Below are 57,672 nucleotides of genomic sequence, written 5' to 3'. Positions count from 1 at the left end.
TGCCCCCTCCCTGCAAGGTAAGCACAGGGTGAGGGGAATATAGTTACATAGTTACATAGTGTTACATAGCTGAAAAGAGACTTGCGTCTATCAAGTTCAGCCTTCCTCACATTTATTTTTTGCTGTTGATCCAGAAGAAGGCAAAAAAAAACAGTATGAAGCGCTTCCAATTTTGCAACAAACTAGGAAAAAATTCCTTCTTGACCCCAAAATAGCAGTCAGATGTCTCCTTGGGGGGGACAGGGGCTGAGGAAAGGGATAAAAAAAAAAAAAAACTAAAGTGTATTCGCCCCCCCTCCCTGAGTCTTACCTTGGGCCAGAGAGGGGTGAGCAGCAGCCAGCAGGAGCAGCAACCAGCATACAGCATACAGCAGCAGCCAGTGGAGTCGGCCGGCCCTTCCTGATGATATCAGGAGCAGGGGGCGTGACTTAATCTGCTCTTCTCACGGGACCGCTGGGGAATCTGGGGGAAGAGCAGTGCAAGTCACGCCCCCTCCTCCTGACATCATCAGGAGGCGCCCGCCAACTTCACTGGCTGCAGGAAGAGAGGTAAAGCGCTACGGAATCTGTTGGCGCTATATAAATGGCGATAATAATAATAATAATATAAAAATCCGAGTCCCCAGTAAGAGGCAGAGAGGGGATTCGGGTTTTTCCTTTTTTTTTGCTGGATGCAGGCGGCCCTGGATTTAGGGCAGACTGGGGGGCAATTGCCTCCCTGCCCCCCGTCCCAGCCCGCCCCTGATTTCATCCTTGAACCCAGGCAGCACAGTGTCTTGGGCCGGCCCTGGAGTCAGGAGTACAAACATGTATTCCTGTCACTTTAGTTCATAAATCACAGTTTATGTTCCGAGCCCCCCTGAGATCTCATTGAAAAGGTGATTCTACTCACCTTTCCTCCCACACCGCTCCGGTCTTGCCATCGCTGACCCCGCCTGGTCCCGCCTCCTTGGCTGAGATAATCAGTTTGGATGATCTCAGCCGATTCCAATGCTTTCCCATAGGAAAACATTGGGAGGCTACTGCGCATGCACTGCAAAACGCTGCACTGCGCCAATTAGCATTTCCTCGTAGAGATGCATTTAATCAATGCAACTCTATGGGGAGCGTTCAGCACCGTGCAGCACTGACCCAGGTCGTACCTCTAGTGGCCATCTGAGTGACTGCTACTAGAGGTGTTCCTAGGTACAAATGTATTTTCTCTAAAAATGCAGCATATACAGTGCTCGGCCTACAGGGACAGGATATAGACACAATAAACCAACGCCTTACGCTGTAGTTGTTTTGGTGACTATAGTGTCCCTTTAAGTTTGCATAGGACATTTCGCCCATCTTGGTGTGGAGGAAATCCTGGATGACTTTTTCCCAGGACTTGACCCCCGTGGAATCTCATAGCTGTGTCCAGTGACCTGCCACCAATGGAAATCAGGGTAAAAGAGCTAGTTGTCTTTAATGAGTTTCTGGAGATCAAATGCACTAGCAGTTATTCAGTGGGAAGAAAAGCCTTGGTCTGTTCATCTTGCCATCTAGAGCTTAGCAACCATTGAGACCCACCCTCCAAGTGCAGGGCATGTGGATACTCAATGGATGTCGCAATCACAACCTAACCGTGCAGCTTTCAATTCATCTCTCTTTTTATTCCTATTAGATAGAAAATATAATAGTTCGCTGCCATCTAGTGGACAATGCATAATCAATTTTTATTTTTTTTCATAGTCCTCTCTCATTTACTTTGATCAGTAAAATGTTATTTCCAATTGTTTGAATTAGGGGATTGTCTAGAAGTTTCTTGACCCCCCCAACTATTTTACTAACATTCTAGGGATTACTCTGAACCAGGGGTTCCCAACTAGTTTTTCCCATGGAACCCTTTGACATAGTATATCAACATTGTGGAACCCCCCCCCAAAAGTTTGTGCTGTAGCACAATCCTTTTATTTTTATTTTTTGAATATATAATTTTCAATTATACAAACATTTGAGGACATACACAAAACTTCAAGCCATTTTATCCATTGACATCATTTGGATTAATATTAAAGACGAATAGGACATCACCGAACATAACAAACCAACAAACAAACAACAACAAAAAAAGGACACAGATCTAAGTTCCCTGCGGGGAGGAGGAGGTGGGAGAGAGGGCTGACCCAGTCATGTTCAAAGATAAAAACACAAGATGGAATTTTACCGCTTAACGTCATGGGAGGGTATCGCTAACCAATAATTTCTCAACCTGTTCCAACCACTTTTTATTCCCATCATATGACGTTCTACAAATGCCCACCTCCATTTTGATTTGGTAAATAATTAGAATTTTAACCTGATTCCAGCGAGGGGCTATGACCATCTCCCAGCTTCTGGCAATCAACATCTTAGCAGCTGCCAAGATGTGTATCACAATAGTTGAAGCAGGACCTATTATTTTTTGAGTGTTTAATTGTCATAATAGAAGTCTGGGGATTAAATTATTAGTTTTTAAAAGTAAGGTTTGAATTTTTATGTGTATCATATTCCAAATTAGTTGGATAGGTTGACATTCCCACCATTTATGCAGGAAATCTCCTCTGTGAGCTAGGCATCTCCATCATCTCTCTGAGACGTTGGGGTAAATCCTATGGAGACCACTTGGGACCAGGTACGATTTGTTTAAGAGTTTATAGTGGATCTCCGACAGATTTGCACAATTAATATTTTTATTGACCATTTTCAGTGATTCTGTCCGTTCCTCACAACTAATATCAATTTTTAGTTTTTGCTGCCATTTTTTTTTTTATCACAGGTAAAATAGGTTTGTTAGGGTCTCCCTTAATCAAATCCACACAGCCTGCCACTAGTTTATTTATTTTCACACTCAGTCATTTTTTCTAATTTAATATATTTGACAGGTCTATCCATAGTTAAATGTTCTTGAAGCTAACCTTTTATTCCAATATAATTAAAGATTTCTTTATTACGTAAACAAAAATCCTCATTTAACAAAGTGAAGTCCGTAACCCTGTCATTATCAAGTAGATTTTCGATTTTAGTAAGGCCAGACTTTATCCAATTGGAAAGATTTGGATCAGCAACATTGTACATCAGTTGAGTTAATGGAAGACCTGAAATAATTATATCTTGGAGCTAACAGACCCCTCTGAGTTTTTCCCATGTGGTCCAAAGATTATTTAAAAACTATACTTTTTGAACAGATCTCTATACGGTATTTCTTTTCTTTTTTTGCCCTTTGTCTGCCAAAATATTGATCCCGACTCTTTACTAATATCACTAGATTTTGTTAAACAAGTCTTCCAAGTCCCAACACAATTTTATACCAAATTTCCTCTTTGACATGATCAAATTGAGTATAAATAATATGTGATAACATACAAGCTTTCCATTAATCTTTTAGCTGGGGTAAGCCTTGATTGACTTTCAGGGCCAAGCGCCTGGCGTTGATACGGGGATGTTTGCCTATCCATGTAAATTTATTGAATATAGATTGAGCTAAAGCTAAATTGAGCTTTAGCACAATTTGATGAAAGCTCCATGCAGGAGCTGAAACGTTGACACGGAGGATGTACAATTAAACTGAAGATTTGAAATCTCCCAGAGTGTTGGTATTTCTTTATATATATATATATATATTTATATTACACATATATATACATTGTAACGGATCACCTGGCACCCCGACTGGGTACCTCCGTTAATGGATGCTCCTAGTGCTTCCTGAGGACTCCAAGCACTCTGGCAGACACCATAATCACCGAATCCGAGAAACCTTTAAATTCTCCCAAGCGTATGAATGCTGTAGACCATTGAATAGGAACCATACGAATAGGCCTGTACTCCTAGCAGTCAGCTGGAACAGCATACAATCAATCCTTCCCCCAATAATGAGACGACACATCACTTTGAGGTTAAAACAGGAACTCTGGACTGGCTCATCCAGCCTGGCTTTTATTCACAATCCACAAAACATAGTGCTGCTCAGAGGGTTTTGCAGAACAACCAATAAACACATTACAACACATACAATGCAAGTACAGCAGCCAATCAGACACAATGGGACAATAGAAACACACCCAGCATATTCCTCCCCTCTGCTTAGGAGATAATTGAGTCAATTACTGTATCTACTCAATTATCTCCAAACTGAAAAGTTACACTTTTTATACATTTTTATAACTTGGTGAGTTAACATCGTACATACATAAAACTTATATTATTTTAACCAGAATAACTTGGGGACAAACATATCCAAAATTCACTTGAATAGGTTCAGGGGTTTAACGGTTAGGTCGAAGTCCTTTGTTGTCACTTGCAAGCATGGCTTTTCCTTGTCCCTGGGACAACACCCTGCTGGAGAACAATGGATCCGGGGGAGGGGAAAAGGAATTGTCCAAAAAGTTTCAGTATGTCCATACACTGTTTTTAAAAGGCCAGCACAGTACAATAAAAGTCCATTCACTGTGCTTAAAGGGCCAGTAGCCGCACAATAAAATACAATATGCCCAAATATTGCATTCAAAAGTACAACTGTACCAGGGGCCATAGTCAGCAGGTAGGAGGCGGGCCGCCAGGCCTCTCCAATGCCCAGTGGCGAGGTGGGTTCCGCCACATTTCTCCCCTTTCCCATTGAGACTATCCAGACTCCAGACCTTCAATCGGTCTGGGGCTCTGATAGTCGGTCGGCTTTTCTCACCCGGTGTAGCTGTCCCGGTGTTCTCCTGCCACATGTGTCCAGATTGAAATCCATAGTCTGGTGGAAAGGTAACCAGGGTGCTCTCTCTCCTGGTTGGACAAAGCTGTTGCTGGGGAGAAGGGGTAACAGGCTCCTCTCCCTGTGACGACCTCTCTTGTAGTAGGGGAAAACAAACTGCCTTCTCTTCCAATACATTGTCCTGTTGTTGGGGGCCAGGACAGACTGTCCATATCTCCAGTGGTGCAGGTGCAGAGACTACTGTCCCATCTGCACCGTTGTGGGGCTTACTGTCTCCCCTTGGTGGGCTAGGCTGCCGCTGGGGAGGGGAAACAAGACTCTCCCCACCCGGTAAAATATTCTGCCGCTGGGGAGCAGGACTGACCATCCGTACTCCCTGTAGATTGGGCGCAGAGACCACGGTCCCATCTGCGCTGTTGTGGGGTTTACTGTCTCCCCTTGGTGGGCCAGGCTGCCGCTGGGGAGAGGGGGTAATAAACTCCTCTCCCTTACCCACTTCCAGCCGCTGGGGAGCCTGGCTGACCATCCGTACTCCCTGTAGCTTGGGCGCAGAGACCACGGTCCCATCTGCGCTGGTGTGGGGCTTACTGTCTCCCCTTGGTGTGCTAAGCTGCCGCTGGGGAGAGGGGGTAACCAACTCCTCTCCCTTACACACTTTCAGCCGCTGGGGAGCAGGGCTGACCCTATGTACTCCCTGTAGGCAGGGCGCAGAGACCACGGTCCCATCTGCGCTGGTGAGGGGCTTACCGTCTCCCCTTGGTGAGCTGCGCTGCCGCTGGGGAGAGGGAATAACAAACCCCTCTCCCTGAACCGTAGACTGCCGCTGGGGAGCAAGGACATCTCCTTCAGCTCCCTGTAGCTTGGGCACAGAGACCACGGTCCCATCTGTGCTGGTGTGGGGCTTACTGTCTCCCCTTGGTGTGTTAAGCTGCCGCTGGGGAGCAAGGATGGCACCTTCAGCCCCCTGTAATACACACTGCTGCTGGGGATCTGGGCCAACTGCCCAGCCTCCCTGTAGGGCCGGCAGAGAGACCACGGTCCCATCTCCACCTGCCATCTGTGGGTCTTCCCAGGACCAGTCGATAAGGTCCCCCATTTCTGGGGCTGGTTGGGCAGTAGGAGGTACTAAATGCAGGTCTCCTGCTGGCGGGCTTAGTTGTTGGGGAGGGGGAACAAAACTCACCGCTCCCAATGGCGTACAGTCCAGAAGCCCCATCAGGTTAGAGACAGGCGGTGTCACTGGATCATATAAGTCCGCATAATTCTGTTTGATCTCCCACTGCTCTGGTGGTACTTGTGGGGTATATGGTAACTGACTGGCGCTGAACAGGTGTTGGTAATCCTGCTCCAGCTCCCATTCCTGGACAGCCAGTTCAGTCAAGTCTGGCCTTAGGTCCTCGGCCATAGGGAGATCCAGCACGGCTTCTCTGTAGTCAAATATGTCCCAAAGCCGTGACTCTGCCGCACTCCCAAAGTCTGGTTCTGCAAATGTCCCCCATAATAAGCCAGGGCCATTATAATCCTCACCCTCGGGTTTGCCAAATTTGGCCATTCCAGGCACCCGCTGAACCGCGTACCAACGTAGCGCTTGGTATGCGTCCTCGAGACCCAGTTCTCTCCATGCCAGTGAATCAAGTTGCATCACCCATTCCTCCTGAGCCTGTTCTCCCAGCATAGGTATCCGTAGGGCCACTCTGGCTTGTAATCGCTGCTCCTTGCTGGGGAGACGCTCACCTCGCCAACGCTGGACACCCTCTAGGGTTTCTTCCCACATCCCCTGTCGGGCATCCTCTCTGCATGCCAACCTGGATGCCTCTGCTATCGGCTTATCCAGTGTGACCAAGATGCTCTGTAATCTCCAGTTAAACTCCTCTTCCACTTGGAGCACTGTCCAGGGACTCGCTGGTTCTATGCCGCTCCATAATAATTCCTGTGTCTCCAGGGTGTTGTTCCTCTCACACCAGGACGCCATCCCACCGCTTGCCACCAATGTAACTGATCACCTGGCACCCCGACTGGGTACCTCCGTTAATGGATGCTCCTAGTGCTTCCTGAGGACTCCAAGCACTCTGGCAGACACCATAATCACCGAATCCGAGAAACCTTTAAATTCTCCCAAGCGTCTGAATGCTGTAGACCATTGAATAGGAACCATACGAATAGGCCTGTACTCCTAGCAGTCAGCTGGAACAGCATACAATCAATCCTTCCCCCAATAATGAGACGACACATCACTTTGAGGTTAAAACAGGAACTCTGGACTGGCTCATCCAGCCTGGCTTTTATTCACAATCCACAAAACATAGTGCTGCTCAGAGGGTTTTGCAGAACAACCAATAAACACATTACAACACATACAATGCAAGTACAGCAGCCAATCAGACACAATGGGACAATAGAAACACACCCAGCATATTCCTCCCCTCTGCTTAGGAGATAATTGAGTCAATTACTGTATCTACTCAATTATCTCCAAACTGAAAAGTTACACTTTTTATACATTTTTATAACTTGGTGAGTTAACATCGTACATACATAAAACTTATATTATTTTAACCAGAATAACTTGGGGACAAACATATCCAAAATTCACTTGAATAGGTTCAGGGGTTTAACGGTTAGGTCGAAGTCCTTTGTTGTCACTTGCAAGCATGGCTTTTCCTTGTCCCTGGGACAACACCCTGCTGGAGAACAATGGATCCGGGGGAGGGGAAAAGGAATTGTCCAAAAAGTTTCAGTATGTCCATACACTGTTTTTAAAAGGCCAGCACAGTACAATAAAAGTCCATTCACTGTGCTTAAAGGGCCAGTAGCCGCACAATAAAATACAATATGCCCAAATATTGCATTCAAAAGTACAACTGTACCAGGGGCCATAGTCAGCAGGTAGGAGGCGGGCCGCCAGGCCTCTCCAATGCCCAGTGGCGAGGTGGGTTCCGCCACATACATATATACACATATACACACACACACACACACACACACACACATACACACACTACAATACCTTGCACTCAAGCTGCAAAAAATATATTCTTAGGCAGGTGCACTACCATTTACTTTTATTATAACATTTTAAAATCATGATCAACGTTTCAGTCCTCTCCAAGGACTTTCATCAGGATCATGGTCCTGATTAAAGTCCTTGGAGAGGACTGAAACGTTGATCCTGATTTAAAAATGTTATAATAAAAGTTAATTTTTATTTGGAAGACCGTGTGTGCAGCCATCTACTTTCTGCTATATATATATATATATATATATATATATATATACATACCCACATACATACACACACTAATTTCTACAGAAAGTAAACCAATTGTAGTACTGTGTGTAAAGCTGGTGTCATGTTTGTGTTTGCAGGGGTGTGTGAGCATGTTGTGTTGGGGTTTGTTGGGATGTCTGCACATACATACTTACACAGATGTACATACACTATCACACACATAGAAAACACTGGCAGATACACACAGACACACAATGGCACATACACACACCTTGACACAGAGGCACACACACACAGATACACACAGTGACACATACACACAGGTCATGATTTTATCTCCTGTTAGCTTTTTTTCTGCAGGAGGGTGGCTTGCATGGAGTACGGTTGGCAGAAGCTGGTGTGTGAGGTCTGCAGCAGCTCACTCTCCACTGCTGCCTCTCTTCCTCCAGCACAGTGTTCTCTATGCGAGTAAGCGACATGCTCTCTTCCTCCAAGCATCTGATACTACAGGGTCCAGACCCCTGTTCAGCGATGCCCTAAGTGCTTGTGCCACCTGATGGGCAAATCGTAGCCGAACCGCAGTTTTGTTCTTGCTCAACCCTAGGGTTCTTCTGAGTAGGTAATGGGTGGATATGATCAACGAGAATACCCCACTACTCAGAATGACAAATTCCTGTGCTTAAAACAAGGGTGGGCAAATTCGGATTTTCAGACACTGTGGCCTATACCGCAGATGGAGCTCTGCCAGACAAAATGATCATCTCGTTTACTTAGAACTAAGGAAGTCATCCTCGAATTTTACAAGCTCTCGAGAACAACTTGCACGATACAATCTGTGCCATTCTACAAAGCACAGAGTGCATCTTCCAAGATACTCTTAGGACAGAAAACGTCCCTAGGGACGGTGGACATCACAGGAGATTCAGATCATTGACATTTCCCATAGTTTGCATCCCTCATATGAATCTGGGTCACCATCCCAGTTTGTTAAAAGACATCCTAATACAAGGAGGGGATGCTTTCCATAAATGTTATGTAGTTGGAGATGGGTGCGTGTGTTTAGTCTTTTTGGGTTGTATAGACATGGGTCATTGGTTTCTGGAGGTGAAGGTCTTTGTAAATTTGTTCATGCTTTGTAAACACAAATGTAATCAGCTGATATATAAAAAGGCTTCAGAAGTATAACAACCAGTTCCGTCTAGGCCAACCTATATATGTATATTATTTTTTTTAATAAATCTTATTTTACAACACACGGGTTTCTGTTCAAAATTCTCCTTTGTTTTATTCAAAAATAATGATGGTGCATTTTAATCAGAAATCTTGAGATTAATAAAATTGTGTAAAAAGCAGTGAGGCTAGCATAATTTGAATTGGAAATCACAATACAAAAAACAAGCTCTGTGTTATGTTTATGGTCCAGTGGGGATATATTACTTCCGTCTACCTTTTAATGCATCCTAAAAATAGAAATAGGTTTAATAATTAACCGGTAATAGTAAGGGCCGAATAATTTAAGGAGCTCAACATTATCTACAGCCAATAAAATTCCCTCTCCGGTTTTGTTTACCTTTAACCCCTTAAGGACCAAACTTCTGGAACAAAAAGGGAATCATGACATGTCACACATGTCATGTGTCATTAAGGGGTTAAAGGGACACTATAGTCACCAAAAGAAGTTTAGTTCAATTAAGCAGTTTTTGTGTACAGATTGTGCTTCTGAAGTCTCACTGCTCAATTCTCTGCCATTTAGGAGTTAAATCACTTTTGTTTATGCAGCCCTAGCCACACCTCCCCTGGCTGTGACTGACACGGCCCCCATTAAAGAAAAATTGTCTCATTTTCAATCAGATGTAACACAGTTACATCTTGTTTAGTTAGTATCTCCTGCTCTAAAAAGATTGAACTATAATCACACACAGGAGGTTCCTGCAGGGTCAAGCAATCTATTATCAGAGCAGGAGATACAACATTCCAAATTATACAATGTGCAATAAAGGAAGTGAAAAATTAGATGACTCTTTACAGGAAGTGTTTAGGAAGGCTTTGCAAGTCACATGCTGGGAAGTGTGACTAGGGCTGCATAAACAGTGGTTTATACTAATTACACTGAAAAGTGATTTAACTGTTAAATGGCAGAGAATGGAGCAGTGAAACTGCAGGAACATGATCTATACACCAAAACTGCTTCATTAAGCCAACGTTGTTTTGGTGATTGTAGTGTCCCTTTAAGTTCCACAACTCTTAGGCTACCTTTGACCTAATGTAGGGTTAGCTGCAAATTTTTATATTTGAGGTTTCAGAATGAGCTGTTGGCTACAACTGTGCTTATTAAACCCACTTGGAAAAATATTGTTAAAATGTATCAAATTAGCATAGAACAAGTTACCCTTTTATACATAAAACGGTCAGAGCAAAAAGAGGAAAATATAGTGTACTTTAAAGTTTAACTAAAAGGTACACTTCATGGGCCACTCAACGTGTTCCCATTTTACAAAACAGTGAATATTTTAATAGAAATTGGCACTTGTTACACCCTTGGCTGTAGACCATAAAACCATTCCTGTTACTTCCTGGGTTGTTTAACTCCGTGAAGCTAAACTTAAGAGGCAGCAATTGCCCAGAGAATCTGCCTTGCAAAGACTTCTCATTGAGCTGCATTGGGAAGTCTGTGATTGGACAGCCACAGAAAGGCTGGGCGTGGTTAGAAGGGGAGGGCTTGCAAACAAGAGAGCTGCAGCTTGCACTAGCTGTTTTCAGCTCCCAATAAAAAAGACTTCCGTTTAAAAAGATTAATTTAAAAAATACTAAAAAAAATTTTAATCTAAAATAACATTTTCAGAAACTAAATAAATACACTATCAGGGCCACTGACCCCTCCACGTTTAGTGTACTACCGGTATTTTTAGATGTAGTTTGGGTTTTATAGTAGTTTAGAATTCCTAAATCTTACAGTGGCAAAATGAGAGAGCAGACTTAGACCCTGCTATCTAAACTAAATTTAGGGTCTCAGCATTAAAATCAACGATATGTTCAAATAGTTCCTACCCAAGTGGAGCTCCTCAGCCAAGGCTCCACTGGAGCTCCCAATTTAGGGAACAGTTTATTTTGTGCAGTGACTGAAACAGAGCTCGGGTTGGAGTTGCTTCTCACCATGGGCTAGAAAACGACTCTGTAGATATTCTTTCACTATTTGCCTTTTTCTTTTTCTTTAAATTGACAATTATTGGGCTCTATTTTGTTTATCTTGATTTTCTTCATGCAGATCACAAAACTTAAATAAAACAATTCACAAACTAACTGTTGTCATTTCATGTCATGTGGAAGCGCATTTAACTTTACAGTTTTGAAGTGGGTTTTTTTTTTTTTTTTTTGCCTTTTGGATGAACAGCAAAAAACAGGTGCGAGGAAGGCTGAACTTGATGGACGCAAGTCTCTTTTCAGCTATCTAACTATGTAACTACCTCAAGTATACCTTCTGCCCTCTCCCAAAGTCATACCAGCAACTCTTCCAAGCCAATACTGAGACTTTAAGAAAGAGGTGTGAATATAAAAGGCATAATGGAGGCGGACATTTTAGTTTTGACCAGGGAAGAAATATTAGAACACAGTGCACATTAAAAGCCGCAAAGAAGGACAAAGAGTGTATACAAAACATTCACTATAAGATCCACCATTTTTGATGGTTTAGAACATTGTATTACGGTGGACACAGTTCTGACTTAGTACAATTTCTCTCTCGGAGTATCTTTGGTCTAAAAGTATATGGCAGTTGCATAGAAGCTTTGGTACACCACGATAAACCTTGCATAGTCTTCCAAGTCACAACAACACTTAGACAGTCAGTCTCTCAGAACATCATAGCTCATGACCACTCGAGCCTGGTGGAGTATGGTACTGGTGTTCTGGTTTGTTAGATGGTACCATTTCCTAAAGGGTGGCTTTCCTTAGATATTTCTGCAGCAGGATTGACCAGCTCCTGACGGAGGGGCTGCAGACTGATTTTGAGATGCCTCATTAGACAGTACGACGGTGGAGTCCTTTGGAGTGCCTCCTTTGCTCTTTAAAACCTTCTGGTACACATCTAGAGATTAATAGAAATAAAGTGAGTGATGGAAACATGAGATTCTATACTCTCTCGTTGGGTAATTAGGGTATGTATTACGACCATTTTTTTAAAATAAAAAAAATTGAAAGGTTATCTTTTATTTATAATGCTTAAAAGCATTGTGGCACCATTTTTTTGCCAAATGTTTGGAGAATTATTGACATAATTTAAGAAATTCTCTCTCATTGGTTCCTTGGATTTAGGAACAATTCGGCCACTTTTTCCAACAGAAAAAACATAAATGTTGGTGTTTTCTGAAATGTCTCCCGCCCCAGACATCATTGGCTAAAAAAATTAAAAAGTTAAAATATAGGTTTTCGGTTTTCTAGCCAATATGATCCTTACCCCTCAGGATAGTTTCAAAGGCTACTTCCACATTGGTTGAATCAAGCGCTGATGTTTCGATAAACAGCAATCCATTGCCATCTGTTAAGAGAACAGAACAATACAATGTGATTATCGCCCTGTGATGGGTAGGCACATATTATTTATACTCAAACGTTACGAAAATCAACAGGTACTTGGAATGGTCCGCCATCAGAATATATCTTTACTTTGTAATAAGGCATCTTAATAAAAAATATAGTATCACAGTAATCACATGTACATGCGGTGTCCTTCAGTGCAGTGAAGTGAATTTAAAGCTTAGTGGTGTACTAAGGGGGGGCGGGGGGGGGGGGGGGGCCGTGACGGTCAGTGTTTTATGTGAAGGGGTCAGGGGTGTATTAACTTTATGTGAAGGAGGATATGAATTTGATGTGAAGGTTTTTTTGTTTTTTTTTAATGTGTATGGGGTGCAGGATTTTCATGTGAAGGTGGGGTGCAGTGTTTTTATGTGAAGGGGGTGCATTAATTTTATGGAAGGGGGTACTGGGTTTTTTTGGTGAAGGGTTTTGTATAGGGGACAGGGCAGGATTTTTGTAGAATGGGGAAGGGCAGGGATTTTGTATGAGGGGGCAGGGTTATTTGTGGAAGGGGGAAGGACAGGGGTTTTGTATGAGGGGGCAGGGTTATTTGTGGAAGGGGGGAGGACAGGGGTTTTGTATGAGGGGGCAGGGTTATTTGTGGAAGGGGGAATGACAGGGGTTTTGTATGAGGGGGCAGGGTTATTTGTGGAAGGGGGAATGACAGGGGTTTTGTATGAGGGGGCAGGGTTATTTGTGGAAGGGGGGAGGACAGGGGTTTTGTATAATGGGGGGAGGACAATGTGGTTTTTTTCTAAGTTAATAATTTATTTTTCAGAGTTCTAGTGTTTTCAAGTTGATATACAATTTACACATTTGTGCAATAAATATTCTTGAAAACATTTTAAAAAGTTTGTGGGTGTTTTTATACATTTTAAAGAGGGGGTGCCGAACACAGGATCCGCCCCGGGTGCCAAATGCTCTAGGTACGCCCCTGAAGCTTAGTATAGAATTATCTGGAGTAAATGTTTCACTTTTGCTTATTGCATCACATCTTTTATGCAACTCGTTAAAGGGACTCTAAATTTACCAGAACAACTACAGCTTATTGAATTTGTTCTGGTGAGTATTTTTCAGAGAAAATGCAGTGTTTACATTACAGCCTAGTGATAACTTCACTGGCCACTCCTTAGATGGCTGCTAGAGATCCTTTGTGGGTCATGGCTGCCTAAAATGCATCCAAACATTCAGTGTCTCCTCCCTCTGCATGCAGACACTGAACTTTCCTCATAGAGAGTCATTTATTCAATTAATCTCTATGATGAGATGCTGATTGGCCAGGGCTGTGTTTGAATCATGCTGGCTCTGCCCCTGATCTGCCTCCTGGTCAGTCTCAGCCAATCCTATGGGGAAGCATTGTGATTGGATCAGGCTACCACTTCTGATGATGTCAGCAGACTGCTTGTTTTTTTTGAGTCTAACAGCATGCAGAGTTACAGCTCCAGGCTTGAATACAGTAAGATTTTGCTATATTTATGGAGGCATGAGGGGACCAGGGTGGCTAGATGGTGGTTTTAACACTATAGGGTCAGGAATACATGTTTGTGTTCCTGACCCTATAGTGATCCTTTAAGCTCCACTCCATGCTCCAATTAGATCAGAATTTCACAAAGTATTAACGGAAAGATATTATAAGACAAAGCAGGGATTACTTTGTTTAATGGGTAAGTGCGAGATTGCCGAAACTGGTGGAAAAAAAGAACCAAGTCATGCTTTGTTCCAGAAGCTCTACTTGGGGTTCCACAGTCTTGCAGGATGTTTCATAGACCTACATTTTGAACTCTTAAACATGTATTCTGACAAACTAGTTTGCCCATTATGCAACTACCGGTCATCTTATTCTGTTCTGCTCGATATAGTGGGTGTTCCTTATTTTAAGAAAGATCAAGCCATTTTTTAAAGTATTATTGATATTAGATCACTTTTTAACCCATGTGCCTCTATAATTACATCTTGTGACAACAACTAAAATGGAGAATCAGATCTCCATAGCCCAGAGCCCATAAGGTTTTGTGTTAATTTAGTGTCTGTTCATTTATCCAGTAGGGAGCTAGCAGTGTCCAGGATCAAACAAACAGTGGTAATACTGCAATCAGATGTCCATCTAGTGTTTACCTGCATACATCTTGGCTTCCTCAGAAGGTACCTCCCGTGAGGCCTCTGCCAGATCACACTTGTTGCCGACCAACATTACCACGATGCTGGCATCGGCGTGGTCGTACAGCTCCTTCAGCCACCGCTCCACACTGTCATAGGTCTGGTGCTTGGTAATGTCATAGACCAGGAGAGCTCCGACTGCTCCCCGGTAATACCTGGAATGAGGAGTCAGGTTAACATAGACCACAAGTAAAACATAATGAAAGGAAAGGATGGAGTGCAGGCACAGTAAAAGTGGTGGATTTAGGGGGCCGTGGCTTCAAGAGGTGATGCTTTGGTGGAGCAGATAGAACGTATCGTGACCAAGGCAGCATTGTGGGAGTTTATATCGAAAATGTTTGGGTTCCATTGTTTTTTTTGTTTGTTTTTTTAAACACCTGATGCTTTTCAATTTGCGTCACAATACTCCTTACTGCACCTCTTCTGTCATTTTAGTTCCCCATTCTAGTTTTTCTCATGATACTAAAGGGAGGAGAAAAAGGTGCACATTTGCTTTTCAACAAATTTGTTAACCACCATGATGGGTTTTCTATGAAAGGTAAGGAGACATTCCACTTTAATATACAAAATTATTTCAAAAATTGTCAATGGGCCTTCTTTTCCTGGTAACATTAACAGTTTGTCACCATTTGAATTATAATAAAGTAACAACAACAAAAATGTATATATATTTATTAAAAGACTAAAAAAAAAAAAAAGTGTCAGTAATATGGATTATTTGGGCATGTTATAGAAATGAGGGGGGGGGAGGCACGGTCAGTATAAAGAAAAAGAAAATGGTGCAAATATTAAAGTGGATAAGACTCTTTAAACGTACAATCTAAATTTCTTGGCCCAGCCCTGCTGCTACTTAAGTTTTATAGGTCACAACGCTTTCAAAAAGGGACACTCCAGACACCTAAAACAGTTTAGCTTTCTAGAGAGTGTCCACTGTGTTCCTATTTTACAAAAAGTGCAGATTTCAGTAGAAATTCTATAAATTAAACTTTGTTACACCCCCTGGCTTTCAGTTAGACAACCAGCCCCTTTACTTCCTGGTTTAGTAAAGGCAGCAATTGCTCAGAGCACCTGCCTTGCAAAGACTTCTCATTGAGATGCATTGTGAAGTCTGTGATTGGACAGACACAAAGTCTGGGCGGGCTTAGAAGGGGAGGGCAGGCAAAGGCTGCAGACAAGACATATGCAGGTTTTGAGAGGTATTTTTAGATATACCTCCAATAAAAAATTCATAATTAAAACAATTTTTTTCATTGGGGGGTATACCTTCTTGACAATGCAAATGTTTGGAGTATGCTGGCAACTTGTTTTTTAAGCCAGTACACATTGACCCTTTTCCGGGTCTGTGTGTGGTTACATCCAGCGATTAATCAATACAGAAAATACTTACGCAGACGTGATAGCTCTGTACCGTTCCAGGCCCGCTGTGTCCCAAATCTGGGCCTTCACCAGATGTCCATCAACGGTCAACGTGCGAGTGGAGAATTCCACTCCAATGGTGGTACGACTGTCATGGTTAAACTCATTTCTTGTAAAGCGAGAGAGGAGGTTAGTTTTACCCACTCCAGATTCTCCAATAAGGACCACTGTGGGAAGACGTAAAATGAAAAGTCAATGACTTGCAGAAAAAGAAGCATTTTTAAAATCAGGCTTACAGAAACTATGACAATGACAAAAAATTCACCCGTCAGATGAAAAAACAAGTAAATCACTCTCCCCTATTTTTATTTTTGTATAAATCAGAATTGTTTAAAAGTCCGTTTTTTTCTTGTGTGTGTGTGTGTATGTGTGTTTTGTGCCATTCAGTTGGGGATCACATCAAATTATTTGCATAATAAAATAATCTGAGCGTCTCAGAATTCGTTAGAAAGCCCACCCTCTCTACCACTTCCTCCCAACTTGCAGTGTTTCCCTTTTCGCCCCCAAAATACAGCTATATATGAGAACATCACTTAGAATTCTGGGAGTTGCAGTTCACTAGTTTATTGCTTACTGCACTAGCAAGTTGACAATTGAACTAAATGCCATTTCCATAATGCACTGCTTATTGAAGAAGCCAAATAAAATCAAGTTATAGAATGATAAATACATTTCATATCACTTTCTGGTTTGATAAGAGCTCAGAACAGATTAGGCACAGCCTGGGATCTAGCAGCAATTTTGAAGGAAAAATCTGAAACAGCTAGTATAGGTATCTCATAGAGGGTTTTCTATTTATGAAATACTCAGAAGTGCATTTTAATCTGGGGTTCTATTCAGATTTGGTACAGACCATTATAAACTATTTTATTTAAGCAGATGCTTCCTGTAACTCAGTTTATCAGATTCTGGGGCCATTTCCTTTTTAGCATCATTGCATCACGCCTTGTGGACAAAAATTAGTCAACCTCGGAGAGCATTTTAACATCTGACACCGTGACCCATTTCTCTCCCCGTATGGCAAAAAAAAAAAATTTGCTAGTTAGCTTGTTTTTCCCCATTCTATTATTGTATAGATATTGTGGACAAAAACACACACTTAATACCTTGCAAACACAGAAAAGGTTTAAAAAAAAAAAAAGTCTTCATACAATCTTTTCTAGCGATAAAATAAAAATAAAAATGATAAATTATTATTATCGCCATTTATATAGCGCCAACAGATTCCGTAGCGCTTTACAATATTATGAGAGGGGGATTTAACTATAAATAGGACAATTACAAGAAACCTTACAGGAACGATAGGTTAAAGAGGACACATACATACATACATACATACATACATATATACACATACATATATATATATACATATATATATACATACATACATATATACATATATACATACATATACATACATACATATACACATATATACATACATACATATATACACATATATACATACATATACATACATACATACACATATATACATATATATATCAACTATCTTGTACCAAATATTGTGTTTATTTCAACCACGATTTACAGAGTACGCCAGTATCGTTGGGCCCCAAATTCTTAATTTTTCTCTGTGTGAGCTGTAGCTAGCCAGAGTCTTTGTTGGCATAAAATTGTTTATTTAATCATGTCGGTATCCTGTATTTGAATGTATGTGTTTATAAAAACCTATACAAAAGATAAACTATTGGACTTAATGGAACATTTTGAAAAATTGAAAAGGTCAGCAGACTTGAATTCATATTGTGGGAGGTTGGACTTTCCATTGAGGTTTGTAAGAATTTAGTAATCTTGCAGTAGTACATATGCATGGTTACTTTGAATCTGCTGATTTTCGGATTTATTAGGTATTACGGGTAAGGAGTACAGGAATTCATGATGGTGCGGGCTGCAACTCCGATCACTCTCATCCAGTCATTGCACACCATGCTGGCATTAAAGGGGTTAATGATCCGCAGCAAACAGAAGCCAGTTTGTTTGGGATGCAGCTAATCTCGCATCTCTGACCAGGCGGTAATCCGAGAGCCAACAATTCTCTGTGGAGATTGGACTTTGTCTTCAAGCGTCCGTCACGTTGTTACTTTGGCAATATTTACTCAATTTTAATGCAATTAGAAATACTCTGCTTTAATCTCAGGGTTTGCACACGGCTCCCCACCTTTCCAGCAGTGAACAGGTTAAAATATTTATGTTCTGCGACCAGTTCTCCCTGAAAGGGCTTTTTGTGTAGGAAAGGCGACAAACTGCAGGAAGACAAGGCAGCGTTTTGTTTTCATACATAGCCACAGACGCCGGCCGTCCTTTTGCCATTCATTCTGCGCCAGATGTCCTAGGCTACAGCCAGTGTGTGAAGTTGGCCTTGAGGAAAAGGATTCTGGGTAAGGGTTATGTACTCACCACAAGCATAATGTCTAGTATTTCATCATAGGAGCAGTTGTAAAACATCCGAGGATCTACCATTTTGGTCACCACTAGCCTATAGTATATGGGTAGGTGTCAAACTTTAGTATATTGCCAAATATTGGGAGCCTAGTACGTTTTAAATGCAAGTCTCCATTGTAATCAGTCACATTATTTTAGTTCGGTGCTGGTCAGTGTTTAAACTTAAAGGGTTGCTCTAACCACCATAACCACTACTGTTTGTTTTTTTAAGTGGCCAAGGTGATTGGAGTCTGTATATGCAGTGTTTCAGATTGAAGAAGGCTGGTTGCACCTTCAGTACACGTGACAGTGGCAGTCCAAATCCCTGTTGTGGACTGCCATTGTCAATTCTGTGCATATTTTGTTTATTAAGTTTGTCATTAGTGTGCGCTGTGACAGATGTAATGTTATCGCTGCCTGCAAGGAGACTCTGGTGTGTCCACTGCCTCCCCGCAGTCTTCCCCACCTCCTGATCACATACATTCAAATATTTTAAACTCCCTCGCCCCTTTTCTTGCCAGCTCACAGCACGCTCAGGCACACTGAGCTGGATAAATGGTCCAATCAAATGAGAAGTTTAAGATTGGGTGCACGTCGGCTGCCATGACTTTAGGTGGGGGTGCAGCGCGCTTTGCCCGGCTCAGGGTTCCAGGTAAAGTAAAACTTAGTTTAAAACTATATTTATAGTAATCGAGAGGCGGTGACATTCATTTTTTTTTTAAGGGTTGGAGTAACCCTTTAATCAATTAACGCTGTTAGGGTGTGCTATGCCAGGTACAAAAGGATAACTTGAATGTCATAGTACAGCAGAGTACACACTAGCAATCAGCTGTTTTGTTTTTGCAGTAAAAGCCAACAGTATCATGACATTCACAACTAAAATGCCATGCAAAACTTGAAAAAAACAAACAAACTTCTTAATGTCTCACTTTTTAAAATTTCATTCATATTAAAAGGGACACTCCTGGCACCCAGACCACTTCTGCCCATTGGAGGGGTCTGGGTGCCAACTCCCACTACCCTTAACCCTGCAAGAGTAATTATTGCAGTTTTCATAAACTGCAATAATTTACATTGCAGGGTTAACTCCTCCTCTAGTGGCTGTCTACTAGACAGTCACTAGAGGGCACTTCCGGGTTTATAGCACACGTTTATAGCACCTCCAGCGTCGCTGAAATCCCCATAGGAAAGCATTGAAAAATGCATTCAATGCTTTCCTATGGGGAGGTCTAATGCGCATGCACGGCAAAACCGCGCATGCGCATTAGGTCTCCCCCGCCGCCAGCCGCGCATGCTCAATAGGTCTCCTCCGCCAGATGACGTCGGCGGCGGAGGAGCGTGGGCGGACCCTGAACCAGCGCTGAGGGACATCCGCACTGGATACAGATAAGTCACTGAAGGGGTTTTAATCCCTTCAGCAACTTTGGATGGGGGGTGGGAGGGAGAAGGGACCTGCGGTGCCAGGAAAACCATTTGTTTTTCCTGGCACTGGAGAATCCCTTTAAATTAGGTTTCCTATATGAATATTTGATGTGAACTGGAAGCCCTCTATATCCTAAACAAAATGATATATAATAAGTGTGGGTGTACTTACATACACACATGGCTGAAAATAGACTTGCGTCCATCAAGTTCAGCCTTCCTCACATTTGTTTTTTGCTGTTGATCCAAAAGAAGGCAAAAAAAAACCCAGTTTGAAGCACTTCCAATTCTGCAACAAGCTAGGAAAACAATTCCTTCTTGACCCCAGAATGGCAGTCAGATTTATCCTTGGATCAAGCAGTTATTACCCTACATTGAAAGAATATATCCTTGAATATTCAGTTTTTGCAAGTATGCATCTAGTTGCTGCTTAAACATCTGTATGGACTCTGATAAAACCACTTCTTCAGGCAGAGAATTCCACATCCTGATTGTTCTTACAGTAAAAAAACCTTTCCTTTGCCTTAGACGAAATCTTCTTTCTTCCAGTCTAAACGCATGGCCTCGCGTCCTATGTAAAGTCCGGTTTGTGAATAGATTTCCACACAATGGTTTGTATTGGCCTCGAATATATTTGTATAATGTTATCATATCCCCTCTCAGGAGACGTTTTTCTTAACTAAATAGGTTTCAATTTGTTAACCTTTCTTCATAGCTGATATGTTCCATTCCTTTTATTAAATTTTGTAGCCCGCCTCTGCACTTTTTCTAGTGCCATAATATCCTTCTTTAGAACAGGTGCCCAAAATTGCACAGCATATTCAATTTGTGGTCCTACCAGTGATTTATAAAAAGGGAAAATTATATTCTCGTCCCGAGAATGAATGCCACTTTTCATGCATGACAATACCTTACTGGCCTTGGCCACTGCTGATTGACATTGTTGCATAGTTTGTTGTCTATAACAATTCCCAAGTCCTTTTTGTGTGTTGTTATCCCTAATTCGCTTCCATTAAGGGTATACGTTGCTTGTGTATTCTTTACGCCGAAGTGCATAACTTTGCATTTTTCAACATTAAATTTAATCTGCTATACTTAATATGAAAGAGCTAAATTATGGTTAAACAGACTTGTAGAGCAAATGCCATGTTTTGTTTTGGTCAGAACTTGTACAATCGCCTCCGTCCTTAAGAGGTTAAAGCATTTATTTCATAATTAAAACAGAGCTGTACATAATGTCCTGTTACACTTCAAGTGGAATCCAGAACTGGCTACCCCGACCCCTCTAAAACAAGTCAAAACAACCATTAAGCAAAAGTTAGGCTTAAAGACACATTGAAACAACCCAATACTGCTTTTATTTAAAAGGAAACTATGACCTCCTAGAACAGGGATGGGCAACCTTCGGCACTGCAGATGTTTTGGACTACATCTCCCATGATGCTCTGCCAACATTATGGCTGTAACAGAATTGTGGGAAAGGTAGTCCACAACATCTGGAGTGTTGAAACATAGAAACATAGAATGTGACGGCAGATAAGAACCATTCGGCCCATCTATTCTGCCCAATTTTCTAAAAGATTTCCTACCCCGGTCTTAGAACGTAGATAAAGCATTGAATACATAATATTGAATTAATAAAAATGCACACCTTCCAAGTGTCTGTCAGGAGCATTGCTCAGTAGGTCTTTCTGTAGGCCCTCAACCTCCACAAGGAGGAGACAATCCATTTACACACAGCCCTTTCTCTCTCTCCAGGAAGGAAGGAGCATTAACACCAAGTTTTGCATCTGATGTATACATATGTATTGCTGGTGGTGGCATTTGGTCGGCTCGTCAACCTCAGATCTCTATAGTTGGGGATATTAGTGCTGTGTGCAGTGTCCCAATGCCCTGAGCATAGTGCGAGTGCTAGGCTTTTTGGGACCGTTTAATAGTGTCTCCAATTAGCAGAAGGATAGGCGATGGTTGAGAGGCCTGATATTGTGCTCTGCCAGACTGGAGAACAGAACTTTGCACATCCCCGCTTTTATGGAGATTGTGGAAAGTGCCGAGAGATAGCGGTTTATGGATAGAGCGGAAGGGATCAATCATGACACATAGCCACCTCCCTGTTACAGTAAGGGCCATAACTTTTCCCCTTGGGCTGAAGCTCCAGGTATTTCTAGAACCTAGCGATGCCTTTGGGTGCGCACACACATAGGACAACATTTATTTTAGGCGGCCTGTATTATTACGCCTGCCTGATTGACAGCTCTGAGGGGCTGGCTTATAGCTATGTGCTTTTTTACAAAATGACTGCAATTCTAAGAATATCTCAGAGCGGAGGGCAGGCTCAGGGTGCAACAACAACCTTGAAATCATGGAAACCGAGATGCCGCTTAGAGATACTGTTTAGCAGCTAGACTGACCCTTAACGCCCCAGTTACTGATCCAGAATATCGTCTTTCCAACTACTCGCCCCTTGGGAGGAGATTATAAGTCAAGGAGTATTTGTACATAAACACGCGATGTAGTGCTGTCACAACAAACATCACACTTTATCACAATGAGATAATAGACAATGCAATAAGTATATCAGCTTGACCCTTTCAACCTACAGACAATGGTGCACCTTAGGAGGAGTAACAGTTGGTGAACGCAAAAGTGATTTATTCACAAAGGAATTATGGTTTGAGAAAGTGAACTGCGAATTTTAGGACAAAACAGGTAACTTAAAAAAAAAAAAAAAAAAAAAAAGGTATATATATATATATATATATATATTGCAATACCGTACACACACACACACACACTACTACTGTATTACGTACAAGTGACACCCCCTCCACAAAAAAACAAATCAATCACTTGTCATGACAGATAATGGAGTTTTGTGAGACTTTAAAAGAGAAGTCATTTATATTTAATAATCTTTAGAACCTCAGGATACGTACGTACCACACTGATGGTCACAATGAACCTATGACTACCCCACAATTTACTGCTTGCATGGTCCAGCATGAAGGGCCTTCGGGCAGCTCTCAGCAGTCAAAATAAATAAATAAAATGGCTTAACTAATTAAATATTAAATAAACCCATTTAATATTCAGCGGCGCTGTCATGCGAAGACCTCATGTGAAATAGATAGTTGCAGTGACATTTTGCGGCAAGTCTATGGAATACATTAAACGATGTGACACCCCACCTGTCGAGGACCATTTCAGGGCTTATTCACCGAACAGTTATTTGTGGGGAATTGAAAATAGAATTTAAATGGAGGGTTTTTCCCCAGTGCATCTTTTCAAGCATAGCTTTTGCAATTAGGTTTTCAATTTTAGTTCACTATGAATGAACCCTAAAGGCAAAGATAAAAAAAGGGAACATTAAAACTTTTTTTTTTTAATCCTGTACTATGAGTCTTGCAACAGTTTTCAAGACAACTTACAAAGATTCGAAAATGAGAAAATACGGTGAACTTTTAACTTGCTAAGTAAGGACACATGGTGCTGATGTTTTAGCTTAACGAGGTTAAATGCATTCTGGGAGATATCACGACAAAGTAAAAATTTGGGGTAACGTAAGTGTGTTAATAGAATATCCTAAGGGGGCGGAGCCTAACAGCGCACAGGAGCAGACGCCATTTTCTGCAGCTCCTGTGTGCCGAAATCAAATCGGCAAATATCAGCGACATCTCGCCAGCCACATCGTACCTGAAGGCGGCATACTACTCAGGGCATTGTCCGGAATCGATCGATGCCTTTCTTTCTGGCCCCGGGCAGAAAATACCGCAACCGAGGCTCCAAGGCCTACCGCGCAGACAGCCGGCCGCAAGTGTCCGCGGGTGAATACTGGGGAGACCTGGCCTTCACAAATCTGCTGCCACCCTACCTCCTGGGCAGTGAAATGGGGAGAAAGTCCCAAAGGACACCCGCAAATGCCGCGAAAACGCAGCGCGAATTGGACCAGATGTGGACGTCTCAGCCACCAGCAAGAGACTCCAGAGAATCCTCTCAAGAGAGAGACTCGACATCCCAGCATCCGGAGAGAGGGAATCCACCCCAAAGCTCACTCCAGACCACCCAAGTGACTGCCAGCACATCGGGGCCACTGGCTCCTGCCACTAAGCAAGATATACAGGAGATGCTCACAGGCCTCCAATCCAACCTCAAAGCGATGTGGAAAGCAGACCTGGCGACACTAACCACAGAGGTACAAACGGTTGCAGAACGCTCCCAAGCCACAGCAGCAGACGTACTGGCCCTGCAACAGGACTTCCAGGCACTAAGAGACAAGGTACTCCAAATACAAACAGCCCAGATTGAAACAAATAGACAAGTAAACACTCTAGACGATAGAGGCAGGAGGAAAAATATAAAGATTAGGGGAGTCCCAGAAAACATACCCCTGGAAGAACTGCCGCACTTCGTGAGACGGCTGGTGGCATCCCTGCTACCGGCAAAACAAGCTAAGTACTTTACGTTTGATGGGGTGTATAGGATAGCTAAGTCCCCTAAAGCTCCAGCCACAGCACCAAGAGACATCATCCTCAGGTGCCAAAATGTTGCCGACAAACTAGGCCTAACTGCAGCGCTTAAGGGGAAATCCCCATATGACTTTGAAAACAGCCATATCTCCTTCTTTCAGGACTTGAGCAGGGCTACCTTATTGTGGCGCAAGAGCATGCAACCCCTCACACGGGCATTACAAGGGGAAAACCTGACATACAGGTGGGCAACCCCAAACACCCTATGGGTCACTAAGGACGGACAATCCTTCAAAGCTACGGCCCCGACAGACGCACCAGCACTGCTGACAGCACTGGGCTTACCCGCCACTGGAACCCCAGCACCGGGAATATCTCACCCTCACCCCAGACCGGATGCCGAGTCATCTACGCCAGTGCCGAGGAGGAAGCAGGGCCCCACTACCTGAAGAGGCGCTGACAATCGCAGAGCCCCAAGATCATCATCACGCACTGTTTATTGTTGCAAGCCAAGGCTGCTGGGACTTATACGTTTAACTTCTTATACCAATGTTCATTTGACCGTTTAATTTCCCTCAGTTCTTTTATGTTTACGCCTGCTGACACGCTCCACTTATACAACCACAGTAGGGCGTCAGAACCTCCACTGACCCAGAACCCAGACACATGGGTTTGGTAAACCTGGCGGGATGCACTTTAATGCACCCTCCCCTCCCCCCGTTCCCTAGGTCACAGGGATAGTAATCACCGGGGCACACACGGGTCACCACTTACACGCCGACCTTAGAGACAAAGGTCACACCTCCATGGGAGACCAATAACCCCACACAACCCTAGCCACAGTCGTTCGACTCATTACTTGCTCCCCAAAAAGGAGACCACCGCAGTAGACACGTAGAGCGTCAGGAAGGAGCAACATCTCCATGACACACCACAAACAAATATAGCGGGCATATCCACAGACAAGCTTCACTCGGAACTCCCAACGGAGACACACTCACTATGGGGATACATTACAAACACATAGGTCACCCCGTTATAACCACACAGCCCAACCAAAACAAAATGTGCAATGTATTGAATGCCATGTTTATTGTATAACTTTGACAGTTTGACCACATGGAAGTGGCAACCACAAATGATCTGTATTATACAACATGCACCAAAAATAAAGAATTTAAAAAAAAAAAAAATAGAATATCCTAAAAAAGGACCACTGAGCCGGGCTTGAACGGTTTACACAACAGATAAAGATTTTTTACGCTCCACGAATGTTTGCCTGGTTTTCCAGGTGACAAGTTTACTATAGACAAAGCTTAAGTTCATTTGGCTATAGGTCACTGCGTATTGTCAACTTCCTTCTTAACATCGCAGGGCGTGCGTTTTGTGGTTGTGGATCAGCGGCACTGTGCAGTGCATGCTACCATAACTACTTTAAAAGATTTAAAATAGATTTTCGTCCACCCTGTTATAGTAACATTATCAGTATACATGTATGTGAATTTCATACCTACTCAGCACCGCATTCCACCTACGTGGCACCACAGCACAACACGCTCGGGGTTTAATTTACTAGACACTAAATTAAAATGGCAGCTTTCCATTTTATAATATGCAGAGAGAGGAACGAAAACGGTGTTATGATCTTGTTCCATCAGCTGTGTAACTATTACCTTGCAGTCAGTCTTCAGCTGCTATCAGACATATTGTAGGTTATATACAAACATTTTCGCACTGGTTTTGTGCGCATGCACCATTTTCTTATGTATAAAACAAATATTCTACAGTTAAGCAATGGGGACTTTTCCCTGCCTTTTCACGAATGCTCTAAAATAAAACTTTTTTTTTACCCTGAGATTTTGTGAGTACACTCACAAAATAAGACAAGTTATAACCTCTCTATATTTGTATCTGAAGGATATTTATTCATTAAGCAAAAAAGGAAGACCATGCAAGATAGGTACCGGTCTCAGAAAATCGGCACTCTGGCGTTCGTGGAAACATTTGTCTGAACGAAAAGGCGAACGCTTGTACCTCTTTTTGTTTATGCATTGTGAATGAAACCTGTTTGCACATACAAGGGAATATATGCAAACCGGAAAATCCCCATTTAAAATAAAATAAAAATAATAATTAAAAAAGTGAACATAACATTTGGTACATACCCCTATTTCTGAGGACATCGCACAGAATAAACCCGGTACTTGAATAGCTACCATGATCCTCAGCTACCTCTTGGTTGGCTAAGAATCTTGAGAATTGTAGTTAAATAACAGCTAGGAAAATGAGCTGTTACGGCTTTTAGAATCTCTTGCAACATTAACATGTGATTAAAGTGTCAGCCTGTGTTTAATTATTATATGTAACTGCGTACAACCCGCAGCTATGGGAAGGTCTCCTGAAACAGCATTGATTCATATAGCAGTATATGACGTGCAGCGAAGGTGTGGTGAAGGTACGTGGGAAATGTACAAAAGCGGATTTTTTTTCTCAATTCAGTCTTGATGTGTGATCTGATAAAGTTGCAATTGTTATACTTACTGAATAATGAACTCCTTGTTTTAGAATAGCAAGGCCTAGTTGCATTACTAAACAATGCATCAACTTATTGCAAATTGTAAACGGACCCTGGATCCACTTAAACACCAGAGTTCAGAACAGACGATCCATTATTTTTATGCATTATATAATGCATTAAAAATACATTTGAGAAAAAAAAAAAAAAGTTTGAAATTTGAAGTTCCAGCATTTGCTGCAGGACCTTTTTTTTCAGCTTCTACCGTAAGGGCTTACCAAACCCGGAAGTGACTCTGCCAATGATGCTACCCGTGTAACTTTATTTAGGACCATTAAAAGGTGAACTGCTACTCGTGTTTATTTTTTATGAGAACCCCTGGTGACCGGTCTACTTTCACGGTTGTGACCAGGGGGAGCGGGAGAGGACAATATAGTTATGTGTACCTCTCCGCTCTGCACCGCCACATTCTGTCTTCATCTCATAGAGGCATCTACCAGGAGATCACGTCATTGGTGTTTCCAAAGGTGATCTTGTGCTCGTGCAATGAGATGCTAGAGTGGTATAAAGCACCTGGTTTTGGCCCTACCGACGATGGCTGATGGGAAATGGCACAATGTGAAGGCGAAGGTTGCTTGATGCTTCACCCTTTTCCACATTTTGCCATAAGTCTGCATTTACATGAGATAAATTAGATCATACATAGCTAATTCACGCACATCTTACGACTGTGCTGGAATTTTATTGAAAAAAACAAACAAAAAAACTCGCTTATCTAATTGTTTTATGGCACATTAAAGATTTCTGGGAGTTGTAGTTCAGTTGTCAGCTTTCCACTTGTAGATAGTGAATCGCTGAATTATAACTCCCTAAGACCTAAGCCATGACATCCACAGTCTTACTGCTGCAAAGATGGGACGATAATTTAAACATAGAATGTGACGGCAGATAAGAACCATTCGGCCCATCTAGTCTGCCAAATTTTCTAAATACTTTCATTAGTCCCTGGCCTTATCTTATATCTAGGATAGCCTTATGCCTATCCCACACATGCTTAAACTCCCTCACTGTGTTAAACTCTACCACTTCAGTTGGAAGGCTATTCCATGCATCCACTACCCTCTCAGTAAAGTAATACTTCCGGATATTATTTTTAAACCTTTGCCCCTCTAATTTAAGGCTATGTCCTCTTGTTATGGTATTTTTTCTTCTTTTAAAATATACTCTCCTCCTAATTTGATAAGGAACGACAGAATGGGTGTGCGCTAAATCTTAATTATGCTGGGTGGGTTACTTATTATCCTTATTAACTCTTCACCTGCAAATAAAATGTGCGTGCCCCCTTAACTGCACACCTGGAACAGATTTCTTTGCAAGACCCACATAAAATATATTGCCAGAAGAAGACGTACCTTTGAACACAAAATTATATTCGTCATCTCCTGAATTCATGTCTCTCTGTGCACATTGATCCCTGGTTCGTGATCTCTTCTCTCCCTCTGTTGAAGAGCTAGGCAAAATATCTGGCTGCTGCGAGTGGTGTTCTCAGTTCCTGCTGTCCAGAGAGATTCTACGCATACTGTGGGCACTTGGGGCAGGGGGATAGGTGCGCGTTATTCAGGTAGAGAGGGGTGCAGTGACTCAGTGGGCGTTCTGGCACTTCCTTCTTTCCCAAGCTGCTTTGTTTGGATAGGTGTCGATTTTCAGGTTGAACAGGTAGCAGAGGGCAGGGCTACCTGAAAAATGTAATTACCTGGGTGTGGTAATGGACAGGTGAACTATTAACTAGTTTCTGGCCAGTGTGGCCTTAGACATTGTATCTGGTGTGATATGCCGAGACTGGCATCTATTGAAATATGAATTTGTAATAGCAAATTTAAAAAACAAACAAATCATTTGATGGTACTAATTTGGATGAAATAAAAAAAGACAATTAAATTAGAGTATATGTACTGTCTGGGGCCTGTGTTTGTATGCCATGTGTAATAAAGGTCCACTGAAGTGGTCCTGTCATTTGAACCCTGCAAAGTAAATCATTAGTTATGTAGAGCCTGTAATGTTTACTTTGTAGGGTTAAGGTGACACTATAGGCACCCAGACCACTTTATCTTGACAAAGTGTTCTGGTTCCAGTGTCACTGTACCTTTAGCCCTGCAGCTGAAACAATGTAGTTTTAGAGAAACTGTAATGTTTATATTGCAGGGTTAAGACTGCCTCTAGTGGCTGTCTCCTAGACGGCTACTAAAAGCGCTTCCTGCAGTTTCACAGAGTTTAACGATGCTGAATGTCCTTACTGAAGCCAGCCAGGGTTTTGGAAACCCCCCATAGGAAAGCATTGTTTCTATGCTTTTTTTTTTTTATGGAGAAGGCCTAATTCGCACGCGGTGCTCACCATGGATGCTGTGAAGAAAATAGCAGGTTATTTGAGACTTTTATTGCTATTCGGGACTTTTTATGTTTTATTGGTTCGGTAGCTGTAACTACTGAACACCAACCACTCCCTGGCTCATTATCTTCAAAGAAAACTGTCGATTAAGCGTTATCCCTGTGTGGCCGCCGTTCGTATAGCCAAACGCCACGTGCGGGACTTTGTCGTCGAGTGTCTGGAACTAAAATCGGACACTCGACTTTTCGAACACCGGTCAAATCATACGAACACCTGCTTCCTTTTCCCGAACAGCCAGGAGAACGCTGTTCGGTAGTTTGGTTCCCACGAACCAGGGGAACAATCGCCAGGGGGCTCCGTTCGTGCATTTATTAGTTTTTATGACTTTTCGAAATAGACCGACCGCACAGGCTAAACTCATGGAACTGTTTCTGGGCAGGAACCTTGTGTGCGGTCGGTCAAATGGGACTTCCATAAAATTTGAAATCCCCTAAACTGATCTGGGTGATTTTTGGATATGTTGGTCACCCAGATCCGGGCAATCAGGGGATGTGACTTTTGTGGGGATACTATGGGTTTTAGGGTACTTTCCAAGTTTTGGGGGAAAAAATGTTTTTACTGCCTGGAGATAATTGAGTTAAGTTAGCTGACTCAATTATCTCACAGGCAGAGAGGAGGGGATTGTCTGTTTGCACTGGGAGTGTTCATCTTTGTCACTGTAATATTATTGGATGTAACCTTTGTGTCCCTGTCCCCCACAAGGTCCATGGGGGAGTGCCCCTTGCATGGGGACTTGCAGTGTGGCACCATTAAAATTCATTCCTGTTGTACCCTTCATGAAGTCTAGGCTCATGTTTGGGTAACTGTCTACTTGCTGGGGAGAAACTACTTGGAAGCTGCATTCGTCTAAACCTATTTGTATGTACACCCGAACTACAGCTATAATCACTCAGGCTCAGCAGTTCGGGAGGAATAGGTGAAGAAGGTATCCACTATATCAGTGTTCGTAACAGATGCCCATTAGGTTTCCGGGTTCGCCATGACGTCAGCAGAGAGGAAGTCTGATCTAGTGCAGAGGAATCTCGTGTTGGAATCAGGCAAGTGATAAAAAAAAAAAAAAAAAGTGTTTTATTTGCCAATGTTGTGTAACTAGGCTCATTTCTAAAAGTGCCAATTTGTATTGAAATCTGCACTTTGTAAGATGGACAAAAATAATAAATAGACAAAACCCACACAGAAAGCCTGTCAGCAAGCTAAGGTGCTATAGGGGTCAAATGTACGGGAAAAAACCCAACAGGTTCTAGGAATGTATAACGTCTGCACCCATATACCAGCATTGCACTGATGCAGAGGAAAGGAAACGGCTGTTTAACCACTCTGATGATGTGACTGCCATGACCCCCTGCCCATAAGGAAGCTAGCTATACATAATCCGCAGCCCTAGCTGTCTCTTTCCAACTGCGCCGTTTGCCTGAGCGTACCATTGATGACAGAAAATGATAGCATCACCCTCTAACTATAAGTTTTAATGGGGTGTTCTGGGCACCAAGCCAACTTTAATACATCCAGTGGATTTTAGCCTCATTAATCTGCTGTAATTTTCTGCATGTTCAAATATTTATAGGTTTGTTTTTTGTTTTGGTGCAAAAATACACTTTTTTTTCCCAGAATACTGCACTATAAGTCTGCATCCTTAGCCCCACACTAATGCCAGTAAGACTTCAATATGGCCACAGTTTCAGCTCCAACAGCACGGAGATAACCGCTTTTAATTGACCAACTCTGAACAGGTAGTAATATCCTTGGTATACGGCTCTCTGCGTGCCCTCTAATGGAAGCTGCTTGTTTGTTCAGATCATTCAGTACAGTCAGGGGCCGAGCGGTGTACATACGTTTGATAAGGAAGTCTATTTGGTGTGAGGGGGCGTGGCTAAAGGGGCAGGTTTATGATGCAGCATTCACCAAAATACAAAACAAAACCACAAACTTTTTTGAATGCAAAAAAATTATAAATATTTGACGCAAAAAAAAAAAAAACCAACAACCAACATCTTCAGGAGCCTAAAATGCATTAAAGTAGTATTGGAGCCCAGACTTAACTTTGATGGCCCTTCAGAAAGGCCAAAGCCTTACCAACTCGGCAAGCATCTAAAATCACGTTGGAGAATTCAGTCCAGCTCTATGAAATGGCCAGATTCAAACAACTTTAAAAGCTTTAATTTGTTCTGTATAGTTTATTTCAGCCAAACGGAGTGTTTTTTTGATTACACATGATACTGTACACAATACCAGTATGAGGTTCTGTAGATATGATAATCGAAGAGTCAACTTGTGTTAATGTTTTGTGCTTCCTAATAAGAACTCACCACATGCACTGTTACACAATACAAACCTTTTATTTTTTATCTCTTCAACCACTTGCTGTCAGTGGGAATCAACAATGCGTGACAGCAAAGGAACAAAATCGAAAGATTCCATTCGTTATCTAAATGTAATTCAACATTTACAGAAGCCTATTTTGCCAATTTTACGAGCATACATTTCTTTAGGTAGAAATAAATAGAAGTGTGAATTTTATTCAGTCAAATAAGTATGAGATTCTTGCACAGATAAAAAAAAAGTTACACACACACACAAAAAGTTAGATTAAAAGGTTTTACTAAAAATCATTCAGATAAGTGGTCTCCTGGGTAAAATTATATCTTACCAAAATTAAACTGAATGGAGATATTCAACAGACATTGATGTCTTGGTGGTGTTTCTATGAATGTTTAATGGACATACGTTTACCAAATAATATTCCCAGTTCCAAAAGGAGTTGGATGACTGGGGTGGGTTCATTTTGTGAATAAGGCATTTATAAAATACAAGTCTGTGAGGCCGATAGATTTAGGAGGGAGAATGCTGCACTGGTAATATCCTAGTTTATTGGACAGCATACCGACTACCCAGCAGTTACATCTCAATGGAAGACAGAATAAGCGTGGTACCAAATGCAGGCCTCTCCTATAGTCCGTGACAATCACTAGTGCACGTTATCACAGTCCATCAATTCTATAATGTAATATTTATCACTCACGGAGGCCTTTTTCCATTACAAGATACATGTTTCAGCAGGAAGTAGCTTAAAGATGCAACAGGAAGTGCAGACTGTACATAATGTATCCTACTTCCTGTTGGAAATTACATGCAATGACAGATGCTGTACACTCTGTTATCTATCAAATCTTAGAGCCAGATCTTAGAGGGAGATTGCTTTTGTGAACCACATAAAGTAAGCTTCCCAACAAGAGGTACTTCCATGGGCTATAAAAATCAATCCAAGCTTACTATCCCAAAAACCGAGCTGGATGTCTCTGAAAAGGTTCACACAGACTCATACATCCTACTTTAGGGTTTTTTTATTTTTATTTTAATCTTTAGGAATTCTTGGCTTTCTACAGAGAGGTTCACACTAGGAAGTTAACCAAAGAGATCAAAAGCCAGTTACATGAATCACCAGCAACAAACACACAGAGCAATAGCAAGGAAGGGAGGGTGCAGATGGGTTTCACTCAGCAGCCGATCAGTTTTAGGAATGAAGTGCTGTAATGAGTGTCTCATCTGTCGACACCAGATTACTGCACTCTCCAGAGAACAGTTTGCGTTAACGCTTGTTCTTGGTTTTAAAGTTATTTAGTCGTTTTCCAGATGCTACGGCCGCTCCTAGGAAGCAGAGACCTGGTTCAGGGGTTCCTCCAGGTAATGCACTAAGGCTTGGGCCTAGGAACAAAGCAAAAAGTCCAGTGTTAAAGAGATGCTATTCTTCCCGTTATCACACGGCTTTATATCCTCCTAGAACAGTGGGAATTAAAAGGTCATGCAAAGTGGTGGGTCTGCACCTGAATCTGTTGAGTAGTTATAGACCTCTCCGAACATGCACAGCCGGAGAATTGACACATATTAAAACTTTGTATTTCTGCTGCCTGGTGTATACATATACATATTTTTTTTTCTCCAGTATAAAAATGACATCCCTTGTTTACTTATCTAGTAGTTTAACAGGAGTGTCAAGAAAAGCAAAGAACATGAATCTCTTAATCTGTGTTGTAAAGGACAGTTTATATCAGCATGATCTGAACTACCCATTTATCACCAGTCAACAGAACTTTACTAATGCTAGCTCAGCAAGACATTCTATGTCAGAGTAGATTGCCAACACATCCAAAAATTCTATAGGTCACCAAATAATAATGTCGTTACATTTTTAACATAAAACCAAATGTTTAAGAGTGTGTAAAAAACATGCAGAGCTTACAGCAGTGATGGACAGTACCCCTTTAACCCCTTAAAGGGACACTCCAGGCACCCAGACCACTTCTGCTCATTGGAGTGGTCTGGGTGCCAACTCCCACTACCCTTAACCCTGCAAGTGTAATTATTGCAGTTTTTTTTAAACTGCAATAATTACCTTGCAGGGTTAAGTCCTCCCCTAGTGGCTGTCTATTAGACAGCCACTAGAGGACACTTCCTGCTCTATAGCACAGGTTTTCTGTGCTAGAGTGTCGCTGGACGTCCTCACGCTGTGTGAGGACCTCCAGCGTCGCTCTATTCCCCATAGGGAAGCATTGAAATTCATTTTCAATGCTTTCCTATAGGGGTGCGCTAATGCGCATGCGCGGCATTGCCTCGCATGCGCATTAGGTCTCCTCGGCTGGCGGGCGAGATCAGTCTCGCCCACCGGCCGACGTAAGCAGAAGGAGGAGCGGCAGGGGAGGAGGAAGCAGCGACGTGGGACCTGTCGCTGCCTCTGGTAAGTCACTGAAGGGGTTTTCACCCCTTCAGCAACTGGGGATTGGGGGGTGGGAGGGAGAGGGACCCTCCAGTGCCAGGAAAACGGATCGTTTCCCTTTAAGGACACACGACATGTGTGACATGTCGTGATTCCCTTTTATTCCAGAAGCTTGGTCCTTAAGGGGTTAAAGAATTATTTCTTGATAGGTGGAATAGAAAGAATAGGGGAGCCTCTATATTTTGTTTAATGTGCGGCTCTCCCATCTCTGACCTTATAATTGGCAGACTAGGTAACCCCCAACTCTCCCTCCCCACCTCTCTACCCCTACCAAAAAAAAAACCCTTTGGAGTCTCCTTCTGCATCCTGCCCAGAAAAGAGTTAAACCATTTTTGAACAGTTTGTCACCTACCTTGAGGAGTCCACCAGCTGATTTCAGTCTGGCCTCCTTTTTAGAGATATCTATATAGAGGAAGTTCCCCTTTGGCAACAGATTTATTTTTCATCCATATTAAGATCACATATATTGGCTGAGAGCATTTGAAACCCTCAGCCTATGAATTCAATCAGAAGTGGAGGCCAGAGGCAGTGTCAATAGGATCACTTGACTCTTTCCTAAGGAATGGTGCCAGGAGACTCCTTGTGCCATCATCACTACAGTGATTTGTAGTGGCTATAGACTAGACTATCCCGTCGTGCACAGCTATTTTAATTAAACACCCTATTGCTACATTCTGTGCCCGCACCCTGGTATAGCTTACCTTGGCTTTCAACATTCCAAACCCAACAGACTCCTTGGCATACATGCACAGCAGCAAGTTAGACACCCTTGTGATTGCCACACGGCCTTCCTGAAAGGTGAGAGAAATGGTTAACCATAGAGAAAGCTTTATTCTGACAGTCCTGACCCTACCATACTACCTTGTAGACACCAAAACACCAGCCCAGACACCTGCAGGGACAGGTCTCCTGACACTCCACATAGCTTGCCTTTATAAGGACCTGTGGCATTAATGGGTTAAAACTCCAGGCTAAGTGTAGACACTTACCATGCAGTCCATAAGGATGAATTTAAGATTGTCCTCGTTGAATGCCTGATGTCCGTTTTTATCATAGGCAGCCCAAATGTTGCTAGCAATAGCAGCTGTAACTCTGGCATCTGTGTCACCATAACCAGAATATGCAAGTAGAGAGCCTTCATTGTTCAGCAGTCTAGAGGACAGGAAAATAAAACACATAAATAGAGTGCCAAGCAACTTGCCATCATACAAATAGTCTACACTACTGTACTGCAGCCCAACATGCCCACAGTATGCAATTTGGGGCATGAAAGTGGGAGTTCACCTTGAATCCAACTTAGGATTACTTTGTGTATTAACTCTTTTTTGGAATGACGGATTGCTAGATGTAAACAGATGATGGTAAAAATGCTCTGAGAAAGTATCACAACACCGAGATTATAATTACATGGTTAGCAAGTCATCAGCTGCCATACAGGTGTCAAATATACAGCAACAGATTGTTATCAAAACACATCATTTGTTTTAATATTTGGAGGCATGTTTATGAAAAAACACCCCCTCACCCCAGTGACAGTATACTCACAGAGTGCTCTGTACCCCCCCCCAGTGACAGTATACTCACAGAGTGCTCTGTACTCCCCCCGTGACAGTATACTCACAGAGTGCTCTGTACCCCCCCCCAGTGACAGTATACTCACAGAGTGCTCTGTACCCCCCCCCCCAGTGACAGTATACTCACAGAGTGCTCTGTACCCCCCCCAGTGACAGTATACTCACATAGTGCTCTGTACCCCCCAGTGACAGTATACTCACAGAGTGCTCTGTACTCCCCCCGTGACAGTATACTCACAGAGTGCTCTGTACCCCCCCCAGTGACAGTATACTCACAGAGTGCTCTGTACCCCCCCCCCAGTGACAGTATACTCACAGAGTGCTCTGTACCCCCCCCCAGTGACAGTATACTCACAGAGTGCTCTGTACCCCCCCCAGTGACAGTATACTCACATAGTGCTCTGTACCCCCCAGTGACAGTATACTCACAGAGTGCTCTGTACCCCCCCCAGTGACAGTATACTCACAGAGTGCTCTGTACCCCCCCCAGTGACAGTATACTCACAGAGTGCTCTGTACCCCCCCCCAGTGACAGTATACTCACAGAGTGCTCTGTACCCCCCCCAGTGACAGTATACTCACAGAGTGCTCTGTACCCCCCCCAGTGACAGTATACTCACATAGTGCTCTGTACCCCCCAGTGACAGTATACTCACAGAGTGCTCTGTACACCCCCAGTGACAGTATACTCACAGAGTGCTCTGTACTCCCCCAGTGACAGTATACTCAGAGTGCTCTGTACTCCCCCAGTGACAGTATACTCAGAGTGCTCTGTACTCCCCCAGTGACAGTATACTCACAGAGTGCTCTGTACTCCCCAGTGACAGTATACTCACAGAGTGCTCTGTACACCCCCAGTGTTGGCTTGGCTGAGGACCTGGGTCAGAGCTTTTGGTCGCAGCATCCTCCAGCTATGAGATCCCCACACACTGCCCTCCCCACCAACTGCTTATCATGTGATCCCACAAGCTGGCCTCACCGGAAGTGGGGTGGAGCATGCTGGGAGATGTAGTTCAGGCCAGCAGAATGGAGCTGTGATAGTTTCAGTGATTAGAAACACTCACACTTTATAACTGATTATAAATGGAACATTATAACATAGCCAGACACATAATAATCCAAAAACCAGAATAACTGGCACTTCCTGTCAGCATGCGTTTCAAGCCTCGCTTTGAGTGTCTGCCTAGTGAATCTCTCTCGGTGATTGGTTGGTTTTGCTGTCACGGTAACGGGTCTGGTTTGTGCGTTCCAAGTCTCAGTATGGAGCCGCGCTGTGATTGGCTGGCCGTGTCACCTGACGGCAGGGATGACGCTGCAGTTCCTGACTCCTCCCCGCGGGCAGGGGGCGCTGTGCCTCACTCCCGGCCCCGGATTGCCGCCTTCCTTCTCGGGGTGGGCGGATGCTGGGAAGATGGCGGAGAGCGGCGCTGACGTTGCGGGTAACACCGGGCAGGCGCTGGGGAAAGGCATGATCCGAATCACCGTGAAAACCCCCAAAGACAAGGAGGAGATCGAGATCGGGGACACGGCGTGCGTGAGAGAGGTGAGACCGCCAGTGCAGCGACATGGCGATATACTGCGATATATACAGCGATACCCGGCGATATACTGCGATACGGGGGGGAGCGAGAGACACAGATATACCTGGGGGTCGGGGGGGGGGGGGGGGGAGAGACACAGAGATACCTGGGGGTCGGGGGGGGGGGAGACACAGAGATACCTGGGGGTCGGGGGGGGGGGGGAGACACAGAGATACCTGGGGGTCGGGGGGGGGGGGGAGACACAGAGATACCTGGGGGTCGGGGGGGGGGAGACACAGAGATACCTGGGGGGGGGGTGGAGGGAGAGAAACTGAGAGATACCTGGGGGGGGGGGGAGACACAGAGATACCTGGGGGGGGGGTGGAGGGAGAGAAACTGAGAGATACCTGGGGGTCGGGGGGGGGGGGAGACACAGAGATACCTGGGGGGGGGGGTGGAGGGAGAGAAACTGAGAGATACCTGGGGGTCCAGGCTGGGGGGAGGGAAAGATACCTGGGGGTCCAGGCTGGGGGGGAGGGAGAGATACCTGGGGGTCCAGGCTGGGGGGGAGGGAGAGATACCTGGGGGTCCAGGCTGGGGGGGAGGGAGAGATACCTGGGGGTCCAGGCTGGGGGGGAGGGAGAGATACCTGGGGGTCCAGGCTGGGGGGGAGGGAGAGATACCTGGGGGTCCAGGCTGGGGGGGGAGGGAGAGATACCTGGGGGTCCAGGCTGGGGGGGGAGGGAGAGATACCTGGGGGTCCAGGCTGGGGGGGGAGGGAGAGATACCTGGGGGTCCAGGCTGGGGGGGGAGGGAGAGATACCTGGGGGTCCAGGCTGGGGGGGGAGGGAGAGATACCTGGGGGTCCAGGCTGGGGGGGAGGGAGAGATACCTGGGGGTCCAGGCTGGGGGGGGAGGGAGAGATACCTGGGGGTCCAGGCTGGGGGGGGAGGGAGAGATACCTGGGGGTCCAGGCTGGGGGGGGGAGGGAGAGATACCTGGGGGTCCAGGCTGGGGGGGGGAGGGAGAGATACCTGGGGGTCCAGGCTGGGGGGGGGAGGGAGAGATACCTGGGGGTCCAGGCTGGGGGGGGGAGGGAGAGATACCTGGGGGTCCAGGCTGGGGGGGGGAGGGAGAGATACCTGGGGGTCCAGGCTGGGGGGGGGAGGGAGAGATACCTGGGGGTCCAGGCTGGGGGGGGGAGGGAGAGATACCTGGGGGTCCAGGCTGGGGGGGGGGAGGGAGAGATACCTGGGGGTCCAGGCTGGGGGGGGGAGGGAGAGATACCTGGGGGTCCAGGCTGGGGGGGGGAGGGAGAGATACCTGGGGGTCCAGGCTGGGGGGGGGAGGGAGAGATACCTGGGGGTCCAGGCTGGGGGGGGGAGGGAGAGATACCTGGGGGTCCAGGCTGGGGGGGGGAGGGAGAGATACCTGGGGGTCCAGGCTGGGGGGGGGAGGGAGAGATACCTGGGGGTCCAGGCTGGGGGGGGGAGGGAGAGATACCTGGGGGTCCAGGCTGGGGGGGGGAGGGAGAGATACCTGGGGGTCCAGGCTGGGGGGGGGAGGGAGAGATACCTGGGGGTCCAGGCTGGGGGGGGGAGGGAGAGATACCTGGGGGTCCAGGCTGGGGGGGGGAGGGAGAGATACCTGGGGGTCCAGGCTGGGGGGGGGAGGGAGAGATACCTGGGGGTCCAGGCTGGGGGGGGGAGGGAGAGATACCTGGGGGTCCAGGCTGGGGGGGGGAGGGAGAGATACCTGGGGGTCCAGGCTGGGGGGGGGAGGGAGAGATACCTGGGGGTCCAGGCTGGGGGGGGGAGGGAGAGATACCTGGGGGTCCAGGCTGGGGGGGGGAGGGAGAGATACCTGGGGGTCCAGGCTGGGGGGGGGAGGGAGAGATACCTGGGGGTCCAGGCTGGGGGGGGGAGGGAGAGATACCTGGGGGTCCAGGCTGGGGGGGGGAGGGAGAGATACCTGGGGGTCCAGGCTGGGGGGGGGAGGGAGAGATACCTGGGGGTCCAGGCTGGGGGGGGGAGGGAGAGATACCTGGGGGTCCAGGCTGGGGGGGGGGAGGGAGAGATACCTGGGGGTCCAGGCTGGGGGGGGGGGAGGGAGAGATACCTGGGGGTCCAGGCTGGGGGGGGGGGAGGGAGAGATACCTGGGGGTCCAGGCTGGGGGGGGGGGAGGGAGAGACACTGAGAGATAGGCAGAGGTCATGGTGTTTGCAGTCACTATTTAATGGAACAATAGGGATAACTAGATTCTATAGAACAGCGTGGTAGCAGGAGATCATTAAGGGAAAGCAGGTGCAGTGTCCTGAATCACTCTCAGCAGGTTAGCATTGAGGAGAAATGCGACTCTGAGTCAGCCTCCGCTCACCAGAACAGTCATATAATTGCCAGAGTATTAACCCTGGGCTGCTGACGGATTGATTAGTAAATGTCATGTATTTCTCTCTTTATATTGTAGTGATTTTACCACTCACACCCCTGACTAATCTCTTTAACCCTTTCATATACGATATGCTAACATGGCCTGATATTTCGTATTCTCCATTCACATAGACCCTACCAGGAGTTTAAAAAGAAGCTCCCTACACCTTAAAGGGAAACTATACCTAATGTGCATGCGCTGGGGTGGCATTATGTCTTCCCCTATAGGAAAGCATTGTATAATGTTTACCTGTGGGGTTTTGGGTGATGCTGGCTGTCCTCGTGCCGGGCGGAAGGATGTCCAGCGTCAGTTACATCCTTACTCCTTGTGTAAGAATCCACCTGTCTTTCTCCATCTTTTGGGAAACCGTAGTGTGTCTGCGCACCGTACTTAAAGGGACACTCGAAGGCCCATAACCACTACATCCTCCTGCAGTGCTTATGGTGCAAGAATTTCTGTCAAAATATTTTCGAGTGGTTTTGTCCCAAACTGAGGAGAGCTAGTAGCCTGCTCTATCACTTAATACACTAGTTATATATCCACTCTAGCTATAAAATGTGTCCAAGCTGAGATGGCTTTCATTGTTGTTTTCATTATTTGCAGAATAAAGGTAAACCGTACGTCTGCTCTAAGAAGTGCCCCCCTTTTTATAATTCTGACTCACAGACCAGATCATTTATTCCCTGCTTTACTCTCTATGCGCTATGCAATGTCATAGAGCAGCAGTAGTTTTGGTGCTTTGTGAAAGCTAGTCTTTGACAGCGAGCCAGTCGCTTGGTTCCAGCAATGAATAACGTCCTGGACATATTGCTACTAATCTACTATCCCTTTCTGAACTTGTGGTATGAATCTGTAATCTCAGCATCTTCATTGTGCACTTCCTTTAGGATTCAATGCTGAATCGTATAGATTTAAAGAACAGTTATCGCAAGATCCCTTTCTTTAGGGCTTTCTAAATGGAGTTTATTATTGCGGGTACTTGGCATTGTGGGTTATTTTATATTGAAATAAACCAAAGTACTTCTCTTATATATTTAAAAAACAAAAACGTTTAAATCATGTCTTTTTGGCTGATCAAATACAACATCCGTTATTTTCTGATTGTCGACCCGGTCCCGGGCCAAAAAAAAAAAAATCTTGCTTCCGAAAAAGGTGTGTGTTTAGCTTTTACATACGAGAAACCTTTGTCACCTTCTCCCCGTTGCCTGACTTCGTCATGCTTGATTGCTTCATTCTAGAGTTCAGTAAACTCTGATGAAATCGTTTCTCTGTAGAATTTAGTGTATTGATAGGTCTCTTGGGAGGGATTAGGACTCAATCTATTGTCTGCTACAATTCAAGACAAGGCTGTACTGTAAGAAACGTTACTTCTTTGTCTTAAGATGATGGACAATACCTAACAACTCATTATACGAATCAGACTGTCCCAGCAGTAGTTAAAGAAAGAGTCTAAAAAATAAATAAATATCTCTGTAAATCACAATGACATGTAGTCCGGCATTGAGATAGACTCCTTCCTGCAGCCAGATCCCTTATTTTTGTCCAATTAAATGCTTTTCACAGACATTGTGCATGCATAGCCATTGGCACAATACACCAGATCAGCCCTGAGTGGCTGTTGCATAATCACAAATAGGAAGAATCTTATCAGAACCAGCCCAGCATCAAGTCCCTTTCAGATGATGGGATTTTGGTGCTTAGACTGTCTCTGTAAGTGACAGATGTCGCAATCGGACTCTGATTTTCTAGTATGGAGTGTTCCATGGTGCTGTGAGATAATTAATCTCCTGGTAATTTGAGGTTTAACCCTTGGGGTATCAGTCTTGCTTAGTCACCTCATTAATTATGTCTTGAGCTTTGAATATTATTAAGCAGGAAGGAAAGGAATGCTGTGCGTCCATAAATCCCGTTCCCAAAACGGTTGGTTTATTTTTGAGCTGCTGTTGTATGTGTTCTCTATTTCATGGTTGCCTCATTCTCTCTCTGTTAGAGTAGAGGGAGCTGTGCTAGAATATTACATTTTACACGGTCTTTCTTTGCAGTTCAAGGAGGAGATATCCCGACGGTTCAAGGCCAAACATGATCAGCTGGTTCTGATCTTTGCTGGGAAAATCTTGAAAGATGGCGACACACTAAACCAACACGGCATCAAAGATGGGCTTACCGTTCATCTGGTGATCAAGACCCCACAGAAGTAAGATTTTACCCTCCGTTATTGAAAGTTTGTGTTCGAGCCACTGACCGGTTGGATTGTTATATTAACTACTGATGTCTGATTTGGGTCATTTAGCAATTCACCTTTTAATCCTTAACCCCTTAAGGACACATGACATGTGTGACATGTCATGATTCCCTTTTATTCCAGAAGTTTGGTCCTTAAGGGGTTAAAGGAACACTCCAGACACCATAACCACTGCACCTCACTTTTAAACTTTTTTTTTTTTTATTATTACTTTCTGAATGTTTCTTCTTACTTGCGGTGCGCCAGACCCCTCCTCCGTTACAGATGACAGCAAGCCGGAACTTCTAAACAGAAAATTCCATTAGCTCACCTGGATGAAGCCTTGCAATGCAGAGACCACTTATTGTCTCAGCCTATTATCTAAGCCAGGGATTGGCAGCCTTCAGCACTCCAAATGTTGTGGACTACATCCCCCATTATGCTCTTACACCCATAATGCTGGCAAAACATCTGGAGTGCCAAAGGTTGCCTATGCCTGATGTTAGCCTTGCACTGCTTCTGACTATCCAGTACCAGTTGTAGAGGTAGGCAGCAAACTCCAGGTAAAAAGCCACTTAGTTTTAGAATGATTAGCCACCCTACAAGGAGGAGGCTCAAGGGCATGCCTGGTTTGAGTATATATATATATATGCTATATATTTTGATAACTACAAAAAATTCCGGACTGCCTTGCCTTTGCCAATACTGAGCTTTTACCTGCTTTGTATAGGTTCAGTTGAAGTCATTGCTGCCTAAACTGGCCATATGGGGCAGGGTTTTAATTTCTCTTTACGGTTAGTTACACTGCCATACTTTGAAGTAACACATATTGTGGTTTAATCTGAAGCTGTTGCCTGCAGATAGTATGGATGGCAAGTCACATTCAGATACTAATACAGTTAATCTATATATTTTGTATTGTTCTGTCTAAAATAAGTGGGCTTTGTTTGGACTTGTTATATTGGTTGGATTTGATCGATGACTAGTGCCGTCTCCTTGCAGATCGCAGGATCCACCAGCTGTGTCTCCTTCTGCTGGTACTGCTGCTTCCACATCTTCAACATCACCATCAAACCCTGCTGCTCCTTCCCAGCACCCTTCCTCCAGCAGCACTGCATCGGAGGCCAATGAGGGGAGTCCCAGAGGGGACGGGAATGGGAGCAGCGCAAATCCTGGGGACAGTTCTCCTCCAGGCGTAAACCTGCTCTGTGAGTACATTTGGCACACTAAGCTCAACGTTTGATTGAGTTCCCTGGGGATCTTGTGGGAAGGTTCGGGGAACAATCCATAATTTCCTTTTTCATTGTTTTTTTTTCAGCTGGGTTTGGTGGTTTGTCTGCTCTCGGTAACCTGGGCATGGGCTCTGCTAACTTTATGGAGCTGCAGCAGCAAATGCAACGGCAGCTCATGTCCAACCCTGAGATGCTTTCTCAAATCATGGAGAACCCCTTGCTCCAAAATATGATGGCCAACCCTGAACTCATGAGGCAGATGATCATCGCTAACCCCCAGATGCAGCAGCTGATGGAGAGGAACCCAGAGATCAGTCATATGCTCAATAACCCAGAACTCATGCGGCAGGTGTGTAAATCGAATGGTACTAATTCACCGTTCTGCGATATGCCTTCTTTTACAATAGCTTTATTGCAACTTATACAGCACCTTTAGATTGGGCTTCACTCTATAGCCTTTCATTAAGCAGGTTTATTTTGCATAATCAGTAAGTCTGTCTGTCTGTTTAAAAGCTCAGTGCTTTTGACAAACTGCGTTCTAACTTGTTCAATAAATATTCTGAGCACAATAACAACTTCATCTTAATGACATTTTTATTGTGCCTGGTCCTGGTTGCCATCTAACCTTCATTTATGAACGGTTTAACCCCAAAGTTGTGTATATAGCTCCCGTCCACTCTGCCAGCAAAATCCAATGGTTATATGAGGAAACATCGGACTGGGTGCCAGTGATAGGATGTGGATACACAGAGTGGGGACTGTAGATATACCTAAACTCCGTGCCATCATGTTACTTGTCACAGAAAAATGACTCTAAGAAAGACCAACATTAAATCCTCACTTATTTTTAAAATCAGCATTTATTGTATTCAGGAAAAACAATTCTTTACATAATTATGAAAATCAAAACGGATGTGTCAGAAATTCACTAGATTTATTTACTAAAGTGAGAATTAAAGGTACATTTTCAAATGTAAGAGCAAAATAGCCAAAGTGGAAAAATGAATTAACGCCTGCGTGAATTCACAACAATCCTCACTCAATAATCCTGAATGATGCTAGGAACAGATTGTAGAACAACAAAGATACATCGAATTCTGGTGTTTATCTCTCCTCAATAAAAGGGGAGTTGGCGATCAGGGTGAAGGTTACACTAAACCAAAAATGATAGAGAAACTGACACAGAGATTACAAGATTTGGGCCAAATTGGGGGGAAAATCTCTAATGCGGCTCTCTGCTAGTATGTTAATTTTAGCGTGAAATGTGTAAATTCTTCTTCTAATGAATGAAACTCACTGTCCTTAAGGCCTGCTGGATGAAAGAAGATAGAATATCCCCTCAAATCAGTTTATTTACTTTTTTTTTTTTTATTCTTTTTGTGCAGTTTGGATATTATTTGGCTATGTAAATTACCATAGCAGTATTATTTTATTTAAATTTGTTACTGAATTCTCAGTTTGTGCAGTCATTGACTTCTTGCTGTTTCAGACTATGGAACTGGCCCGTAACCCTGCCATGATGCAAGAGATGATGAGGTACCAGGACCGGGCCCTCAGCAATCTGGAAAGCATCCCTGGAGGATACAACGCCTTACGCCGGATGTACACAGATATCCAAGAGCCACTCTTCAGTGTAGCCAGAGAGCAGGTACTTGTGCATGCAGTACTGCATATTCCTCACTAGGGGGAGAACGTATAACCAATCATTCTAAAATGCTAAATAAATCTAGTGATCTTTGTTTTATCTTTGGGTGTATGTAAGCTGTGTTGATAAAAACTGTGGCTGTTCAAAGGGGTACTCTACGCTTTCTAAGCACTGCAACTCTTTGTGATGGTGCTATAAGTCTTAGGTTTTTTTGTTCTGGATATACACTGAATTGTAGTGAATTAAAATTCAACTGGCAAAACTAAGGCTAAAATAGCTGAGCTGAACAAATTCTCCAGCTCTGCTTTAGACACGGTATGACTATTTTAGCCTCAGTTTTCACATTTCAGAATTGTGTTTAAAGGGACACTGTGGGCATCCAGACCACTTCAGCTAATTGAAGTAGTCTGGGTGCTGTAACCCTTTTGTACTTAGTCCTGCAATGTTTACATTGCAGCTCTAAGTCTGCCCTCAGTGGCTGTCTACCAGACAGCCACTGGGGGCGCTTCCGGAATCCAAACTGACTTTTGGTCTGTTATCTGACGCTGGATGTCCTTAGTGACCTCCAGCGCCAGATCTTCCCCATAGGAAAGCATGGAATAATGCTTTCCTATGAGGAGGTCTAATGAGCGCATGCGGCCATTGCTACGCATGCGCATTAGGACTCCCCTGCCGACGACAGCGGAGCCTGACCCAGCGCCCAGGGACATTAGCGCTGGATTCAGGTAATTATTATTATTTTTTTTAACAATATTACACTATTTGTGGTTTCTTTCTGTATTCATCCACGTAATCTCATTGTCAAGCACTTTGCAAATGCTCAGATACTATTAATCTTCCCCTATGTGTACAGGTAAAGTCCAATGAAGTATATTCCAAACATTACATTTTCTTAATAAATTTCAACTTGCATTGCGAACCAACAAAGGGGGGAAAAAAAATTATATAATTTTTTTTTTTTTTGGTGAGATAAAAATGTGAGTTTGTTTTTCAAACCTCTCCAAAAAACTGCTACGGGCTTATTCAATAAACTCCAACCTGGTTTTAAAGGGATTCTATAACAAACCTGTTATCCTGGCACTATAGGCTCCTGGAGTAACCCCCTGCCGCAGGGCTGAAGGGGCTGTTTTTTTTTGTTTTGTTTTTTTTTATACTTTTCATTTGGAGATTATTTATTTTTATACGAAAAAGGGTAATTTTACCTTTGTGTTTGCTTATATCCACTCATGGTGCACATTTTAGGTCATAAATATTTTCTACATACTGTCGATGAATGCATTATTTTGTGCATGTACCTCTTCTAGTAAGGGTATTTTGTAGGAGACTGTACACCGTACTACTGACTTCCCACTTTTCACCTTTTCTCTTTTTGATTCCATAGTTTAGCAATAACCCGTTTTCCTCGGCTGGTGGCTCGGAAGGTTCCTCATCGCAACCTCTACGCACCGAGAACCGGGAACCCCTGCCAAACCCCTGGAGTCCATCGTCTGGCCCCGAGAATCGCACGCCCAGTAGCGAAAGCAACGCAGGGACCACCACTAGCCAAAGCACCCCGACTGTGTCAAACCCACTTGGCATCAATGCTGCCAATCTGGGAACAGGTAAAGATTTGTTTAGAAATGCTTTGTGCCAATCCTCGTTTATAAAGGCATCTGTCCCGGTAGACCTCTTTTTAGTCATCTTGGGTGCCCTCTGCCTTGTTATGCCAACCCACTAGACATGGCTGGAATGAGCTAGGAAATTGGATCAGCTACCAAGCCTTTCAAGTCAAACAGTAGGTAGGCTGTGTGAGTTCCTGGGTGATTCTGTGAGTAGTGTTTCTCCCAGTGTTTGTCGGTGCAGCCGGAGTACACCTTTTGGCTGCTAGATTGCTGCTCTGTGAATGCTGACCATTCCAGTGTCTGCTGGATCTAGAAGGAATGGCTTTATGATAACAAGATGCTGTCTGCACGTAGTATTTAGTATCCATTCCCTCCCCATGCCCAGAACCTCTACATTTTGTGTAGCTCTTAGAACCTCTTATTCTGTGTAGCTATTTGGGGCATTTTTTATGGTTTGACAGAAACCCTGTAGCGTTGGTGGTTATGGTGCTTGGAGTGTCCCTTTTAATGCTTTACTTGTCTGTGCTCTGTAGATGTTTCTCTTGTGTTGAAGATAATCTGATCAGATCAGCGCCGCAGGATGCACCCTCCATACAATTTTTATAGTTAAGGAGAGCCAAATAGTTGTAACAAACCTTCATCACTCGAGATGTTGTGGACTGCATCTCCCTTGATGCTTTGCCAGCGTTATCGGATGATGGGAGTTGTAGTGTGTATAGATATTTGTTATTTCTTCCCCAGGTATGTTCAGCAGTCCGGAGATGCAGGGCCTGTTGCAGCAGATCTCTGAGAACCCCCAGCTGATGCAGAGTATGATTTCTGCCCCGTACATGCGAAGCATGATGCAGACCCTCTCCCAGAATCCTGACTTTGCTGCTCAGGTACGCGAATCAGACTACGATACGGGTTAAACGTTTTACTGTGAGCGTAGTGTTTGCCCAGGAGCGATTTGTATTTTGTGCTGATTAAACATTTATTGCCAATTCTATTGACTTAATTTTTCTGAATTTCAGATGATGGTAAATAATCCAATATTCAGTGGAAATCCTCAACTGCAAGAGCAACTGCGGAGCCAGCTGCCAGTCTTTCTACAGCAGGTAAGGAGCGTGAGGCCTGGGATTGTTCACATGTCACCGGGAGATACCTGCTCGTGCACCCACAAGACTCCATCCCAGTTACAAGATCGCACAATATTATTTAAAGGATCACTATAGTGTCAGGAAAACAAAGCGGTTTTCCTGACACTATGGTGCCCCCACCCTCAGGGTCCACCTCCCGTGGCGCTTAAGGGGTTAAAACCCCTTCAGTTACTTACTTTAATCTAGCGCCGGGCTCCCTCGGCGCTGGTGACCTCTCCTCCCCACCAACATCACTGGGGCCGAATGCGCATGCGCGGCAAGTGCCGTGCGCGCATTCAGTGTGTCCATAGTAAAGCATTTCTCAATGCTTTCCTATGGAGGCGAAATTCGCCTCCAGCGTCGCAGATGCACCTCTAGTGGCTGTCCGGAAGACGACCACTAGAGGCTGGCTTAACCCCAAATGTCAACATAGCAGTTTCTCTGAAACTGCTATGTTTGCATCTGAAGGGTTAAAACATGAGGGACCTGGCACCCAGACCACTTCTTTGAGCTGAAGTGGTCCTGGTAACTATAGTGTCCCTTTAATTGGTTGTATCTTAGAAGACCTACAATAGGGGATTACCTAGCACGCTGGTTTGCACGTTCTTTTGCCTCCTGACAGTGGTAAAGGCCAATACAGACACGTTTGGTGGGGGAGTTTGCTATTCAATGCCCAGTAAGTCTGCATATCCTTCTGCTTTCCTGTTCAGGTTAAATACACCACTCTGTGGCAGCACATGCCTACCACTCTGTAGCACTGTGAAACCTCCATGTTCGTTAAACAGCATTTTGTCAGACAGTGCTTTCCTGTAGTCCTGTTTCTGTCTGCCTAGTGTCGATTGTGCTCTGTTGTGATGGAAGCGCGTGATTGTGAATTTAAAGGAGCACCAAGCATATTAACCACTTACTCCTTCCATCACCAGCACATCCATTACACAACCACGAAGTGTTTCTCCTGAGTGACTTGTAGAGCTGTCCTGCTAGCTTTCACAACAGCTACTCCTAGTTTCATTCATAAAAAATTACGATTGGAGCTACTTGGTTAGGTAAAAGAAACTGCGATTGATGCTATGTGAGAAGGGGTTGTTTTGAAGTTTATTCATTTAATAAAAAATAAAATCACGTGATAGCTTGATTACAGCAGGAGTTATGGATGATGCACTGTGCTCCTATTCAGAACAGTGGGAGGGCCATGATTGAGTGAGGGCTCTTAGCCACTTCCTTAAAATTCATTCTAGGTTCTATCTGAGTGTAACCCATGAACCAATCCCAAGCAGACCACCTCGCCAGTAACTGTCCCTGGGCAATATAACCATATATAGATCTGCCTAATTCAAATCATCATAGATTGTTAGTTTGTTTACTTCCAATACCTCCTTTCTATAATTGTACAGCGCAGCAGCATATGTTGGTGCTATATAAATGGTAATCATACATTAACCAGGTCATGTTTTGCAGATGCAGAATCCAGAATCTCTTTCCGTAATGACCAATCCCAGAGCAATGCAGGCTCTGCTTCAAATCCAACAAGGCCTTCAGACTCTGCAGACAGAGGCCCCTGGCCTGATAACTAGGTAAGATTAGTCCCTCTGTTTACAAACTTGCCTTTACTATTTGATCACGATTGTAATGTTCTGGTTTTCATTACTCCCCAGCCTTGGGTCCTATGGTGTCCCTGGGGCACCTCCAGCACCGAGTGGGACAACCTCAGAAATCCCCACTTCTTCTACACCTACACCTACAACTACTTCTCCAGCAGGGGGCAGCAGCAATCCCCAGCAACAAATGATGCAGCAGATGATCCAACTTTTAGCTGCAGGAAATTCTCAGGTATTATTGTGCAGAGTATCTGCTCTTTGAGCCTTTTGATTAGCAATTTATAACCCTTTCTCAAAGTAGTGCAAACGTATGGTACCTGTTTTAAAGGGTCTCTCTAATCACCATAACCACTTTTGAAAATCAATTTGAATGTGTATGTTCTGGTGTTAAAGGAACTCACTGGCATTAGGAATTCATGTTTGTATTACGAATTTACGAATTTACGAATGCTACAGTGTCCTAATGCATATTTAGGTTCCGCCCCTCCTGCCACCAGCTGATTGGGGGGGGAGAAGGGGTGGAGGGAAAAGAAAGAGAGAAAAGTTCACGACAACGTCTCTGAAGATTTGCTTCCATGAGGTTTGTCCAACCCATTGCTCCACATAAAGGAACATTCGGGAAGAGAGGCGTGCCAATCAACTGCTTCTCATAGGGAAGCGTTGAATCCAATGCTTCCCTGTGAGCTGTATTTGGCGACGTTCACTGCTCTCATGGACGTTGCATGTCACATGATCAAGTAAAAATGTTGTTGCTCGGGGAGTGCCTCTTTGGTTGTCAGTATGACAGCCACTTCAGGTGTATTTAACCCTACAATGGTAACATTGCAGTTTCTATAAAACAGCAATGTTTTGCATTACCACCACACCCTTACCACTTCATTGAGATGCATTGGTCTGGTGCTTCTAGTGGTCCTGTAACGCGCTGTAACTACTTCTTGTTTTATTTCAATTTATGCAGGGCCAGAATCCAGAAGCCCGCTTCCAGCCACAACTGGACCAACTCAGTGCAATGGGCTTCATCAACCGTGAGGCCAACCTGCAGGCACTCATAGCGACTGGAGGAGACATCAATGCAGCCATTGAGAGACTGCTGGGTTCACAGCCATCCTAAGGAAAAGATTGCCTTGCCTCCCTACCCCTTGAACCCCCACAGGAACTCTCACCGTACAGGTGTTGTATACACCCCACTGCCTGAGCATCTTAGGAAAGGGTAGAAATCTCCCATGACGAGCCTGGGAATCCACACTGGACTGTTACTGTTTTTACGGATGAGGGTGCTCTATGATGTGAACTCTACCAAATCTTCCCCACCGAGGGGGCGATCGATCATTATTTCCCGCCCCCCCCTCTATGCACTGCTTTTATCCACCGGACAGCATCATGCTGTGTATTGAAAAGTACAAACTCGTAATGCCTGCTGCATTAGCACTCTGCTCATAACCTTAACACCTGCTCTATTTAACTCGCTAATCTACAGAGCCAGTTTGTTGGTTTATTTTTTCCCCTCCCATATATTTTTTTTTTCCAATTGATGGACGTTAAGAAAAAAAATGTAGTATTTTTTTTTCTTTTCTTTACAATAACCCACACACTTACACACAGACTTTAGTTGAATTTAAAGATGTCGGAGAGCCTGGGAATCATCGAGCTGTTTCGGGACTGTAGGTCTTTGGACTAGTACACTGAACTGTTACTGAAATGTGAAACCGTGTGGGAAAGTAGGGCAAATAGTTGGTAACTGGAAGGGTTTGCATCTGTTTTCTTGCAAATTCTGCGCATAAGCTCGGTCACTAAAGCAACCATTGTGGCAAAAAAAAAAAGAATCTTTCTCTCTGTTTTAATGTTGGATTTTATTTAAAAACACACACAAAAAAAACAGGGCAGGGACTTGGCAGTAGTCCCGTGGCAAATGTAATGATCTGACTTAACATGGGATACAATGATTGGCTGCTAGCACTCCCTCATGGCCACTAGGGGCTAGATTAACTATGGAGGGTATGGATTATTGCCTATAGTCTGCTCAATGTAATATACAGAATTCCATTGAATTGTTCTCCTCATTATAAGTTCAACCCTTAGAGATTATTTCTATAGCGTGCCCTACTGTACACACAATGTTGTACCCAAATTGTAGTGCTGGGTGTATCTCTAGCCTCTTAACCCCTTAAGGACCAAACTTCTGGAATAAAAGGGAATCATCACATGTCACACATGTCATGTGTCCTTAAGGGGTTAAAGAGCTTCTGTCATTTACGGAAAAAAACTGTGCCATTTAAAAGATCATAATATTTTTAGACATAAATGTTCAATAGCCTTATATTGCATCGGGAATAGTCTATGGCAGGAATCCCAGATGTTAATGGCCTACAACATTATTCTTTGCCTGTAGTAGATGGCCAGAGAATCATGGGAGTTGTAGTTCAGGAACATCTGAGGGGTGGAGTTTGAGATGACTGGTCTCAGGGATTTCTATTCTGTCGGCTGTGTAGAGGACGCGTGTCTAAAAGCATTGCAATCTGGGATGTGGATACCTTGAGGTCCTGCAAGCAAACACCAGGTAATTCTAGTTTTTTCATCTCTAGATTTCTCTGCAGGTGCCCCTTAAATCTTTTTAATGCATTTTTTGCCAGAAAAATGCCAACAGAGAAATCCTTAAAGATTGTCACTGAAAGCGAACTAACACCCAGGATCTGCAGTGAGCTCAAAGTTTCTCAAATTTCTCAGCTAAACCTGTCCTTCCTATTCTGTTATTTGGTCATATGGTGCATCTCCCATAACCCCTCCTGCACACGGGTAATTTACGGTCTCTGTGTCTGTGTGATAGAGCCATATAGCAGACTCTGCTGCTGGTAATTGCTTCCCACTAGAGGGCAGCACCTCCTTTAAAGAGCTGATGCATAATTGTTAGTAAGATTTTCGTAGAAAGCATTTCTGATCATCTTGCTCCCACCTACATCCAGCTATTAGGAGAGTTTTCATTTATGTCATAAATGGAGGGGAATCTTGCAGCCTTACTCCAGAATTAGGGGTCTGTCTCTGAATAGTTTAATAGATCATGTCCTATATCCTCCGCCGGCTAATGGCATTGGCTGATGGATGTGTGCTGACCGCCTGTGATGCCCAGGGCCTATCTTATATTAAAAACAAGGCTTCCCACCTCAGTCCTCAAAGCGCGCCAACAGTCCAGGCTTCTGTCATTTATATACCATTACAAAATCAGCAATATTGCTGACATAACTTTCTGAATGTCTAAAGACACTTTCATTTTGGTTCTACATATTGTAAATTATATAACAAAATATATACATCAATGTTAAACTTGGGTGGTTGGGTGATAGTTATTGTTTCTAAAGCGCCAACAGATGTCGCAGAGCTGTACAATGGGGATAGTATTAAGCTTACTTTTTTCTAAGCAAAAATGTTGGGGTTATGTGTTTCTTGTTTGTTAAAGAGAGAACCTAGAGTTCGTAGAAAGCAAATGTCTCTCAAACCCATCCTCCAGTGTGTCACCTTTTTAAGGCCCTATCGCTCTTACTTTAGTCACCGTTTGCGTTGTACCTTTATACACAAGCTTGGTATACACAGATTAGAACAATCCTCCATAAACGTCTGACAAGCTGACACCTATTCTACATTACAGCAAATTCACTGATTACAGACGTTGTTCACATATAAATGGATCCGATTTATCTAGATTTCTGTTCAATTTCCCTGTAACTTTTTTTCAATGAAGTTTAAATGGAAGTCAGTGCTCCGTGCTGACAGGTGATCATAGTGTCAGCAGTTACCACGTATAATCTGCGCGGGACGTTTGGAACACACAGAAAGGAGTCCAAGTTTATTGAACAGTACAGATAATTCCCCAGGGCTGTTTGCGCTTGTGATGCATTGAATATTTTATGTCAGCCCACACGCTCACATTAAATAAACCATTTACCAAACATTGCAGATTTCAGTAAAGGAGGGCTGTCAGATCCGGTATTTACAGAGAGTAATAAGTTTTATTCCACAAGACCACCCTTCCTGTCTCTCCAAATTAATGTTACATGTTCCTTTTTACTCCACGAGTCTTGCTACAATAAGATGGCATGGCTGCTAAGTGTCTTCTGTAAAAGGCAAACTACAATTCACAGACGGCTACGATGCGCTCATAATGAAACGTTTGTGGAATATTTGCAGGCAGTAAAATAAACATCATGATTGTTTGATTCACTTCCTGGTTTGGGACGAAATCTGTTAAATTTGCCAAGCATGGAGGATTTAAAGTAAATGCAGGCAAGTCAAGTTAGGTGGTTTTTTTGTTTGTGTTTTCGGTTTGTTTTTGTAAGGTGGCCGATCACTGCTGTCAAATATGACATTGCTAATGCAGAAGCATCTATTTCGAGTTAGTAATTCGGTAAGTGGAAGTTGATTCTAAACCTCTAAAAACAAGTTTTACATGGCGCAAGTAACAAGCTAGCGCTACAGCCGTTATTATTATTTTTTTATTCTTACATTTCGCTCTGAAAGATTCTTTGAGAAGATGTCCCTGGCCTCTCTCCTACCTCTATATTAAAGGAACACTATAGTCACCTAAATTACTTTAGCTAAATAAAGCAGTTTTAGTGTATAGATCATTCCCCTGCAATTTCACTGCTCAATTCTCTGTCATTTAGGAGTTAAATCACTTTGTTTCTGTTTATGCAGCCCTAGCCACACCTCCCCTGGCTATGATTGACAGAGCCTGCATGAAAAAAAAACTGGTTTAACTTTCAAACAGATGTAATTTACCTTAAATAATTGTATCTCAATCTCTAAATTGAACTTTAATCACATACAGGAGGCTCTTGCAGGGTCTAGCAAGCTATTAACATAGCAGGGGATAATACAACCTTAATTAAACAGAACTTGCAATAAATAAAGACTAAATAGGGCTCTCTTTACAGGAAGTGTTTATGGAAGGCTGTGCAAGTCACATGCAGGGAGGTGTGACTAGGGTTCATAAACAAAGGGATTTAACTCCTAAATGGCAGAGGATTGAGCAGTGAGGCTGCAGGAGCATGTTCTATACACCAAAACTGCTTCATTAAGCTAAAGTTGTTCAGGTGACTATAGTGTCCCTTTAAGCTTGGTTGTTTCTACCCTTTATTTAAGCTATGCAGGTGCGATCTTTGCTGCACAGTCCACCATTTTCTCTGATGGAAGATCATAAGTAAATGACAGATCTTCTTCAAGTTTACAGTTACTGACAGTGGATCTTTCCAAATGGAAACAGTTAAGTTTGAGACAAAAATTTACCAAATTAATGGAAGAAGGTTCAATCTGTAGCAGCCTTCGAGCAGATTTTCTGGATTATGAAGTTGGTGTTCCTGGCGCAGTATGGAGACTGTGCATTGCTGTCTGTGTGTTTACATTACAAACAACAAAATCACTAGTCTTCCAAACCGAGCCAGAACATTTCCACGAGGAAATCCAGGCTAGAGAGGCCACGGTCAATGAGCCAGAACATGTCCACATAGAAATACAGACCAGAGAAGGCACCTTCAACTAGAAACTATGTCCACGTGGAGTTCCAGGCCACGTTCACCAAGTCAGAACGTATCCACGAAGAAATCAAGGCCAGAGATGCCATGTCCATGTGGAAATCCAGGCCACATCCACTGAGCCAGAAGATGTCCATGTGGAAATCCAGGCCAGAGACGCCAAGTTCACAGAGCCGGAACATGTCCACAGGGAAATCCAGGCCTGAGAGGCCACATTCTAGCCTCTGGTACAAGCCTCTAGCTGTTACACTGGAACACAAGAATATTGGTATTTGTATGGACTACGTCTAATGACAATTTATTATTTCTTTAATTTCCCGTAATGCCCCTCTAAGCAGTTTCAGGGATTCTACCCTACAACAAGTGATTGTCTTAATTTAATGATGTACTCTTTGGGTTTGTTCTGCGTTCTAGAAAATATATACGTGTAACGAGCTGTTTAGATTCTAATTTACTTACTTCGACTCGCATCTCCTGGCTGTAGTCCGTGTTCTTTACTCCATGAACGCTCACCGTGAATGCTGGCTCTGGCAGGCCCTATGATACGAGAAATATTGGTTACAATGTGACTGAAGTGTGGATTGTCAGGAAGTCGGAGACCATTTAACATTTTTCAAGTTTACTTTTGTGGCCTGAGAGTTAAAATATATTGAAATGTATTTCTGAAATTTAACAGTTTAGCGAATAAACCGGTGTTTTGCATTATTATTTTAAATCATATGTTGTGCTTATCCAGAACTGGGTCTCCTCCATTGGTTAATTCTTCAGTGTTCAATACACCCAACCAGGACGATATCCAATGTCCCCAAATCACTAAGTGTTTAGGACGTATGGTGGCACAGACTAGGTTAAAACCGCACTGTCATGTTTGTTTTTTTATTTGTTTTTTAATACTTATTATCTTTCTATCTTAAAGGAACACTCCAGATCCCTATAACATGTTAGCTTGTTGAATTGATTTATCTGTAAAAAGTGTGTGTGCTCTTATTTCATCTCATTGAGCTGCATTGGGAAGTCTGTGATTGGACAACCGCAGAAAGTCTGGGCGGGGTTAGAAGGGGAGGGCTTGCTATTGCAAGCCAAGCTTTCATCTGTCTTAAAAGAAAAAAACATGCAAAACAAACTAGATGTATATTTTCTTTGAAGGTATGTTTACTAAATAGTTTTATTTATTTTAATGCAGTGTTCCTTTAATGATTACACTCCACCTATTGTGACTTGTTTTTATTTATATTGATTCTTCTCCCTTGAACCGGATCCAAATACGTGGGCGCCTGTCTGTTATATCTGCAGTTTTCTCTTCTGTTGGGTTCTCTTCACTTATTAATTATGGGCAAATCAACTTAGCAGCTGTAAAGGAACCGAACGTAAACTCTGCCCATTGCCAAAGAAGGCGCTCCCCATGATAAGTTGTCCCCGACGCTTTTTATGTATAACAAATGCACAGTAAATTCACCCTTTTGTGATGTGGAGTATTTATTTTGCCAAAAATCCAAATCCACCTGTTTCCATGTATAGCTGCTCTGCATGCAGGATTCTATATTACAGGAGGGCAGTTCAGATGGGATCAATCGTCCCCTGTTACATAGAGGAGGACTATGAATGGTGTAACTTGGCTAATTACCTCCTTGGTCACTATCACCCAGAGATTGCAGGATTGGTCACACAGCACTAGTTGTACTGCAGGCGTGAGGCAGCAGGCAGGGATTGTGGTGGATCTTTGTTAGCCCAGCACTGTAGGGATTAGTACTATGCTTTATGGCCCACAATCTCACAGCTCTTCAGCCCTGGACTCGATAATTCCAGGAGACAATCTGTTTGGGGCTGACCAAATAGGCCACCAGCCTATGATGGGTATACATGATGTTTGAGTGTCTGTGGAATACATCGGCCAATCGTCAAAGGAGGCAGTGGGATTTTGGGAGACGTCTGCATTTTTTTAGGCACGCTCTGATCTCTGTGGCTGCTGGGTGATGTTGCGCAGGTCATACTTGTAGACATTGTAGATATGATGGCAATAAATGCCAGTAACAAATAAATATAACTTTTTTTTGTTTTGAGGCTGAAAAAGCAAAGCAATATTATCAGGAGTGATGTAACTATTTAAAGGTACACGATAGTGTAATAAGTGATATACCCAAAGAACTGTCATAAGGTAAATATATTCTTATGGAGTAACTCTGATCACCTTATCTTTCTGAGGAATGTCAAGAGCTTAACGTCACCTTTTTAAAAAAGGAAATCAATTCGGGGTTTATTAATTTAATGGTACATTGAAAACTGAATTATAAAATGCAGGCCACAGTCAAGCTGGGAACCGTGCAGGTTTGGAGAACACGTACAATTCTGCTAAATTTGTCTGACGTTTGCAAATGTGTTTTCCATTCAATGTTTAGTGAATACACTCCTTAACTCAGAAAGACAAAATTAAATAAAGAATACTAGAGTGATTTGTTTGTCAAGGTCCTGCCACATTCAAAATGGCATCCCTCATTTCAATTCTAAAATGTCCCCTGTTTTTATTCTTCAGATAATGGATCGGAGACACTTAAAACCTTGCAATCGCATGGACCGGAAAATAAAATGCATTTAAATGACATTAATAATAAGAGCCTCTTGTTCAGGGCTTGTCTTTTTGTTTCTGTCAGAAATAAATGAGTACCCAGAATACATCATGATATACAAGTAGTGATGTCCCGGACAGTTCGCCGGGAACCGTTCGCTGGCGAACATAGCGTGGTCGCGAACACGCGCGATGTTCGGTCCGCCCCCTATTCGTCATGGAGGTGGGAGGGAGGGTCTGCTGCTGATTGGCTGGAATGTGTCTGCTGACTGTGAGGTACAGGGTCAAAGTTTACTCAATGATGACGAATAGGGGGCGGACCGAACATCGCACGTGTTCGCGACGACAAACGGTTCCCAGCGAACTGTTCGTGACATTACTATATACAAGTTCTCCCAAATAATACAACTGATTGTGTACCTTTTATATTTTTTTTAAAGCAAGACTTTTTGCCCAAGAAAATGATGCAGGCATCAAAAAGATGCGAATAGTCATTTGTT

At 43.6% G+C, this 57,672-nt stretch overlaps 3 protein-coding genes across 3 annotated transcripts; 1 reads left to right on the top strand and 2 right to left on the bottom strand.

Moving 5' to 3' along the window:
* Positions 1–11,578: 11,578 nt before the first annotated feature.
* On the bottom strand, positions 11,579–28,647 carry RAB25 (RAB25, member RAS oncogene family). The gene is made up of 5 exons (XM_063439926.1): positions 28,343–28,647; positions 16,051–16,246; positions 14,622–14,818; positions 12,388–12,468; positions 11,579–12,018 (listed from the first exon to the last, which is right to left on the bottom strand). The coding sequence occupies exons 1-5, from the start codon at positions 28,380–28,382 to the stop codon at positions 11,882–11,884; spliced, it is 651 nt and encodes a 216-aa protein (XP_063295996.1). The 5' UTR covers positions 28,383–28,647; the 3' UTR covers positions 11,579–11,881.
* Positions 28,648–32,000: 3,353 nt separating this feature from the next.
* On the bottom strand, positions 32,001–36,674 carry LAMTOR2 (late endosomal/lysosomal adaptor, MAPK and MTOR activator 2). Its single transcript, XM_063440273.1, has 4 exons — positions 36,558–36,674; positions 35,137–35,299; positions 34,849–34,938; positions 32,001–33,078 (listed from the first exon to the last, which is right to left on the bottom strand). Exons 1-4 carry the CDS (start codon positions 36,623–36,625, stop codon positions 33,022–33,024), a joined length of 378 nt encoding a protein of 125 aa, XP_063296343.1. The 5' UTR covers positions 36,626–36,674; the 3' UTR covers positions 32,001–33,021.
* Positions 36,675–37,062: 388 nt separating this feature from the next.
* Positions 37,063–50,928, top strand: UBQLN4 (ubiquilin 4). The gene is made up of 11 exons (XM_063439901.1): positions 37,063–37,264; positions 41,715–41,866; positions 42,896–43,101; positions 43,212–43,474; positions 44,615–44,773; positions 46,152–46,371; positions 47,113–47,252; positions 47,385–47,468; positions 48,948–49,063; positions 49,145–49,319; positions 50,046–50,928. Exons 1-11 carry the CDS (start codon positions 37,133–37,135, stop codon positions 50,196–50,198), a joined length of 1,800 nt encoding a protein of 599 aa, XP_063295971.1. The 5' UTR covers positions 37,063–37,132; the 3' UTR covers positions 50,199–50,928.
* Positions 50,929–57,672: the final 6,744 nt, after the last annotated feature.

The sequence above is a fragment of the Pelobates fuscus genome, chromosome 13, assembly GCF_036172605.1.
Source record: "Pelobates fuscus isolate aPelFus1 chromosome 13, aPelFus1.pri, whole genome shotgun sequence".
In the NCBI taxonomy this organism is placed as follows: Eukaryota; Metazoa; Chordata; class Amphibia; order Anura; family Pelobatidae; genus Pelobates; species Pelobates fuscus.
The sequence above is the reverse complement of the archived record's forward strand: the minus strand, read 5'-3'. Positions and strand labels throughout refer to the sequence as shown.

Bases quoted from the DNA above. Each gene is read 5' to 3' on its own strand.
- RAB25 (XM_063439926.1), bottom strand. From the start codon at position 28,382: ATGAATTCAGGAGATGACGAATATAATTTTGTGTTCAAAG. The intron at 16,247-28,342 runs GTACGTCTTCTT...GTCTTCCCACAG, and splicing joins ATATAATTTTGTGTTCAAAG to TGGTCCTTATTGGAGAATCT. The intron at 12,019-12,387 runs GTAAGGATCATA...ATTAATCTCTAG, and splicing joins CTTTGAAACTATCCTGAGGG to ATGTGTACCAGAAGGTTTTA.
- UBQLN4 (XM_063439901.1), top strand. From the start codon at position 37,133: ATGGCGGAGAGCGGCGCTGACGTTGCGGGTAACACCGGGCAGGCGCTG. The intron at 37,265-41,714 runs GTGAGACCGCCA...CTTTCTTTGCAG, and splicing joins ACACGGCGTGCGTGAGAGAG to TTCAAGGAGGAGATATCCCG. The intron at 46,372-47,112 runs GTAAAGATTTGT...TTTCTTCCCCAG, and splicing joins TGCTGCCAATCTGGGAACAG to GTATGTTCAGCAGTCCGGAG.
- LAMTOR2 (XM_063440273.1), bottom strand. From the start codon at position 36,625: ATGCTGCGACCAAAAGCTCTGACCCAGGTCCTCAGCCAAGCCAACACT. The intron at 35,300-36,557 runs GTGAGTATACTG...CCTGTCCTCTAG, and splicing joins GGGGGTGTACAGAGCACTCT to ACTGCTGAACAATGAAGGCT. The intron at 34,939-35,136 runs GTAAGTGTCTAC...CTCACCTTTCAG, and splicing joins TCATCCTTATGGACTGCATG to GAAGGCCGTGTGGCAATCAC.